This window comes from Diadema setosum, chromosome 5, assembly GCF_964275005.1.
Source record: "Diadema setosum chromosome 5, eeDiaSeto1, whole genome shotgun sequence".
NCBI lineage: Eukaryota > Metazoa > Echinodermata > Echinoidea > Diadematoida > Diadematidae > Diadema > Diadema setosum.
Window position 1 is genome coordinate 9,472,282 of NC_092689.1, and position 62,502 is coordinate 9,534,783.

General features: G+C 38.6%; 1 protein-coding gene across 1 annotated transcript; it reads left to right on the forward strand.

Moving 5' to 3' along the window:
• The first annotated feature begins 5,047 nt into the window (after positions 1–5,047).
• On the forward strand, positions 5,048–58,149 carry LOC140228572 (glutamine--fructose-6-phosphate aminotransferase [isomerizing] 2-like). Its single transcript, XM_072308804.1, has 18 exons — positions 5,048–5,090; positions 9,645–9,752; positions 15,519–15,626; positions 28,452–28,577; positions 29,180–29,373; positions 30,103–30,264; positions 43,254–43,410; positions 43,999–44,091; positions 44,888–44,983; positions 47,525–47,622; positions 48,001–48,121; positions 50,072–50,229; positions 51,680–51,794; positions 53,297–53,424; positions 54,021–54,149; positions 54,960–54,998; positions 56,005–56,166; positions 57,011–58,149. Exons 1-18 carry the CDS (start codon positions 5,084–5,086, stop codon positions 57,053–57,055), a joined length of 2,046 nt encoding a protein of 681 aa, XP_072164905.1. The 5' UTR covers positions 5,048–5,083; the 3' UTR covers positions 57,056–58,149.
• The last annotated feature ends 4,353 nt before the right edge of the window (positions 58,150–62,502 follow it).

Here is a 62,502-nt window from a genome sequence, read left to right on the forward strand (position 1 = left end):
GAAAGAGTTCTTCTAACACATTCTAACCATTCTGACTGATAACCTTGGGTGTTATGCATCTGTAAAATAAGACTATAGATGGTAAAAGCAATATTACTCTCGCTTTTGTGTATGAGTTTTGCCCAGAAATTAACCATTCTGTACCTTATGTGGTTTGCTATTGGATAGCGTCCAAGTTCACCTGACACCATGCAGGTAGGAGTTGACAATTTACAGCTAAGAACTATTTTACAGAATTTCAGGTGGAGCTTTTCGGCGAGGTGACAATGAGAGTAGCCCCAAATCTCACAACCATAGGTAAGAATTGGTAGTACTAGACTATCAAATAAGTCAAGTTGGATATCAATAGGGAGAGCAAGTCTCCTACATCTAGCTATCAAAGAGTACAAAGCTTTGCTGGCTTGATCATACAGTTTTTTCTGGGCTTTAGCAAAGCTCCCATTACAATTGAAAGTATAATACACTGTACCTAGATAAACATACTCATCTACAACATCTATGCATGAGTTTCCTATGTGAAATGAGGGGATGTTTCTCACCTTGCCTTTTGAAAATATAACAACTTAGTTTTGGATACATTTATATTCAGGTCTTTTTCATTACAATAAGAATAAAGAGTATCTAATGATTTTTGCATATCTTCTTTTGACTCTGCTAAAATTATGGTATCATCAGCATACAAAAGTGTAATTAAATTTAAGTAAACAACTGTATCATCAGTCTGTAGTATGTCATGTATGTGAGGTTTGAAATAAGGGAAAGTCCCTTGCAAGAATTCAAGAGGCACCTTTCAAGATCATTCAAATAGATTGCAAAAAGGAGGGGTGACAAGTTGTCACCCTATCTTACTCCAACTAGTGATGGAAAAAGTTGTGATAGCTGGCCAGAGTTGGACTTAACACATGATCTGGCTTTCTTGTATAAATTAATAATAACATTTAGGACCTTACCATTTATGCCATAAGCGATAAGTCGATTCCACAGTTTGACCCTATTTATAGAGTCGAAGGCCTTCCTATATAATCAATAAAAGTGCAATACAACCTCTTCTTTTTATTGAGGTAAAGGTCAATAATTGATTTGAGGCTGAATATGTGATCCAGTGTGGAATAATTATGACGAAAACCAGCTTGTTCACTTCCAAGTGAGCCAGACGCTTCCAGAAACTGAGAAATTCTATTATTAAGTAACAAAGTAAACAATTTACCGACACAACTGAGAACAGAAATGCCTCGGTAATTTACTATCAGGATTCAGGGGTGAGCCCTTTTTGAGTATTGGACAAATAATACCTATTGACCATTCATCAGGAGTACAACCAGATAATAGGATAGCATTAAACATTTTTGTCAACATGCTTAACATCTTTTCTTTGAAGTATATAATAAATTCATTAAGAATATTGTCTATACCAGCAGCTTTATTATGTTTTAGTTGACAAATACCATTACTTACTTCTAATTCAGTACAGTCCTTATTAATAATTGTATTAATTGAATCTAAACTGACCTGAGGTATGTGGTCATTACAAACATCATTTACACAAAGAGGGTTATTCAGTTCCACAAAATGCTTAACAAGCAAATCAAAATTAGCCTGGTTAACTTGCTTAGAGGTTGGGTCTTTCAGAAGTTTCCAAAACTCCCTAGGATTCTTAGATTTCAGTGTCTTTATTTTCCTCACAAATTTCTTTTCGTAGCTACATTTAGCTTTTCTAAGTACTTGTTTACATAGCTTACCCATGTCATTCATCTTCACATAATTTGTCTGTGATTTATTATTTCTGTATCTGACTTTAGCTCGATTTAACCTTTTTCTAGCTTCTTGACGATTATAATTAAACCACTTATTATATTGATAACTGGAGCTACCATTTTTACTTTTATTACATATGCTAATTTTATGTTTATTATTTTTAATACAACCTGTCAGTTTGGCAGATGTTACAAACATATCATTGATTTTTCCAATTAGAGAATCTATTGCATGAGAATCAATTGACACAGGTTTCAGAAGAAGCTTGTCCAGCTCGGCTTCTATTTTCATTATCTGATCCACATCAATGTTATCAAGAAAGGGTATTTCCATAGAGGTATTCCAGCAAGGTTTAACAAACAATGGAACATTATCCTGGTTATCTTTATCTTTTATATCAGGTTCAGTAGTTTTGCAAGTATCAGAGTTACTATTGTAGAAACTGAGCAGGACAGGGTTATGTACATCAGATAAAGTGATATCAAAATCTGCAATCTCAAATCGCAAAACAAAGGGCATCATTTCAGGAGACATAATAAAGTAATCCACAACGGAAGAGTTTTTGCAGGTTGGCCTTCCATAATAGCGATCATATCCGAGCCTTCCATTTGCGATGTAGAGATCAAAATTTTTACACATCTGAATTAGTCTCAAACCATAATTATTGGTAGCATTGTGTGAAGAATTACGTTGCAGCTCAAAACCGAGCGTATCAATAGTCTCCATGTTAACAATTTGATGAAATATATTTTCATCATGACCAACATTGGGAGTTACATCATTATCAAAACTAATATAGTCAGGTTTTCGGCCTGTCCACGCATTGAAATCTCCACCAATACAAACAGGTAACTTGTTACCACCCTTTACCGAAAGATTAACAATGTCATTCTCCAAGTCATCAAATAATGTTATAGAAGAGAATCTGGAGGATTCGGGAGGGATGTAAACAAGGCCCAATAAAAACTGGAAGCCAATAACCTTCTTGTCTACTTGGAACCATAGCACATTATTACAGTTACCGTCAAGAATCTTGAAATCATTAATAATATTATTACTGATATAGGCGGCAACACCACCTGATTTATGGCTACAACCTTTTTTATACAACGTCCAAGTAGATCCTTGTAATTTGATTGGAGGATTGTTGGTGACGTGATATTAAATAAGTACTCCATTCAACGCGCCGTGCAATTTTGGTTCTATTTTTGCGTGCAACTTGGTTCGATTTTTTCGTTCTATTCCACGGTTCGAGAAATTGTACGGTACTGCGTGTACTGTGTGTTGCATATTGGGGATCGCATGCAGCTAGCGCAGGTACGTGTGCGGTACATGCATGCGCGTACGTATGCCTACGTAGTGCTATGCTGTGACCTGTATATGGTTGGACCTACTACTAATCGACCGCCTAATGTTTATCTGCTTGATAAGAATATTTAACACTGAAATTCACGTGAAAAACTTGACCTACGTGATTGAGAAAATCCAGCTCTATCAAATACCGTTGTTCCCTTTTCGATTCGAAGTTTCAGTGCAAAAATATCGCCGACGAACTTGCGTGGCCTCGTTCCAGCTCCCCGCGGTAAATCGCGTTATTAGGATCGACCGCTGTTTTTGCATTGACAATGCACGCAAACCGAGTTGTATTGAACACCGTGTTGTACGAAGCTTTTTAGAAGCCTTTTAGAAACTTCCATAGACATTACACTGTGCTGTCATTACGATTCGGTGAAAATATTCATTCGAAATTTTGTCCTTGATTAAAACCATTAATGAACAGTGAATTATCGCGTTTTCCCACACCATCCTCATCTACATTCAAAGCCAATCCATTTTTATGTGCTTTGCGCGCAGAGAAGTGCGTACTAAGTCTTCAGTGCGCGAATTATACGCGGTCGGTTTCAATAAGGGTGGTCGATATGTAGGGCTACCATACTACACTGATTGCACAAGCCAGAAAGAGAATCGCAGTGGATCCACATGCAAGTATGGCTATCTTTTTCATACATATATAGACTTCTAGGCCTACTTAGACCAAAAAGATCTACTTGGACGTTGTATAAATCAAATAGTGTATGGTCTTTACTCGTGCAATGGAACGACATTTCGCACTCGGTGAAAGATGAGGCGCACTATTCAACTCGGCTTCGCCTCGTTGAATAGAGCGCCTCTATCTTTCACCTCGTGCGAAATCTCGTATTATACAACGTCCAAGTAGATCCTTGTAATTTGATTGGAGGATTGTTGGTGACGTGATATTAAATAAGTACTGCATTCAACGCGCCGTGCAATTTTGGTTCTATTTTTGCGTGCAACTTGGTTCGATTTTTTCGTTCTATTCCACGGTTCGAGAAATTGCTCGGTACTGCGTGTATTGTGTGTTGCATATTGAGGATCGCATGCAGCTAGCGCAGGTACGTGTGCGGTACATGCATGCGCGTACATAGGCCTACGTAGTGCTAGTGTACGTGTGACCTGTATCTACACTGATTGCACAAGCCAGAAAGAGAATCGCAGTGGATCCACATGTAAGTATAGCTATATTTTGTATACATATATAGACTTCTAGGCCTACTTAGACCAAAAAGATCTACTTGGACGTTGTATAAATCAAATAGTGTATGGTCTTTACTCGTGCAATGGAACGAGATTTCGCACTCGGTGAAAGATGAGGCGCACTATTCAACTCGGCTTCGCCTCGTTGAATAGAGCGCCTCTATCTTTCACCTCGTGCGAAATCTCGTACCATTGCACTCGTGACCATTCACTATTTGTATACCATTACACTCGTGACCATTCACTATTTGTATACTATTCTTCGTATCTTGTTATCTACTATCTTTGATGTATACATTTCTACAGCGCGTATTACGCGAACTTCTGAACTTTTACGCGAGTACGCACTTGATTTTGGCTGCTCCTCGGTTGCTCGTTTGCTAGCGTGTTAGCACGAGGGGTGAGCCTACCGTTGTACCGCCACGTCGTCATCCAATGCTCCACTTGCGCTCACAAAACAATGCACAACTGTATAGTTAGGGAGCTTTAGATTTTAGACGCGCGGACGTTCAAAGAGAAAAAAACATGATCTGAGTGTGCGCAGTAACTTGATCCGCGCTACTGCGCACGCTCAGATCGTGTTTTTTTCTCTTTGAACGTCCGCGCGTCTAAAATCTAAAGCTCCCTAGTACAGGGCGTATGAAGACTCCGCACTCCCCCAGCAGTCACTGGGGAAAATCGTACGTATACGTGTAGCGATCGACCTTTCGGCGATCTTACCATCTTGCCTGCCGTGAAGAAAGGCCGGAGCTAGGCTAAATTAATCTCCCAAATGTGCGGTAAGTGGCTTATAAAGATCCCATATATGGCTTATTGGCAAAATCGTGAAATAGGCCCCACCGCAGTGCGCGTGCACCCGTGCGATGCTATGCTGTGGAAATCGGCCCCACCGCCGTATGCATCTCGCGTAAACCCCGTTTGGTGGGGCCGTATTCACGAGTATTATACTGTGGAAGAAAGCCCCACCGCCGTGCTTACCGATGAACGCCACACGGTGGGGCTGAATTCACGAGTATAAACAGGCGAGCCGCCGTAGTATTTGTACGGATACGCAGTGGTGGGGCCTATTTCACGAGTATGCCGGCTTATTCGGCAAATCTGTGATATAACTTTGGATTTGTTAAGGTGAAACATAGTGAGTTTGTTGCGATATTGTAGTAAACAATTCGACATATAGGTCCTACCCCTTTCCCGCTGCCCGTCTCGGTGAACCACCGAGAGGTTCCCCGGTGAATTCACCGGGGAACCTCTCGGTGCACGGTGAAAGTTTCAGTGCCGTCGTTTCACACTGCTCTCGGTGAAACTTTCCCCTAGACGGGTTTTCTGCTCGGAACGTGGGTGATCTTATGTACTTGAGTTTGTTGTGCATCTGCGATTTGGTTTTTTTCGATCCCATGTTCAGCAAGTTTTCGGAGGAGGGACTCGTACGCGGTGCCAGCGTCAGCCGACGTCCCGCTCAGTTCTTCGTTCACTGCTTTGCCTCGCTACGTAATTGAAGTAACAATCTCTCTCCGTCTTTGGTCCACGCTCCAGCCATTTGCAAAATTCCCTCAAATTTCAACAGTACAAAACGTCAACGGATTTCTCCTGCACACTGTAAACCCAGCACTTGCGAGAAAAGCACAAAATACGAAAAAATCAAGCAAGAGGCGGACTGTATCACTATTAACTATACACAGCCCAGTCGCTGTACATGGTACGTCGCGACAGGGCTGTACGCGCGCGACCACCAACCACTAGGAGAGCGACGTAATCGTATTACGATAGCTTTGAATTTTGATACTTAACATCATTTTTGTCATCTCAAACTCAACGAGTATACTTTTCAATATTTACTCTACATCTGATGCTATCAGTATTCAAATGTACGCAATGAAACTTACCGAAATTGATCATCATATCCAGCATGTCCACACGGTACACAATCTTTCACGCCAGGCCTAACTATACACAGCCCAGTCGCTGTACATGGTACGTCGCGACGTACCGACGGTCAGGAATTGCGCCAGAAAGTGTCATTTATTTGTTCCACGGACTTATCGCAAGTGGTCTCCATGGACCCAGTGTGGCGAACTATTCTTCTGTAATAGAAACATGCATTTAACGTGAGTAAAGTATTCTGTTTAAAGGAGAAAAGTATACATTTTCCTAAGTTTTGTAGTGCTAGTTGTGTTGAGGTTCCTCACTTTGAGGCTGCATGACGCGCTCGTCAGACGCTGTTTTCGCATACCGTAACAGCGTCTGGTCGGGCTATATCACTATCAGACTTTACTGGAAGAGTTAAGAGCTAGACGCTAGAGGAAGACGAAGAAGGAGGAAGCATCAAAGCGATCAAGTACATTGTAAACCTATATCAGCTTTGTATACACGGCATGCTAATTAAACTATACAATGCACAGCACGATGGAAAACAATGCTGTCGCACTGTGAACGCCACATTGCACTTGAAACGACATACATGTACTATGTAGTGTCGTGTGTATGTTTACAAACACAAATTACTAGTACCCTGTACCTGTACGTGTGGATTTGGGAGGTCGAGTGCGCGCTAGCTAGCTGAAAACGTGTGCATGACCAGAAACAAGACATGACCTTTGACATAATCTGCATATTTTCCCCGGTGTTTCACCGAGACAACCTTTCACGCTGGGCGCTCTCGGTGAACCACCGGGTGATTTCCCGTTGAACTATCGGTGTTTACCCAGGAGGCTTCTCGGGTTAAAATTGCCCAAAATTTCATCGGTGTTTCACCCAGGCTTCTCCTAGGTTTCAACCGAGTGACCTTTCACACTGCGGGGTTCCCCAGGTGCCCCCAGGTGCCCCCGGGGAAGATTTTCTTCAGCGGGAAAGGGGTAATAGATTCTGCTTAGTAGAAACAATGTTATAGCTAGTGTACCTTGCAGTCTGCACGCTAGGCGTTGAGGGAGCTCTCGATCTCCCCGACGCGGAGTAGGTTGACTCCGGCTCCCAGCAGATGCAGGAGTGGAACCAGCAATACTCAACAATAGTCAATGCTTCCAACTTGTCTGTAGTAGTACAGCATGCAGTGCTACAATGTTTTTGAGCATGGTTAAAATGGCCGCCCACTTTATGATATTGTTTAGTCAGAATGTTGGATTGCTTTGTTGTTTTTACTGATGTTATAAAAGTCGCTTCTCCTGAGTCCTGTATCATAATCACCATGACCACTGGCCACACAGTGCACCGACACTGTATCACCACACTGCATTTCAGGGCCACAGGGGTAATTTAATTGGTTGTTCACTAGTTGCTACACAGCTCAGATTAATATCTGAAATTATCAACAGATCCTGTTTAATAAACAGATTTGATATGTTCAGTCTCACCCTCCAGTATTTCTTCTAATAGATCTACATATATATGCATGAATGTCGGTCACAAGTAAGTGTGGTGCCAACTGATGGTTATGACATGAGTGTGAATGCCAATGCATGGCAATAATACAAGATTTCACACAAGGTAAAAGATAGAGCAGAGAGGTGCTTTACCTATACCTGCTGTAGATGCCTATGGATGATCCTGAACACAGATATTCAGATCCAGATTTTGTCCTTCTTGAAGTATTAGACGTCTAGACTATCTACACTTGTATTCATCGAGGCAAAGAGTATGCAGGATAAAACGATACAGTACAGATACACTACTATTTTATTTCTACAATACTGCAAAAGTGGGTGGATGTGGTCCACACTGATTCTTGAATTTAGCAGTATGCCTAGACTATCTCTAGCAATATTTTGCAGTACAGAATTCAGAAATGGCAACCATTTTTTATTGAAAGGCAAATGGGTGGCACCGTCAGTCAGTCGTAGAGATGCGAAAGCCATTGATCAGTAGAAAGTTGTTGAGGGTAAAATGAGTGACCGAATGCATGCTTGTACATGTAACTAAGAGTGTGCAGCAAAGGCATGTTCATTGTGACTGCAGAGGTGTGCAGTGGTGCAAAAATCTACAAGTTGATCATGAGTTTGAAACATGTTTAGTAGTCAATTTAAATTGACAACATCAGCTGTGGACTAAGCATTTTTGCTCGAACAAAATTGCACAGCTCAACAGCAAGAGCATGCAATGGTACTTTTAACTGCACATCATTTGATGAGCAATCAACCAGTCAGATCTAGAGGGTAGAGCTAGATTCTTTAAGGTGTAGCACATTCACACATTGATGTCATTTATTGGAGGGGGACTCGTTTCCATGAAAATGGAGCCAGTCAGGACATACTTTTAGGCAGATGGCATAAACGGTATACTAAATGGACAACAGACTGCTTTTCAAAAGAGTTTTCGGAACAGTTAGAGGAGACTCCATATTTTTGCCGCAGTATACAGTAAATGGGGTATAGTGTCTACAATATGTTAGATACTCGTGGCAGAGATTGCTTGCATTCGTGTGAATGTAATACATTTGTACACTGTTATCCATAATCAGCTTGGCACTGATAATGATTGTGGGAATACTGTGATATTATGAGTAAGGCTCTGGGGCTGGTCTTGTAAATAGGAGATTTCAAGTCCAAACCCTGCCTGGTGCAGGCACACATCCTTCCACAGGACATTTCACCAACTTTGTCCCTCATAACCAGGGAGGTGGGAAAAGTCCCACTTCCCGGTCATAACCAAGGTACAGTAGGCCTACACTGTACAAGTGCAATAAATGGATTTGTATCAATCCTCTATTGTTAGGAATAGCAGAAATCTTTTGAGAACAATGTACATGTACATTAAATAGGCTATCCTGGGTGATAGAGGCCATACAAGGAGATTAAATTAAAGTTTTTGAGCCCTGAATTAGTATGGTATGAATTCTACTGCTCCTACTACAAATTGTTGCATGCACTCAGTGATTGTCTGGCAATGTACAAACAAACAAACGAACCTTAGATGTTTTTCCAAGGTGAAAATGAGAGTTGAGAAATTGTGGCCTTTGAAATGATGTAAAAGAATTGGTGTACATTTGAATCATCAGTTATCTTTGCACAATCAGCTAAATCTTGGGAGAGTTGTGATGCTTTATACAACCAGTCATTCACAGAACACATGTATCTTGGCCCTATGAGGTTTCAATGTCTTGATAGTGGTGTTATTCTCATAATTCTCAATTCTTGTATGTACAACTCTCTTTTAATTCCCATTTTTCAAAGAAATTGATCTAGTTTATCATTCAAAAGTCAAAGAAGAACCAGTCATTCAGAAATTAATGTCAGGTATTACATGATTCCATGCAGTTGAAAATCAGGTTCCTGAATTGATTTACATACCGTACATGTACATCTTATGCTGCATCATGTGATTCTGTTTCTTTGATATTCCAGGTATATTTGCATACATCAACTTCTATGTTCCCAAGCAAAGGAAAGCCATCTTGCAACTACTGATAAATGGCTTGAAGAGACTGGAATACAGAGGCTATGACTCTGCAGGTAATTTTCACTGGTCCCTTGATTCTCTGATAGCCAGATGAAGTTCTACTGCTCAGTGCTCTGTTCACTTGATGTGTAGTATTTCCTCTATATACAGTAAAACGAGGAATGTTCGCTTGCATTATAATTTTGCGAATTTCGCAAGTGCACACATAAGTTCTTGCCTAGACACAATATGCATTGGATGCTAGTGGCAATTCGCGAAATTTCATGCTGCGAGAAAGCCCCTCAGCTCCAATTCGCGAAATTTTTATGCTGCGAATATATCATGTTTTACAGTATTACCTATCACCAATGTGGACTACAATTTTGTTGGCATTCATCTCATGAATACTTTTAGTTTTTTGTTTGTTTGTTTGTTTATTTGTTTGTTTGTTGTTTGTTTGTTTGTTTGTTTTAAGTTGCATCAATTGCAGGTGCAGTGCAACTGGAAATTTTATCTATAGGCACATAGTTGTTAATTGTGTCTTCAGTTAGTTTCTGCTATAGTAACTACAAATATTACAGCCTGCTACTGTATTGCAGACTTTCTCTTTAAAGTGATCTGTAGAATGAATCATCTGCTTCCTATAACCCATATTTTGTTTGTTGCTGGACAAATATTAGAAGTTTGCTTAGAGTTTTAAAAAAGAGATTAGAACTCAGCAACAAAAATATGTGTAATCAGAGGTTCATCACCAATCAAGAAAGGCAGTAGACTTTCGTACTCGGAGGTCTTACTTTGAGGTAAAAGGCCTTTGCTGTTAAAGCAATATGGGTGAAATGGTTAAAGTGAATATCCTTAGCCTATTTTAATACCCTTTACACATGCCTACACAATAAAGGGGCATAAAACTCCATAGCAGTCACTGAATAGGATTATCAGATTATCCTGGGACTAGGCATGGTGCACTCATTTTTGTACTCTCGACTGGCTTGAAAGGCTTGCATAGCAGAAAGTTGAGAAAAACACTATTAGACACACACAAAATGTCTCATAAAAAAACAAAAACACTTAAACACCCACTTTGATAAATTGAATCATTCAAAATCTTATCTAGTGATTAAAAAAAGAAGAGTTAATCCTTCAGAGAATACCAACAATTTGAACTGTTGAATTGAATTATTGACCAGATAAGTTTCTGGCCTATTGCATGATTTTGATTATTGATTTTTTTATTTTTTTTTATAATGCAAGAGGTCACAAATGACAGTGCTATATTAAAGGCCCAAGAAGTCATGTCCTCATGGCCTTTAACCCTACAATGTATCTGTGCCGGGAGCTTTGGACAGTTAGGACAATGCTATTGGCTTTCTGTCCCAATCAGCACTGAAACCACACAAAAGGTTAATACTTTGGCAGAATTGATGATATGTAAGGTTCCAAAATTACCATGAATGGATAGCTAAAACACAGTAAACACAGAAATAGTATGGACTTGCACATTAATAAAATGATTATAAATCAAAGACAAAATCAGCTTCATGATTTGAAGTCTTCGAGATGTGCAGATTACAGTGCTATGGTATACATTAGCAGTAGCTATATCATGTGTCGCCTCTCAATTATTTTACTGATTTAGCTCTAATTTTTACTGATTACCAGTTAATTACAATCAAGCCAATTATGTAAATTCAAATTCCCTTGATATCTTAGATAATCTTGAATGAATAGTATTGCTGCTGTATTATCTCAATGAACACAATGATTGAGGAGAAAATACCTTAACCCAAATATCATTTTCTGACTTAGAGCGAAATGTATGATTTCATGCATAGCATAAATTAATATATAATGAATTAATATAATGAAAAGTTTGGTAGATTACGCCTCAGATATTATACATGTATGTGCCAATTTTCATGGCAATTGCGCGATCGACGGCCGAGATCTGGGGGGGTGGGGTAATTCGACCCTCCTCCGGCCACAGAACAACCAAAAAAGCCTGGCCTAGTTAGGGTTAAGTCTAGGCTATAAGAGTTTTTGAAAATGTCAGAGAATCTGTGACCATGTATGATGTGTCTGCCAGTCAGACCATGTCTTTTCAAAGCTTTTACTACTGGACTACATATTTGACGAAACTGCGTGTGAGTATTGAACACAAGACAATCTGTATGTCGAGATCAATATGTTGCAGGGGAGAGTGAGGCTTTATCATCATGATTTGTCATCAAGCCAAGAACAGGTGCAAAGATGCGGGCTTCATAGCTCGAGGTTCAGCTACGTGCTGTTCTATGTACATTCGATCACTGTAAGCCTGAATTTGGCCCACACTAGGACTTCTCATTTCTTTCTTTTTTTAAATTTTAATTACCTTGAATGCCAAATACAGTTTACAATTGACTGTTGTTGCATTTTGTGTGTATGTGTGTGTGTTTATCAATAGTAAGTATGAAATTGGTTTGTTAAAAGTGGCCGAATACAAAATATACCTCTCAAACACACACAAAAGTTACCTTTATGTACACATGTAGGTTGTCCATCGTAAAAACATGTACCTACTAACATAATTGCGTGTCAAAGTTTTAGTGTAGACAACTTGGAAAATGCTGAAATGAATTGTTTGTCCAGTAAAGTTTGCTTGTAGTAGCCTCACTTGCTTTGACCACATGGTGCACATTTGTATGAAATGATCACTACCAAATAAAGGTACACGTATGCATATTACATGTATGTCTTGTTAAAACCACTGGGTTTCAGGTTATTTGCTAAATTGCTCACACTCTTTATCAGTATATCCAAACACAGTTTAGAGGAGAGGAGTATGATTGAGTGGAGGCATCGATATACAGTATGTGTGTAGCTGTTGAGGAATTTTCTGATGCAATGTCACCTAGCCATTGCAGCAGATGCAGTTCTGCACACAAGTAGCAACAGATGTGTTGTGCCACATGTACATGTAGCATATTTTTCACTCAGTTTCTCCATATTTGTTTATATGCTAGGGAAGCAGTGTCTGCTCCTGTGTTTGTTTTTCAATCTGTCCATGCAAATGACACTGATTTTGCTTGATGATTGGGTCAGGGTACCAGAATTCACCCAAGTTTGGGTTGTTCTTGTAATGGATATTTTTTTGCAAGTCCTTCTGAAGTAATGATGTGGTTTGGCAAATGATTTATATTTACTGCCGATCAATAATGTGGCATACACCTGGGTTCCATTGAAATGAGTGTGATATTCCAAAGAATATGAATAGTGCAGTTCTTAACCACACGTACGAGGTGGATGTTTTGATTGATCAATGTAGGAGAAAGTTTCCACAAAGTTCTGATAATCTCAAAGTGTCTGTTTACACACTTCCATAGTTTGATGTAAAATATTGACAGACTACACTGCCCTTGGCATCTCTGAAGGCATGCATCCCAACAGACAGCTTTTAAATGCCCACTGTTTGGCAGAAATGCCCCACCCAACAGCGTGAAAAGCATTCCAACATTTGTGCTTTTAGATGTAGAGTGCATATATTTGAAACTTACATGTAGGGTAAAGACACCTCCATAGCAGTCATTGATTCTCATTGAACATGAAGCCATGATGTAGTGTAGCTGCTCTAAAGGTACATTGTAGCTCTTATTGTTAGAAATACTACAGGATATCATTTCAGTAATGACTCGGTAATATAACAATAGAGCCAGTGAATCATTTCCCTTCAGTTTAGTTAAGCAAGTAACAGCACACTGACACCAACTATTGGCAAATTTTGCTTCAAGCAGTTAAACCAAAACTCAAGACACATTATGCTGTCATTTACAGAAAGATCACGAAGTGAAAAGATATCAAATAAAAGGCAGTCCTTTAATGGAATTAAATGCACCTGTTCTTTGTCTAATGCCTATCACTCTCCCTCCACATCCATAAGTAAATTTATACAAGGAAGAAATATTGATGATTTGACACCAGCTGTGCATATAATTTGCAATGCCTTTTCAAGCTTTTCACATGTGCAACTGCTGAGTGTAGCCCAGACAGTTCCAGGAAAATCCATTTCAAAGACATATTAGGTAACCAAAAGCCTGACATACAGTATACTGCACATAGTGCTTTATTTGTTCAAGTTGTTGGTTTTTTTTTTTCCTTAATTGATAAAGTGTGAGTGTTTGTATTGTAAGAGACGAATACATGAATCATTAGAGAGTATTCTTGGCAACTCTTTTAGCAACATGACATCATAATAGCAGTGAATGAAGAGCTGAAGAGAAAGTGGTAGGATACATATTAGCAAATTCTCCTCTTGCATTTCTCTTGCCTTCATGCGTAGTTAGTTCCTTGTGCCCACTTATTAAGTACTATTAAACAACATGTATGTGGGTTAATCTGCAATTGTTGAAAGCCTTCTCATCTTTGTACAGTACTGTAACTTGTACATGTATTTCTGCTGCAGACCACTTCAATGTTTACAACACAATCTGTGCCATCAGGAGAAACTGAATCATTTGATATTGTACACCATACAAGTACATCTGTGTAGTTTAACCCTCGCTGCACTTCGTTCACTGATCAACACACATGCTTGAGGACTTTCTATGCTTTAAAGGCATAATTTACCATTTGCAGATGAAACAAAAACCCAACACTAGTGCTTTAAAATAGTTCTAAAATGTGAGTTAGGGATAGAAACAACCACTGTAAAAATTTTAATCCATTTAATCGATGTTAAGTACTGTTAAATACACAAAATGTGAACAATAGTTATAATAAGAATGCTTCCAGACTAAACCATATACAGTTATGGTTTATTGAGAAAAATGCAGATATCTCCTCATATTCTAGGCTTTATTGCAAAAATTTTATATGGTAGGATGTTTTGTGATACAACAGACCTACACATATGCATCAAATGTGATATCTTGAACATTTTTGAAATCACTGCTCCCAAAGGTAAACTGGACCTTTAATATTGGCACAGATGTCCGGAAACTCAATGTCAGTGTATAGAAATTGAACTTAATTTCCCCTGATCCCTCGACTCTATAGTATTGTGTCACCATGGCCTTCATGTTGGGTGGAGGCACATTTCTACACCTGAGTGGACTTGCTAACTTAACAATTACATGTAGGTCAACTTTGGATGGATTACTAAATGCTGATGGGAAAAAAAAAAGTAAGAGCCTGAGGATGTAAAGGGTTAAGGCTATCTGACTGACATGAAAAATGCACCATCTATAGACCCATGTGTTGTGTGACTTCAGACAAGAGAAGGCAAGTGCACACATGCTACAGATAGACATCCTTTGGTCCTGCTGTAAGAAGGTTAATTTTCTAAATTTGTTATAAAAAAAAAAAAAGTATACCACTCTACAATGCAAAGATGAGAGTATTTTAATGTTGGTTTGTTTTGGAGTTTTTTCTCTCATTGTCTGTAAACCAGAAAAATGATACCAAAGCTTACCTGATGTGGCAACAAATACCCTATGTTTCAGATTTCAAATGTTACAGAATTATACAGCAGCTACGTGTAGGTTGGGAAAGTTCATGGAGTATTTCAGATGAAAGCCTCTGTAATTTTGAGTGCCATTACAAGTATATTGGATGGGCGTGTTGTGCAAGGGATCTCAAGTTTAATTCTGATTGCATTGCATTTGTGGTTGTACAAGGATTCTTAACACAAATATCTCTGTCTGTGTGTATCTCTCTCCCTGTCTTTCTCCTTTCTGTCTGTCTTTAATTCTTGTGGTTTTTGGTTTGCTTGTTTGTTTGTTTGTTTGTTTGTTTGTTTGTTTGTTTGTTTGTTTGTTTCATCCCTGCTTTCTATCTCTGCCTCGTTTTATCTCTCTGCCCATCTGTAGGCATTGCCGTAGATGGTGGGAATGAGGACCCCGAGAAGACGAAGCAGAGGCAAACCCGCATCATCAAGAAGAGGGGAAAGGTCAAGGCCCTGGAGGAGGAAATCTTCAGTAAGATCCATCATTTTCACCTTTCATAAATGTCATCTGCTCCTTCTCGGTCTTTTTTCTGAACTGTTTCTTTTTTGCAGTTTTCTTTTTAAATCTCTTGTCTGGCAGAAGCAGTAGGGGTTGGTCTAGATGTACATGTGTCATAGCCCTTTATGACCACAGGGCCCCATTTCATAATATCCTGCTATGATAGCAGCTCTTGCTGGAATAGCAATTGTCATGGTAATGGCAAGACTCCAGCTTCCTGATTGGCTGTTGCCACAGGAAGTTGCTATTGTAGCAAGAGTTGTCATCCTACCATCTTTTATGAAATTGAGCCCTGGAGCCACTAAGACAGTCATGCAGGGACTCCAAGTACACATGTATTATATGCATCCCATGAACCACAAATGGTGATGTTACGGTACGTTAGTATTGCATCATGCATGCACTCTCCACAAATTTAGTCACAAGGGTTGCAAATATGAATGAATATACTGTACATTGCTCCCTCATTTTGTAAATCTCCAGCTTAGAAGGGGGTCTAGATATGAGAATCGTCAAGTGTAAGAGGTGCTTTGTAGGGTTGGGGTCTCAGGTCATATTCATAATGATCAGTCATGATGGTAATATTCTTTCTTGCGTTTATGAGGAATACTGTATACGCCATATATTTCGCGAGTCTGAATTTTCGCGAATCGGGAATTACCGATGATTTCGCGAGCAGTTAAATTTGTACTGGTGGAGTCCTGTACTGAACAGAGAAGTGTATTTGCGTACGTCACATTCACATCGGGATCAGAGTCAATATTTTTATGTGTCTTTAATTTCGTGAATAGCTCCTGACTCGCGAAATTTGCGAAAATAAAAACCTCGCAAAATATTTGGCGTATACAGTAGCACCACTGAGACTTCATAAAAATTCTCTGTAAGTGACCAGCTCTCTAGATGATCAGCCAGTCTGCACAACAGTCACTTCGTTCAGATCACGTAATCCAAAGAACAGCAACTTCTGCGCAATGAGACACAGACAATTAGCACCTTTCAATGAAACATCATCCCCAGAACTATTGTATTACTGATTAATTACCCCCTTCCCCTACTCCTTTACCACCACCACCACTACCACCATTACCTCCTTCCTGTCTGTCCTTGTCATACCTGAAGACAAAATGAACAAATGTGTTGTAGCTATGGAAAGGTGAGATAGTGGTAGTGAAAAGATTAATGGAGTGAGCTGCAATAGCTCCATTATCAAGGAGAAAGAAGTGGTGGGAGTCTTTTGTTTCTTTATAACAATTATTGATAGGTTATTTGGGGGCTGTGTGTTTGCCCATTGCCTCATTAAAGACTGTCCGTTTCCCTTTTTTGGGAGGTTGTGAGGGGAAGGAGAGGCAACCCACAAGATGTTTAGTTTTTTTTTTCTTTCTTCTGCTTTCTCTGCCTGAAGGGGATGAATCATTTTCTTTAACCAGAGATCTTCCCCCCCCCCCCCAACGCACACACCATCCATGCACTGGATTTAGCATTGAGTAAATAGAACCAAACTTGTTTTCAAATAGGGAAATTGATAATTGGTCTGAGCTATTGATTGAAATACTGTATGTGGCGTCATAGTCATAATAGGAAAGCATGAAGTCAGTCCACGAAGATGTTTCTGATTTCGCTGTTGGGACGTCTTGTAATTTGCAGAGAAAGTGGAATTACATTTGAACTGTATTGTGGTAGTAAGCGTCTTGATTAAAGCAAAATGTTCAAATTGGACCAAAAACATGACAATCCAGCATACATTTTGTATCATTAGCCATGAAATTTTCTTTGTTGCTAACTTGAAATATGTAGTATATTCAGCCCCACTTTTGAGTGCACATCTTTGGACACAACTGCCCATTGCTTTACATGCAAACAGTGCACATACAAATGATCCATGGGCAAGGATTTGAGGTTTATATGATGCAATTTGGAATCAAATCTTATTTTTGTAACATCTTTTGTTTCACTATTGCTGTTGGCTGATTATAGAGAGTGTGTTAATTATATTGTACATACACATTGTACTCCACCAGCAGGAAAATAGTATCCGGTTATCACCGCACTGATGCTTTCTATATAATGTGATATGATTGTGTAGATTGATGGGTAGATAGATAGATAGATAGAACGATAGATAGATAGATAGATACAAATATATTGTAGATAGATATTATTTTGATAGATGGATGAATAATAGATAATACATAGATTGACAGATAGATAGATAGATAGAAAGATAGACAGATTGATAGATAGATAGATCAATGTTACATACAAGTATGAAGCCAGTAGTAGATGTAGAAGGATTATATAGGATGTTCTAATAATGACACCTGCTACAGTACCACATGTTAGACATCATCATCATCATCATCATCATCATCACCATCAAGATCAAGGTAAACATGACCCCGCCCTCTACACCACCTCTTTTTTTGCCCACATTGCTCTTTGACCTAGTTCAGACTCAAAACAAGTAAAGCCATAATACTTTAACTTTTTATTCTTTCCTCATGTCATGCCAAGCCAGACAACAGCTCTGAGTCTGTGGCATTGATTTACATTGTACACTGATGGTCTTCACCCATCAAGTACTGGGTGATTTTGCTGGAAGTGTCCTCTTTTTCCTCATGAAATTGGCATGTCTTACAATTTTACTGTGTACCCTGTATTAAAGAGACATTACAGTGTAGGTTTTATGATCCCAAACTTAAGAATTACTCTTGACTATCTGAAAATATAAAAAACTAAAAATTGACTGGGTTGACCAATTTTACCCGCATTTGAGTCCTGACATGAGATAAGGGTGTGCGACTTTTTGTTGGTTTTGTGATGCTTGGTCACATATGTCAAGGCATGAGATATTTGTGACACTAGTAGTGCAGTACTTTACAAGATATTATATGAATGTATTTAAATTTGTCCATTCTTCTGCTGTAAGTAGCAGCTGTTTGCCACACAAAGCTGTAAAACTGCAAATTCTTGTGTATACATTGATGTTTGTTTGTGATGTTATTCACGCCATTCTGCTCTCTCCTTCTCTCATGAACCATCTCTCCCTTCCACTCCACTGCCACTGTGCATAAAAAAATGGACTATAAACGTGAACCTAGCAGGTAGCAAGTGTATGCAGCATGACCTTATCAATCAAAGAGATTGTTCGGTGTTAAACGCACTAGCACCTGTTTGTCAGGCATCAAGGCGGGGGGGGGGGGGGGGGGGGGATGGGGGACTCAAAGACACAAGCTTGCAGTATCTTGAAAAAGTTGTTGTACCCAGTGCTAAAACTCCACAAATGATTCATTTCAATAGTGCAGTGTTGACCTCACGAACCGGAAGGTGCCCCCTCTCCTATATTGATATGCCTGGGAAAGATCAAACATTTGTAGAACACTTTCATTCCTACATTGTAGCCTCCAGTGATGGAAACAATGAAAATTAAGTTAGAGCAGTCACTCAGCTTTTTCATTAAAATGTGACATTTTGCCCATCATGATTTGCATAATTTACAAATCATAGACGTAGGTATTCCAGTCATGCAAAAAAAAAAAAAAGAAAAAAAAGTATGAACTTGTTTATTAGTGTGCATGTTGCCATAGACATTACTGTTAGTTTAAGTGTCTTTTTCTTGCCCCTCCCCCTTCTTGATGCCAACAAATTGGGGCGTACATCCTATCTTTAAAGATGCATGGTTTTATTGCCTACATGTACCTACTGTATGGTTCACATCGCAAGTACAAGGTATACTAGATAATAGCATGTGCTCTATGCATTTTGATGCGATGAATTGTAATTAAACTGCATGCTATGACTTGTCCTTCCTGGATGAGTGTGTTTGCCTGATGATCGTAGAGCAAGATCGGTTAGTCGATATGGGAGATTTTTCTCTTCTTTTTATCGTTTTGTTTTCTCGTAACACTCAGTTTTTAACCCAGTAAAAGTGACTCCAACCATACATGTACTTGAAAAATGATCTGTAATCATGCATTTCAGAGGGAATACCAACTTCTGTGGAATCGAATAGTGACCCATACATTATGCCATACTTGTACTAAATAGTACACTGTATGTGGTCATAATACTTCCTTGTAAGGGCTACAGTTCCTTGATCTACGGATGTACAGTGTGAATGTAATATTCCGTAAATTTAAAGCCAATAAAAAGTTTTGGTACCTCAAAAGTTTCCCTGAATTTCCGTGTTTCAGGTTAAAGTACCTTTCATATAACTAACACTGTGGAACTTACTCGCCCCAAAGTGCTCTCATTTCTTAGTAATCATGCAATTAACTGCGACCAGCAGCCCCATATGCATAGCGTAATGGGGCTTCGCATTGTAGCATTCAGGATCATGACAGATTGAGTATCGCGGGTAAATATCAACTTAAAATCCAAAGAATTCTTCAATTTGAAGACTTACCAATTAAGTTGAAGTCTTGAAAACAGGCTTCGGGCAACGTTTGGTTCTGCCAATAGTCCCTTTCTGTTCGAATTGATGACTGAATGTGACTCTGTCGAGAGGACCTTGGGAGAGCTACATACACTGATTACTACGGCCAGCGCATACGCACACATCACATGCGAACAAATTTCAAATCCACGAACGGATAAGATGTTTGTGTGCGCATGCGCTGGCCGTCAATTCAGTGTAGCTCTCCCAAGGTCCTCTCGACCGAGTCACATTCAGTCATCAATTCAAACAGAAAGGGACTATTGGCAGAACCAAACGTTGCCCGAAGCCTGTTTCAATACTTCAACTTAACTGGTAAGTCTTCAAATTGAAGAAATTTTTGGATTTTAAGTTGATATTTACCCCCGATACTAAATCTGTCCTGATCCTGTAAGCTACAATGCGAAGCCCCATTTAGCTATGAGTATGGGGCTGCTGGTCGCAGTTAGCTACTCAGTATGCGTATGGGGCTGCACGCTGCTGGTCGCAGTTATCATGCAATAATGGTTTCGTACAATACGTGTACTACCTCGCCGCCGTACGGCGGCGGCTCTGGTACGAAACCATTATTGCATGATTACTAAGACATGAGAGCACTTTGGGGCGAATAAGTCTCACAGTGTTAGTTATATGAAAGGTACTTTAACCTGAAACACAAACTAAGACAAGGAAATTCAGGGAAACTTTTGAGGTAATACCAAAACTTTATATTATCTTTAATTTTCATCCTTCCACCCCAGAATCTGAGCATTTATCGCAGAGATGATGAAATGTTTATTCCCTTTTCACACCATTACTCACTGTTTGAACACGTTTTTGTTGTCCATGATTTGACATAATTTTAAGAAAATGGATTTGCATTGTCATGATTATGTACTCTTATGTTTTGCTGCATGTGCAAGAACAAATTGTTGTAAGCAACAGTTCTCATTGGAACAGTTCTGTGTCTATTTCCCTCCAGTCCAGGTGTTGTTTTTCCATGATTTATTTCTATGCCTCCATTTTTTGTTAATATTCTTTTATATCTTTGTAATAATATCCTGAAATCCCCTGGGACCAAGTTCTTCTTGCAACTTGACTCTGAATTCGTGGAAAAACACAAATCATGCAGAACTGTATTCACTTGCTACAGATATTACATAACCCTATTCCTAGGTAATGTGCAATCTGTATTTCGCAAGTGGTATAAATTATATACAGTGTATGCATCTGCCATGTACCTCATATGTACAGTGCATGAAACTGTGATTAAAGCTCAGGAAAAGTGTGATGACTGCACCGTTTCCACGAAACTTTGGAATGTGTAATAATTTGTCATAACAATATTGAGGTTATGGGGATCAATATGAAATTTAAAGTACATTGTATGTTCTGTGCATGGTACATTATACTGCCAATTATGTCAGCATGTTTTGTAGTTCACAGGTTGCATGCAGCCTTCCCACTCACAACTACAGTAACAACAGGAACAATATGAAAGAGACTCGGGCATGGTAGCTGTTTGAAGTGTGCTCTATTAATAAAAAATAAAAAAAGAAAGAAAAAGGCAACTTAGGGCATTCATACGTAATATAGCAATATTATGCACAGACATCTACTCTTGACTCATTCAGCCACACATGTTTTCATGTTGCCCATTTTTCTTTCAACCCATTGTCTAGTGATAAGTGTACACTTCCTCCTCTGTATGTGGGCAGTCTTTCAAACTATGACCACTGACGTTTAAGCAACCTATTCACTTAAGAAAATTTAGCCCTGTCTTCAGAACAAACATTTGAAATCATATTTGTTACCTTATGATGGTAAGATTTGTCACTGGTCAAGGTGAACACACACACACACACACACACACACACACACACACACATTTACACACATTTACACACATTGAAACAATGGAATACGATGGAAAGATGACTGAGAAAACATTGAGCATGACAGAGCTACAGTATCAGCCAATCAGGATTAATATATGTGCATACAAATGTAAGAGCATTTTGTAAAGGCTTTGCATTCAGGGAGCAGGTCATTTATAAAAAAAAAAAACATGTGATATTTGTTGTGCTGATTTTACTACCAATATACTGCAAACTGTCAATAGAACCATCTGGTTGTGGCTGCAGGGATTTGTACCATTAACTCTTTAAAAACAGAAATACAGAAAAATGTCATCCTGTAGAGGTCCCCTTCCCCTTCCCCTGTCTCCTTGCTCTCTCCCCATCCCACCCCCTCCTGTAACCACCCCCTCCCTATAATCACCACCATTGCAAACAGTCACAGGCGAGCACACAGTCTCATGATTCAATTGTGTACTTGTAGACAAAAGTGAATAATCAAACATATATTCAGCATGTAAACAACTGACTGTGTTGCTCTTTAGCCTGAAGTGTGATGTGGCCAGAAGGGGGCAGTTTGCCAGATTAATTAGAGGTGTGAAGCACAGAGTCAAAGTGACTGAGGCTTGATGTTTGAAGGCGTGGGCAAGGCCGTAGGCCTACCCGGATTCAGTGCATTTCATAAATCATCGCACAGGAAAAGCTGCTGCCACGTATGCACCCATAAAAAAAAACCTTCCGTCCCAATTGTAGTCCCGACCTATTTACACATGGGGTATAATATGTGCTGTTTACAAATAAAACTGTAGCCATGGCAACTGCTATCAAATATTTGGTCATCAAGTGGTAATCAGGATGAAGTACTTGACACCTTTTTTTTTTCCAGTTTATGGAGTTTCTTTCAAATCTATAACTAATCCAAATAAACAGATCTGATTGTTCTGTTTCCACTATTCAGGATTCATCCATGAATGCTTTTAGTACACATGACAAAAAGTGTTTTTTTAGTTTTTAATTTCAACATCATCCAAATTTTATTGACATTTTATGATCACAGAATTGATCAGTCAAAATGAAGAATGAAAAATAAAGATAACAATTCTGTACTTGCTGACATATTAGTTGTTCATTATACTCTGCAGCATGTACACTGGTGAACTTTAATAGTGCTCTTTTTGATTTGATGAATTGGCTGTCCATGGCAACTCTGTGGTGATTATTGTTCATTTGGTTGAATTCCCCTTTCCCCATCTGTATCAAATGAAGATCAGCTATTCTGGTAGGATTGGTGACTCCTTTTAAATGAAGTCATTAGACTCAAACCTTTGCAAAAACAAAACAAAACAAAGAACATAAATACCCCCTCCCCCCACCAGCGACACACACACACACACACACACACACACACACACAGGCAAACAAACAAATACAGAAAGAACAACTTCACCAGACCTTAAAATCATTATTTTCCATTTGCAGATGAAACATAAACCCAGCTTTTTAATCATTGTAATCATTGTTAAGTATTATTAGATATACAAAACATGAACAATAGTTATGATAAGGTTGTTTCTAGAATAAACCAACTACAGTTATGGTTTATTGAGAAAAATAGAGATATCTAGTTATATTTTAGACTTTATTGCAAAATTTTTATATGGTAACAAAGAACAAAAATACCCCCTCCCCCCACCAGCGACACACACACACACGCACACACACACACACACACACACAGGCAAACAAACAAATACAGAAAGAACAACTTCACCAGACCTTAAAATCATTATTTTCCATTTGCAGATGAAACATAAACCCAGCTTTTTAATCATTGTTAAGTATTATTAAATATACAAAACATGAACAATAGTTATGATAGATTGTTTCTAGAATAAACCAACTACAGTTATGGTTTATTGAGAAAAATAGAGATATCTACAATATTTTAGACTTTATTGCAAAATTTTTATATGGTAGGATGTTTTTGTGATACAAATGACTTATATATATACAGTAGACCTCGCCTAAGTCGACATCGCATAAGTCGACAACTCTCTTAAGTCGACACAATAAAAAAGTCCCGATTTTTGCCTTTGTTATTCCTTGAAAATTTCCTTGTCTTAGTCGACATTTATAAGTCGACAAATCGCTTAAGTCGACCTGATTTTTCAGTGCCAGCTGAGCTGAAATACGTGTTAATTCCCTCGTCTAAGTCGACATAATTTTTCGCTCAAAATCTTATTGCCATTCTCTGAAAAAGAATTGTTTTCCCGCTCCGATTCGCAGCATTTCTACTCGGTAATTCGCTATAGTGTACGGCGCGGTAGCGTTCGCGCCATGCGTCCATTGTCTTGTATGCCAGAATAGAAAGGGCATACACTCATTTACACTGGAGTATTACATGTAGTACCCAAGGCAGTTCACTTTACCCCTTTTCTCCCTCTCGTTTTTCTCAAAACGCAAACATTTTGTACACTTAACTATGTCCCAGTAGGTATTCATTATCCGAACATGAAATGTTTTTGTAAATCCCAATATTCTGACGTTAATTATTCCGAAGCGGTATTAAAACCTGGGCCCTTTCTAGAAAATTTATTACAATGCAACTAATAATGCAACTCAAAAAAAAAAATCAAATACAGGTGTATCAAATCACACGCAACTTTTGCATTTAAACACAAGTGCGTTGCTGAAAAGACTTGCGTCTGATGAAACTAGAAAATAATTGTACGAACCTGAAACTCAATTGCGTTTAAACGCAACTCTAAAAATCAAATGCAAGTCCATCAAATCACACGCAACGATGTATTTAAACGCAAGAGCGTTGCAGAGAAGACTTGCGGTTTTGTACGAAACTAGGAACTGCATTTAAAAAATACATCTACGGAAGTGCGTTATTGTTGAAAAGACTTGCATTACTTTTTTATTTCGTAAGCAAAATTAGAAATTAAACGCAAGTCTGAAAATCCAATGCAAGTCCATCAAATCACACGGAAAGCTGAAAGACGTGCGTTTGATAATCATACGAAACTATAAAATTGTAGGGAACTTTTTTTTAACTCAATTGCGTTTAAACGCAACTGTAGAAATCAAATGCAAGTCCATCAAATCATACGAAACGCTGTATTTAAACGCAAGAGCGGTGCAGAGAAGACTTGCGGTTTTTGTACGGAACTATAAGAAACTGCGTTTAAACGCATCTCTAAACATCTAAAGGAGTTGTGTTATTGTTTAAAAGACTTGCATTATTCTTTATTTCGTAAGCAAAATAAGATATCAAACGCAACTCTGAAAATCAAATGCAAGTCCATCAAATCACACGGAACGCTGAAAAGACTTGCGTTTGATAATCATACGAAACTAGAAAATTGTAGGAAACTTAAACTCAACTGCGTTAAACGCAACTCTAAAAATCAAATACAAGTGCCTCAAATCACACGGAATGCTGAAAAGACTTGCGTTTGATAATCATACGAAACTAGAAAATTGTAGGAAACTTTTTTAAACTCAATTGCGTTGAAACGCAACTCTAAAAATCAAAATGCAAGTCCATCAAATCACACGTAACGCTGTACTTAAACGCAAGGGCGTTGCAGAGAAGACTTGCGGTTTTTGTACGAAACTAGAAGAAACTGCGTTTAAACGCATCTCTAAACATCTGCGGAAGTGTGTTATTGTTTAAAAGACTTACATTATTTTTCATTTCGTAAGCAAAATTGAAAATTAAACGCAATTCTGAAAATCAAATGTAAGTCCATCAAATCACACGGAACGCTGAAAAGACTTGCGTTTGATAGTCATACGAAACTAGAAATTAATTGTATGAAATTTAAACTCAATTGCGTTTAAACGCAACTCAAAAATCAAATGCAAGTCCGTCAAATCACAAGCAACGCTGTATTTAAAGAGCAAGAGCGTTGCAGAAAAGACTTGCGATTTTTGTCCGAAACTAGAAACTGCGTTTAAACGCATAAAAATTTACGGAAGTGCGTTATGGTTGAAAAGGCTCGCATTATCTTTTTATTTCGTAACGGAACTTTCGCCGTGACCGAACTTAGTCTGCACTTGCAGGGGAAAGACATCGCAACATTCACACATTTCAAACTGCCGAAACGCATGCTGCTTCACAAAATGTCAATGAAAAAATGACAACGAATTATTGTTAAAGTTCGCTATGCCGAAAGTTTAAATCTCAGTCCAAAGTTAAATTAGTCCGACAATGGAAAGAGGTTTGTTTTTACGAAGGTCATAGAAGTCCGAAAGATGTCGTTTTCAATCAAACTTTTCTTCTTTTTATTTCAGACGGGCCCGCGTTGTACAGAGCGGTAATGTTGCGAATCGGAGCGCGAGAACAATTCATTTTCAGAGTATGGCAATACAAATTTAAACAGAACAAATACGGCGACTTAGGGAAGGAAAATCACACATATTTCAACTCAGTCGGCACTGAAAAATTATCCCGACAGAATCATTCGAAATCACACGCATGTCTTCGCAGCAACGCACTTGAATTTAAATCGCAAAGTTTAATGCAATTTTGGGGAATTTGCGTTTGATATTTCCAATCAAGTTTAAAATGTAAAGTGTCTAGAAACCGGTCTAGGTTTCCGATCCCGCTCTCACAAAATCTCTCTAGAGACTTGGGAATTGTGCGTTGTCGTTACTAACCCGCGCGAGATTTATGCATGAACTAAAACATTATTGTTGCTGATGATATTGTCAGTAGGCATGTCTTGGCGGCAAAAGGAGTAAGATTTGGGTAGCGATCCGCATCGTGATCCAAATCTTGATATGTACCGGGGAAATTAGTTTTCATTTATAAGTCGACAAAATGTCGACTTACGCGTAAGTCGACGTGATTTGCTCAGTCCCGATTATGTCGACTTACGCGAGGTTGACTGTATATATATATATATATATATATGCATCAAATGTGATAACTCAGACATTTTTTAAATCACTGCTCCCAATGGTAAACAATACCTTTAATCTTACCTTAGTATTCACTATAAAGGAACAAACAAAAAATAGTGCTTAAATGCTATAAATGTATCCACAATGCAAGCCCACAAGAGATAAGTCATGCAAAGCCTGATTGATGTTTCATCCATTCATCATTATTACCTTCTGCTGTCACCCGTGAATATTTACCTGTATTCTAAGCAAAAATGTGGCATACGTATTAGGGGAAATTGGAACAAAGGAAAAAATCAAGATGCAGAGACAATCTTTTCACTAGAACTGTGCAATCAACCCAAAAACAGAAAGAAGTTAAAACAGCACAAAGTAGTATCAAAGTAAACATGAATGAGAGTCCCTAATCCAAGGCATTACATGAATAAGCCATCTAAAATATGCAACACTTTTTTTCTCACTCTTGGTATACATTGTAGTTCAGTTTTCTGCAACTACAGTTCCCCTTTCTTTGGTAAGGGAGAACAAAACATCCCTTATGAATATTTTTAGTGGTGTTTCATATGGAAAATTTTCTTACCCGTTCAGATGCACCTCTTTTGCTGGCATCCCAAAGTTTAAAAAAAAAAAAAATAAGCAAACACAAAAATGCAAAGGAATAATACTGTGTCAAATTTATTCACGTAAAAGTGGAAGTGTAGTTTCAGGTTTGCTAGGTGTACAGTGTATGAACAGTATAAAACCCATCATCAATCGGACAATGAATGAACTCTTGTTCGCATGTCGTTGAAATTTCCTGCATGTGACAGCTTGAGAAATGCATAAACCACTTTCCCTGTCTAACACTTTGTATAGTGTAGAGTTACTATCAATGCCTGCTAGCCCCATGCATTATTTTGTAATATTGACTGGCACTGGTCAAGTTATATTGACTGAAGCAACTATAGACTTTAATATCTCAAGGATTTTCCAGTCAGACTCTAGTCTGTTAGAGGAGCTGTTGTAGCTCAGGGGATAAGACGCACAGATTACTTAAAGGCAAAAGCACACTACTGTAAAAGTGGAAATTTTCGCGATTTTCGCGCAACCAGAAACAAGCGCGAAAATAAAAGCACGCGAATATTTTTGCATGCCGTATGTTCCAGTGGTTGCTGTCTTGATTCCGCGGAATTAAAAACACGCAAAACTCTTTTCGTCTGGCCAAGCGCGAAAAATTAGTCGCGCGAAAATATCCACTTTTACAGTTTACAACTCTGGGTCACACTACTGACTTTGTATCTGAAATAAACAAGCGTGTTTATTCTGAGGTTATTCTGATTTGTTTCAGATCCAAAGACCAAAAGTCGTATAGTGTGTGGCGGGCTTTACATTGTATGAATCATGATGTCCCTGGTTCGAGTCCCTTTAGCTGCAGCTGTTGTGCCCAGGGCAAGACAATTTATCCTCTTTGCATCAAAGACATCAGTCCGTGGTTGTTGCTTATAAGCATTCAATGCTTCCTCAGTGGCCACATAAAACAGAATCAAATGTAATCAGATCAAATCAGAGGTGATGTCAAGGAAAGACCAACCTTTCTCTAAACTTACATAAGACATGTGAATCTCATCTTCGTCACAGCTCAAGAGGACCTGGACTTTGACGTGGAGTATGAAACCCACTGTGGCATCGCACACACCCGCTGGGCTACCCATGGCGTGCCCAACGCTGTCAACAGCCATCCTCAGCGCTCGGACGAGAACAACGGTGAGTCAGGAGACAATCCTGTGTGCTTGCGGTCAGATGGACTTGTCCATGGCATATGTCACTGATCCATGTGGTCAAGTAAAGTTTGCTGACCTACACATTTAAAGATGTGTATAGTGCTTTAGTTGTGCTCTCATGTGTACGTGTAAAGTCAGAACTGAAGAGTCTGGATCAGTTTTATCATTTATAAATGTCATTTCTGTTCATTGATGCATCTTTCAGACTGGTATGAATTTACCTCTTACAATTTCTCCAGCAAAAAAATCTTGGTACCCTCTTTTTGGTCCTTTGTAGCATACATCTTCCTCCATAAGATGTCTTTTGCTTTTTTATGCACCAGGCAGAATTCAACTACTGTCACAAAGACTTGTATGAAATACTATTGTTAGTGTGTATTCATTATACACAGTTGATCTTAATTGCTGAATGCCACATATATGCTACCGTTGTCTGTCATAGAGACCCTTTACATGAAGTGGGGGGGGGGGGGTCATTACTAAGAGTAACTGTTACAAAGTTAATGGGTCATGTTCTCTGAAAACATGACTATGGTGTTCAGTTGCCATGACTGTGGAACAAACCCCTTGTAACCCTTTCTGCAGAGTTTGTTGTGATTCACAATGGCATCATCACCAACTACAAGGACATCAAGAAATTCCTGGAGAGCAAGGACATGGTCTTCGAGTCCGACACCGACACGGAGGTCATCGCCAAGCTCATCAAGTATCTCTACGACAACCGTGATGATGAGAACATCACCTTCAGGGAGCTGGTGGAATCTGTTATCCAACAGCTGGTGAGGAATAGTATAATCCGTACAACAACAACAACAACAAAATCTTGTCTGCCTTTTGGCTGAACGTTTTGCCTTGTGTAAAACTTAGTGACAATGATAATCACTGTACAGTTAACATCAATATTTGATAATGAGATCAATGAGCACAAATATGCAGTTGTTTTTTATTTATTTATATATATAATTTTTTTTTGAGAGAGAGCCATCTGTGCTTTATTCAGAGTTATGGCGTCAGTTCCAGATGATCTTTTTTTTTTTCTTTTTTTTTAACAAAAGTTGAGTGGGGATTGTGAGTGAGATTCATACATTCTCTGTACATTGTGACATATCAATATAGTTACTGTAATGTGTCATGTTTGCAAGCATATGATGTGTAGAATATCAGTATAGTATGGAATTATGAAAAACATGAAAAATAGAGTCCGGATGATGAGAAGCTAACAGCTAGACTGCTGAGGCCAAAATATTTTTGAGCTGATTCAGTGATTTGCAGTGTTGCCAGTTGTTTTATGCAGTTCATGTGGCAACTACAATTGTTGCTGAGGTTTTGTCAAAAGCATGCGTGATCCTGCTGGCATGAGATTTGATAGTTGCCTGTGCGCACACAGTTTCTACTTTTAAAGCACCTTGATCAGGCAGAAACTGTTGACTTTGTGAAATGTGGTGCACTCTCAAACATACATCACTTGGTGGGAAGGCTTTGCAGATTTTTTTTTCACTCTCGGGCAGGAAGGAGCATTTGCCCTGGCATTCAAGAGCTGGCGCTTCCCCGGCGAGTGCGTGGCGACGCGGCGCGGCAGCCCCCTCCTCATCGGCATCAAGACGAAGACGAAGCTGGCCAGTAACTACGTGCCCATCCTCTACAAGGATAACAGAGGTAGGTTGCGTGCTGCTGAGTTTGTGTATTAAGGTGGCCTCAAAAGTATTTACGGGGGTGGGGGATGGGAGGAAAGGGTGAATGTTGGTGGATGACACAGATTTGTGGTTGATGTGTCTCTGCATAAATCAGGAATAGCTTGTTTCAGTAGTCATTTTATATGTTTTACCCATTACTGTAATTATTGGTGATTGTGTTGTTGCAGGTGTTGTTGTTCATGCTGTCATGTTCTTCCATGTTGGCAGTATCAATAGTATATTATCATTGCTCTCAATATCATCACTATTATCATTGGTATTGTAATCATCAGTATGATTATCATATGCCGTGATATCCATGGTTATTCACTGTAACGTTTCTATTTATTGTTGTCTGAATAGGACAAATGGCAATTCACAAGTTTGATCCGTACAAATGTTGGCTATAGTGTCAATATGAGGGTTTGAGTTGTCAAAACAAAGTCCTCATGAAAGCCTTTGCAATGATGGATGACACTTTTTGTCCTTTGTGGACAGAAGAGAAAATGAGAAATTTTATACATTCCGCCAACAGCAGGCATAGAACTTTGCATTGCAAGACTTCTTTTTTTCTCTCTCTCCCCATCTCTTTCCCTCTCTCTTCCCCTTCTGTCTGTCTGTTTGTCTGTCTGTATATCTACACTGTATCTATCTATCTATCTGTCTGGCTGTCTGTCTATCTATCTATCTATCAATCACTCTAGCTGTCTTTAGATGTATCTACACGTGTATCTATCTACATATCTATCTGTGTATGTATCTATCTACATTCATGTATATGTATGTATGTATGTATCTATCTATCTATCTATCCATCTATCTATCTATCTATCTATCTGTGTTTCTATCTATCTATCTATCTATCCATCTATCTGTGTATTTAATTATCTGTCTATCTCTATACACATGTAATCCATCTGCGTTTGCTTCTTGTAACAATGAGGTACATTGCAGTACACAGATTCTTTAGTGTGTCAAAATATCCCAAAGAATGCTTGGAAATTCGTACATATGATTCTAAAAAATTAGTGCACTTTAAATCAGAAAAAAAAAGATTGGCAGTGAGTTATCTTTTGGAGGTGTTTTATCAAAGTTCTTCAGGGATGCAAACTCATTGCTAGTAATCTAGACTTCCATAATCCCCAGGGATGGTTAAAAAAAAAAAAAAAAAAAGAAGGAAAGAAGAGAAAGTTGAGCTGTGAAAGAACAAAGGATGTACATGATATATATGATAGTCTCTGTCACCTGGTGCGAATATAGCAGTTGCTCTCCTCTGTGATGTGACACTCATGGATGTCTCTTCAAATCTGTTTGTATATTTTGCAGGCAATTGTGCCTCTGTGTCAGGTAAGACCATGGTAACGCGTCCCACGCACTGTACGCAATGTGCTGCTTCACATAACCCGTGCTTGGCCACATCTCAAAGTGGTATAGACGTTACAAAGAGCAGCTTGTCAATTTTTTTCATTCCTTGTAAGTCTACACGCTGTAGTCATTTTATTCCAGATTAAATCAGTTCAGATTGTCAATTTTTTTCAGTCCTTGTAAGTCTAGTCCTGGTTCATTTTATTCTAGATTAAATCAATTCAGATTTGCTCTTTGCCCCCCTCCCCCCCCCCCCAAAAAAAAAAAAAAAAAAGTTGGTAGTGGAATTACATATCAGTTTCGAATCTGTTGATCCTGAAGTCTTAAATAATTGCTAGAGTAGGGTATGGGATGGTATGGTCAATTTGTTAGTGGCAAAAAGATTTCTATTCCTGGATTGAATTCACACTTGACCCAAGATAACAGTGAAGCTTTGTTTACCAAGCAAGCATTGATTATCATGTTGACACTTTTTTGCCACTTGAAAAAGCTGCTATTATATACTGTTTACGCTGTTATTTTTGAGTACAGATATTTTCGCGAATGATGAGGTCATAGACATTTTTGTGAGAGGTTGTTTTCGCAAATCGACGCTGACCTTTACGCTAGTGCTCTATTAAGAAAGCGCATGTAGACAACTGTGATTCGCGAAATTCGTGCAAATTAAATCCTCATGAAAATAATAGCTTATACAGTATTCTACACATGTAACTATAAGGCTATGTTAAGATACACAAGTTGGATGCAAGCCAATCAAACTGACTTGACAAGGGAATCAATTGGATATTACAGGAATAGATTAGCTCTACTTTGACCATTATGTCACTGGAATGGAATGTACTGGGCTTACAAGGACTGAAAAAATACAGAGGTCATATTAGTGGGGAAAACTTATTTTTAAAAGTGATTTCCTCTTACATTTCTTTTTTTTTTTTCCTTCTTTGGAAGTACCACTGGGAGATGTGTGTTGTACATACTTCAGTACTTCATTACTAAATTTGTTTCACTTCCCGGAATAACCTCATCTTGTCTTTAAATTTTTGTTCCCTCTCACACACTAACCAGCACCTTCAAGCCACTTGTTTTCTTTCGTCCTTTTTTGTTTTTGTTTTGGGATAGGATTTTTTTTTCACCGTTTTCCACAAATTTTATCATATTCAGACTTGTTTATCAATGTTATCAGATTTCTCTGCTGGTTTCTAAAGGCAGACTATCCCTTTGACTATGGCTCTCCAGGCAGTTGCTATGGTGATATTTTATCATTCCTGGAGCATTTAGTGCCAACCCAGACAAGGCGCAAACAAATCTTTTTGGAAGCGTTCCCGTTGCCGTGTGTGGCCCTCTCAGGGGAATAATGCATTGTTAAAGGGACTATGTAATGCACATGCATGTTGACTTGTGTTGATTCATGATACCCTCAACATCACTTAGTGGCCAAATAGATATCTAAATGTGTGTCATATGTCTTATAATTATTTTTCTACTATTTTTCTTCAGATTACTCAAATACAATCACAGACACACACACAAAAAGGCTACCAAACCAATATTCGGCCAGTGACATTGACAATCATTTCTAAAGTACCAGTGTGATTATCAAAAGACAAGTTATACTCAGTCTAGGGGAAGGTACATTCCATTATCTTTTGTTGTTCATATTAGTACTCATGCAATGATTGACTAATAATGTCATGAGCAGAATCTCTGCTTGAAAGTTTGTTTGTTTGTTTGTTTTTTGTTTGTTTTTGTGGGCATATCTAAGTAATCTTAAGGAAAGAAGTTGAGATATCCTGATAAACTATATGGCACATATTTAGATGTTCTTTTGGCCACATAAGTGTCGATCATCGTATTATGAATCAGCACAAGTCAACATGTCATTGCGTAGTTCTTAAACTGGTTCCTCCTCACCAGCACATAGTATTCTAATTTTGTGGTCACAAAAGTGGTCTAGAGATCATCTCACTTTTTGATACAGGGCAAGTCTTGTGAGCTCTTAATCTTACAGATACAAACAGAGTAGTTCAGAGTGCAATCACATTCAAATGCTCTTGGTAACCCCTGGAAGTACATTCACCCCATTCTGCGGAATAAGGCCAACCAGATAAAGAGAGGAAGTGCCACACCAGCCATGCGGTCCGAACCATTTGAAAAGTTTGCAAAAGCGGGATGTCGGAGCTGCTTCATCAATTCTCCCAAAAATTTGCAGTATACCTTTTATAATCCACTATCACATTATCAACTGTTCAGTTAACTTTGATTCATATTCAAGTTTAGATCCCCTCTTTGTTCAAAGTGAACTGATGATGGAATTAAAAAGAGTGAAAGCTGTATTTCTTTCCGTTTTTGTCAGATTCCTGTGAAGGTATTGCTATTCTGTTTTTTTTTTTTCACTGTATGTACTCATAAAAGTCAAGTTGCACACAGATTAAAGTTTCACTTTATATGTTCCTAGTCAGTCATTGTATCAAATGGCACTTCCATATATGCGTTGAATATAGTACATCTAACATATTGATATATTCAATAACCATTGCTAACTTGAACGTACGCAGACAATGGAATGGGTGGAGTGGAATTTGTGTGTGCTTTCGACAGGTAGCAAAGGTCAACTGTGATTCTGCACATCAAGCTCTGTTGTTTGGTCATTGCATTTCTGACTGGGCTTGTTGTGTGTGTGTGTGTGTGTAAGAGAGAGAGAGAAATATAATGACCCATTTTTACAGGCATGGTTTTGCCAGAAAGCAAGTTTACTTGTAGCACAGTGCATGTTAGTTGCAGCAGAGTGTATCTGTGTGTGTATTTATGGTAGACTAATTCCATAGAATTATTTTTTTAAAAACTTATTGAGAATTCAGTAATCCAGAGTAGGAACAGGATTGAATGAATGTAAATGTGCAAAGGCTTGAATCGAGAAAAATCTAGATCAAAACTAGACACAAATATTCAGATGAGAATGACGCACCTCTTAAACATATAACAGAAAACAACAAGTGATATTTTGTGAGCAGAGCAATGAGGATTTTTTTTTCTTAAAGGGTGTGTACAGTTCTGGTTGAGGTGAGGATTTAGCTTTTAAAGTTTTGCGAGATATTCAGAAACCACTCTATGAGATGTCAAAGAGCATGCAATTCTAAGGGGTATCAAAAGTTTATTTGATGAAAATAGGTTTGGAAATGGCTGAGATATTCAAAAACAAGGTGTAACAAAGAGATCCTAATAAAAAGCGTGGCCTGTCGCCTTTTATTATCATCACTTTTTTGGATATCTCAGCCATTTGAAAACCAATTTTCATCAAATAAATGTTGAATCCTTCTTAATATTACATGCTCTTTCATATTTCATAAGAGGTGTCTCATTATCTCACTTAGGAATGTTCAAAACATGAATCCCCACCTCAACCAGTACTGTACAGTCCCTTTAAAGGAGAAGTCCGGACGATTTTGAATAAATTTCACCATAATCTACATAAATCAAGGACCATAATGACTACAAGTTTCATTGAAAAATACCCTCCCAACTCGTCACGATCGATTTTTTTAGCATCACTAATTTTGAATCGTAACTGTTCAATTTCTGTACGCCGGCGAGAAAGATCACGTGACGGCGTGACGTATTAGCATCACATTGCTTTTTGTTTGGAGCGTCAGCTGGCTCGGGGAGCCCTGCTTGAGCAACGGCGACACGGGCCGAGCAAGTGGTAGCGTTCCGCGTGGTTCCGGGCACGCAGCGGATGCACGCGGCATGATCTATTGCTTCACTTCGAAAATGCCGATTTGTGAGCGTTTGAGTGTTCTAATAAACCGGGCGATGGCCAGAAGAAGAGTTTTTTGCCATTCCGAACTCAGAAAATGAGCGGGAAAGGTGTGCAAGATGGCTCTCCAATATTTTAATTGACAAGTTTGCGTCAAAACTTACAAACACTACTCGATGCAGCCTCGTCATACTCCCCATCGGCGGCGTAACTGCAACCAGCTGTCCCATATGCATAGCGTAATGGGGCTGCGCACACTGTAGCATTCAGGATCACGATAAGGTAGTATCGCGGATAAATATCAACTTAAAATCGAAAAATTTCTTCAATTTGAAGACTTACCAGTGAAGTTGAAGTATTGACAACAGGCTTCGGGCAACGCTTGGTTCTGCCAATAGTCCCTTTCTGTTCGAATTAATGACTCGGTCGAGAGGAACCTGGGAGAGCTACACTGAATTGACGGCCAACGCATAGTGTGCGCACAGAGATGTCTCTTTGTGTGTGCGCCTGCGCTGGCCGTCAGTAAGTCAGTGTAGCTCTCCAAGGTTCCTCTCGACCGAGTCACATTAAGTCATCAATTTGAACAGAAAAGGACTATTGGCAGAACCAAATGTTGCCCAAAGCCTGTTGTCAATACTTTAACTTTACTGTTAAGTCTTCAAATTGAAGAAATATTTTGATTTTAAGTTGATATTTATCCACGATGCTACCCGATCATGATCCTGAATGCTACAGTACGCAGTCCCATTACGCTATGTGTATGGGGCTGCTGGTCGCAGTTACCGGCGGCGGTACTATGATGAAGCTGGCGCTGGCGTTTCTTCCGCGGTTCAAGTTATACTGTCATAATTTACCACCGTCAGACATACTCAACAGTCTCGGACAACAAGAGAGGCAATAATTCTGAAATTGACAGACTGATTTCAAATTGTTTACACTCAGAAGTTGAAAAAAAAAAAACGATCGCGGATTGTGATAGCATTTGGCAGCAGTAGACGTAAATGTATGCCTGATCACTCTGATGACAACAATAGCCAATGAATTGTAGATGATGGGGTGGACACTAATAAGTACGGCAGTATTACAATACATATGATATATCAATAAAATGAAAATGTTATAACATTGCAACTATTTTACATTAATCTTTGACGGATTTTATATAGATATATACCGAAGATCATTTGAATAAAGGATTACAGCATTTGGCAACAGCACTCCTAAAACAGTGTACGGACTCTTGCGGTAGCGCCAACTAGGCAGACCTCTGCAGGCATGCAGATACCGCGCCGCAGTCAGCAGTGCAATGGGAGATCGATGCGTAGCTGGGCTGCGCTTGCGGTGCTCCGCTGAGGAAAGTGAGTCTGTGATGTCACGCGCAATGCATACTGGGACAGATAGTACGAAGGGCTGCTCGCGACGGATTCGAACATGAAGAATTACCTTATTTTTCAAAAAAATCATAGTAAATGTATCTGATGGTCTTTTCTCGTCGGGAAAAGGGTAATAGGTTCATGAAATATTGTTCTTTACACAGGAAACGGCTGATAATCGTCCGGACTTCCCCTTTAAGTTACACAGCAGTCACATGATCTTGGTGATAATTGTAAGTTGCCGAGAGGTTTTTTGGCAATCTGAGTATAACATGCATCACCGGCATTTGAATTGGCTTGAACATGTTGGGACCAAGTGCCAAGGTTTTCCCAAAGTTTAATTTCTGTTGCTGGTTTTGTGTTGTGCTTTTCCCCCTATGTTCCACAGCTTGTATTCTTGGTTTGTTTGGTTTGGTTCCCCCCCCCCCCCCCCGAAATGAATCCTCCTTCTGAACTTTTCAATCATAAAGCCTGTGTGATCAATTTTTTTAGATTTTTTTTTTTTTTTTTGGAAAAGTTCTGCCAACAACTATGAAAGAAACCCAGGCGTGGCCAGGATATGCATGGCTCAGTGAAGACATTAGAGACCAGGGGGGAAAAAAATGGCAGACTGTCACAGTAGTAATGCTGTGTGTCCCACCCATTGTTTGTACTAAACGACCTCGCCCAATACTGTGTAAATGCCAAAACAAACAACACTGGGTGTATTACATAGCAGGGGTTCCTCCCCAGTTACTGGTAGTGGAAGACATGTCTTGCATTGTGTTGTAGAGCTGCAGGGAAAAAAAAAAAATCACTAGTGTTGAAGTGTTACTTTTCGGTTTGTGTTTATCAAATGTGAATATGACACCATAGGCTGTTATTGTATGGATACGATTCATACAAACTTCACACATGGCATATGTGAAAGGGAAAACTGTAGTAAGAGCCAATTTCTTGAGTATCATTTTGGTGTTTTTTGCTCTTTCTCTCTACATTTCAAAAGAAGGAGAAATAAGTATTAATGGAGATTGCTTTGCTGTTTTATTTGGGGTTTTTTTAAGCCTGAAGAAGATTTGCAATGTGTTTGCTAACATTTCATGGGAGATCTGACATATTATTTCCTATTATTATAGACTTTTGATTCTTCTATTCTTTTGTACTTGGGAAAATTGGCACCACAGGAGTTTGTTTGTTTGTTTGTGTGTTTGTTTGTTTATATGTTTATTTGTTTTTGTACAGTCTATGCACTAGCAGCAATCATATTAATATAAGCAAGCAGCCATGAAAAGTCCTAGTTTTTAATTTCTTTTTTATTTCAATACTGTTTATTTCATATTTCCATTAGAAAAAGGGGACACAAAAGGTTTGTACTCGGTGGAAGACTGTTTTTGTTAAGAAACTTCATTCTGGTAATTTCCGCGTAGGATGAACAAAATGACAAACAAACTATATCTCTGTCATAACCATCATCTTTACCTATGCTATCCTTGTAAGCAACAGACTATTTTGTCCAAAATTTGTAATTCATTCTTTATCATCTTCTCTTCCTGGAAACTAATGCATATATATATATATATATATATATATATATATATATATATATATATATATGATAGACAATATTTTTCCTACTTTATACCAATTTTTCTTTTTTGCCTGGGCTTTTTTTTTTTTTTTTTTTGGTTTTGATTTTCGGAATGGTGTAGATACATGTAGGTGCTTGATTCATATGATAGATAAATCCCATCCTTTCTTACAGGGTTTTCCCTAAGTTATTTGTCTGGCGAATAGGTTGTTTACTTCTACATTGTGATCATTTTCAAATTTCATGTTGTGATCAAAATGTTTGTTTGTATTCATTATTTCATAAGTAGCATTCTACTGGTATCAGTTCATAGTTCACATTGATAGAGCTAGAAATGTTTTCAAGGGCTTCAGTGTAGGCCCCTTTGCAGGTGAAGTGATCCTGCCATATTCTGGTGTAGAGAGAAGCCATTTGAATGCACAATTCTAACCATACTAATACTATAGATTTTAGATCTCAGATCATCCATCATAACTTGTTTAAATGAAATTGTGTCAATAAAGTTTGCTCTCATTGTTTTCTTCATATTTTTTTTTTTTGGTCATTGTATGTAATGATTATAGCATAAACTTCTCTCATGCAGCTCCAGTTTTAAGTATTATGAAAAATTGCAAAGCCAATTTCAAAACCATGCTAATGCAAAATATTTAGTCTTATAGAGTGCAGGATCTCTGTGTAATTTCATATGTGCATGTATCATCTTCAGCATTTCCTGTGTTATTTCATATTTCATCTTCAACATTAGTGTTTACTGATTTCACACTAAGACCATGCATGTATAGCTATTTCCCCTGTTCAGTACTGCAAGTAATCACACCAACTGCAGGCTCAGTATTTGAAAGCCCAAAGTACACTTTTACTTCAGTGCATGGTTCATAGAAGAGAGAAAAAAAAAAAAAGCAGTATTCTAACTCGCATATTCAGCCAGGTACACATTCATGAGCAAGGAATTTAATCTCATTATGCAATTATTCAAACTGGTCTTACTAATCCAAGTATATCAGTGTAGTATGCTTTTATTATCATGGGAAATGAATATTGTTTATTAGTGTGGTCCTGAGTTAAAGATGATGTTAAGTGAGACAGCACTCTTTTACTCTCTCAAAGAGCCAGCCAGTTTTCTGCTTTACACCTTCAGAACTCTGCCGTGTTGGAAAGCTTCGTAGTTGTGAAATAGATCGCTGTAGCGCATCATGTCGCAGCCAAACTAAAATGCATGGGTAGATAGATGCAGATCATCTGGGCTGATAGTACATTTCTGACACTCACTGTATTTATTATGAGCGCTCAACTGTGCAGCAGCAGGCACACAATCTTTGTATACAATATGCATGCATTAATGTATGTGTGCAATGTGATACTTTCATCAAAACACACTCACATGCACATCCCTACATCGATGAATAAATTTAGCTACTTTCGCAGCATGGAGACTTCAAGGACCAGAGTCCATGACAACAGTTAATAGTTTCTGTACAATGCAATATTAATTTCATTTTGCACAACAGCAGCAGGGTGGAAATAAGCATCCAGCTGTGAGCATTTTGGTTGTTGCCATTGTAATAAAAGCAATTTCTTTTTTCACCTTCCCGTGGTTGAATGCCAGTTTATGAAGTAAGACCCTGCAGTGTAATGGGTTTGACCCATGTCTTGCATGCGTCTACAAAAGCTGTTGATGTTGAAAATACTCTTTTCAATAGTTTTAGAGTGATCCATGTTGTCATATACAGTTAAACTCGCCTAAGTCGACGTCGCATATGTCGAATAATCGCGCAAGTCGAAGATTTTAAAAAGTCCCAATTTTTCCCCATTGACTTACGTGTATTAATTCACTCACAAGTCGAATTTTTTAAGTCGAATACTCGCCTAAGTCGATGAAATTCCAAGAACAATTTCACGGAAAAACCATTGAATTCTCTGTGCCTAAGTCGAATAAGATTTTATTGTGTTATAAACCACTGTCAAAATCATGAGACGACAGTTTTTATTTACATACAGTATATACCATAAGAAACTTTGCGTTAAAAACATTACCGTTTCATTTACGCAAGCGGTTTCACCTGAATCGTTAGTAACGCAAACTAACAATCGGGAAAATTAACGTTTGTAGTAACGATGAGTAACGATCCCAAGCGCAAATTAACGATGTTTCGTTGACATTAACGATAGTAACGCAAGAACTCACGCGAGATTTTGGTTTCCGTTACCCAGACCTGGTGAAAGGACGACGTATTGCCTCTGCCGAGTGTAGCGATCTATGCCTTACTTAGCGGAGTCTTTTCGCGAATCGTATCACGATTTCGCGAATGGTTAATATGCGACCTGGGTCACCAAAAACGCACGCCGTGCCAACAACAACAACAACAACAACAACAAAAAGCCGGATGTTTGCCTTCAGTTTTGGAAATGAACAGCGGTAACAATCGGCTCCATAAGATGCTAGAATAAATGTCAGATGTTTGCTCTTAATTTTGGAAATGAATAACGGTAATATTCAAAGTGGATAAAGCGTCTTGCTGAAGGGCAAATATCGGGCACACCGCTCCAGCTCTCAGCTCCTAAGTAGACAACATACATGTACATTATACACGTGTATGCGTGGTGTAACCGTAAGTCAATTTTATTTCGACTAATACGCACAAGTCGAAACTCGCCTAAGTCGATGTGTTTTGCTCAGTCCCGAGAAGATCGACTTATGCGAGTTTAACTGTAGTATACAATATTGCACAGGTGAGAGGGCATTAGTGGGGATGCAGTGCACTCGAGGGTAGTTACGTTACAGGTGTTACATGTACAACATCGTGAATACCCGAGAGTGAGCAGAATCTCCACAAACATCCCAAGCTTAAACCTGTGCATTATTTGTTTTATACAGTGGTTCTTTGAACTATTTTTCATTTGCCTTATTTTATGGGTTAGTACAAGTCAGTTAAATGTTGAACTTTTGAAAAAGCCAAGATATCGGAAGAAATGCCCCAGACACACTGGTACTAAACACAAGCTTGTTTACATTAAATAGGTAGTGTACACGGTTGTTACTGAGTGATAGCGCATTGCTAAAGTACACAATATTGATGTCATTGAGCGTGATTAGTACCGGTCATTAGTACACAGTCAGAGGTAAAAACTTATGCTCGCTGGGCATGTCAGGCAAAATTATAGACTGGTCATGTGATTGTTCTCTTCCAAACATTTGATCAGGATCCATATAGCCATTTTTTTATTATGTGTTTGTCAGTAACAAATATTTTGACGTCATGGACCATGTTTTGAGCTCCTTGAGTTAATCTTGTCGAAACTGAAAAGGTAAAAAAAAAATGTGAATGATGAATGCTCCATTCTGTCTTGGTTGTCTGATGGGGACGATGGGGAGAGGGAGTATAATTTGAATCAGCTGTGCCTGTTTTTGATGTGACAGCACGCGGTCGCTTGAGCATCTTCGGAAAAGAAATGAAAATAGAAGTAGAAAAGATATGACAGTTGTGGGAGGATAATTTGAGTCATCTGTGCTTGTTTTTGTCATGGTAGCACATGGTCGCCAGAGCAACTATTGAAAAGAAAGGAAAATAAACGTAGAAGCAACATCATGAAACTTTGTGACTTACAGACATCTACAATGTAGATATACAATTGTCAAGTCTGTGGTAGTCATCCAGAGATAGAGTTATGATGTAGTGGAGGTTTAACTAGGCATTCTACTAGACACTCTTTGATTTTACCTCTGTTATCTAAAATCCAGGTATAGAATGGTAATCATATTTATCCCTTTTGCATATCCCAAAATGTGCACATGGATATAACTGGTCTTCCTCTTCCATGTACTTCAATGTATCAATTGCCGTAACCAATGCATAGAATATCCCACTACCTGTCACAAATATTGGTCAATGACTAAATACATCCACTATGCAACTGATTATCCTAAATATGTTATATATTTTGCAGTGGTTATAATTTTGCAAATTTTGCCACATATACCGGTATGTGAAATCAACAACATACCACCACCAAAATATCCCCCTTCCCCTGACACATGAATGCAGTGTGTGTGTGTGTGTGTGCGCGCAGTAGATATTGCCTGCACAGCCCACAATTAGATGTCAGCAACCCCAGTTCATTCATGCCTTCTTGGTGCGGTCCTTCATCACAATCTACTATATTTTCTGAATGATCTTTGACCATTGACTCCCAAAGTAGTGTCATTTTGCAACAAAATCATGACATGCAAAATATGTAGCATTCATAATATACAATATTATTCTCATCTGTGGGCCTATTAGCCAATGTAATATGTAATATACTACCTTATGAAGCCACCACAGTATTCCTGAACTGACCTCTTCAATATCATGTTTTACAATGTATTCAAGCTGACATACAATATAAGCATGACTACCTTAAAGTGCATGTTACCTCAAGGGGGATGGAACCTTATTAAAAGTGGATGTAACAAGGGAAATTGGACCTGAAGGTGGCTATAACTTTTAAGGTGGATGTTATCCATTCACACACACATGGTCCCATTCTTTGCCTTTGAAACTGCAGTGGCTTTCAGGAAGTTGTTTCCTTTCTGCTCCTTATGTGAGAAGAGATTGTCTCTGAAGACTTTCTAACAAGCTTCTTTCACCATTGTTTCATCCACTGTTATCACTGAGTATCCCACTATGACAATTTGTGCTTTATCAGGGTTGCTTTGATACTATGCCAATATTGTTTTTTAAAGTCAATAATCTTTCATGAAACTTACACATTGCAATTATGTTCTGTAACCTTACCTTGGAGGTAGAACAATTCTATAGTGTTCATGTGCGAGGCTCTATAGGGGTTTTAGTTGGCAGTTCATGAGAATAGTTCGCTGTTTGTTTATTGACTCTACTCTAATTCCGATGCTCTTGCAATGCATGTGTGATATGGCACAGGACCCGAGCTAGAGCGATCATTCAGCAGCACGACAGACTTTGAAGTCGTCGGGGAGGCCAAGGAGGCGGAGTTCTTCTTTGCCAGCGACGCCAGCGCCATCATCGAGCACACCAACCGCGTCATCTATCTGGAGGACAACGATGTGGCCGCGATCCGCGAAGGAAGTAAGTCGCTCCCAAGCTTGTTTGTCGCCCCCACCAAGAGAGAGACAGCTTGAGAGTGTAAATCTGCCACGTTCCTGCGGGGCACCCATTTCTGAGTAGAGTGCGAGTCATAATTTGTGTGTGAGGCCCATTGAAAGAAGAAGAAGAAAAAAAAAAGGATATGAGCACAGACTTGAACACCTTGCACAATTGACAGTTATTAGCAGACACAAGAAATCATTCCTGTTGCAGCTAATCCAGGCTTGCTTAAATTAATTCTTGGGGTCTTTGCATGTGGAAAAACATGTCACTTTGGTGATTTATAGTGTGAGCTTTTTATTTTGAGTTTTGCCTGCTTGTTTTTGAAGCAGTTTGCTCCTCATCACTTCGCCATCCATGGTGATCTGTCGACGGAACACTGCCGTAAGAAGCCGCTGCTTTGAAAGGCATTGAAAATCCCATATCAGTTGGCATGCGTCAATCATAGAGAGAAATCTCTGTAGCCTTTACTAGCAAACCCTGATCAGCCAAATTTAAAGGAAGGCTGTTTATCATTGCAAAACATTTGTCCATTTTTAAGCATTTATTCCGTTCCTGCCTTCCTCACAGCTCTGTCCATTCACCGTCTGAAGAAGGAGCAAGGAGAGTCCATGTCCAGGGAAGTCCAGACACTCAAGATGGAGATCCAGCAAATCATGAAAGGTCAGTGTTCTCTCTAATATCAAGATCCTAATTGGTGAAACATTTCTGTCATTATCAAGGTTCAGGCACCATCATGAGCAGCACCTCAAATATATTTTATGATTTAGTTGTTGTTGTTGTTTTTTAACTGGTCACTGAAAGGTGCATGAAGTAGACCAGCCCAAGAGCAAAAGGTTAGAGTTACAAATGTAGTTGCAAGGATGAGCATGTGCTTTCTTGCTATTGATTGAAAAAAATGCAAAAAAAAAGAAAAGAAAAAGAAAATAGTCTCTTTCTAGATAGCAGATAGGTGCCAAGTTATAAGAGTCATATTTAAGTCATGTCAAAATTCTCTATGGCTTCTCCTGATGATGTTCTGAAGAAAAGAAAAATGTTATCTGCATTTCAAAGCAATACATGTCCATTGATCCTTTAAACATTAACTGATTCAGCCAGTATTTTTTTTTTTTTGAAGTGTCATATTGCCCATCAGTTTTATTCTGTGTTATAATTGATATTAGTCATGGGAAAGAGAACATAGTACGCTTGTTATCAGTCCTACATTTGTTGTTTTTTCTTACAAGATTGCTATTATTGCCAATACAAGATCATCTGCAGTAACTTTCATTCTAATAAGTGTGCCACCACCATTTTACGGGCAAATATAATCAGATGGGCAAAAATGGACAACTATCAACCTAACTGTAAGAGGCTGCCCTTTTTTCCACCTTGTTTTCTCTCATTCTTTGTTGATTATTATCCATGAACTTTGTTTCTTATGTGCCTTCTGGGTGTTTCTTATACAACGTGTTTGCAGGGAACTACAAGTATTTCATGTTGAAGGAAATCTTTGAGCAGCCTGAATCTGTCATCAACACAATGAGAGGAAGGCTCAACTTTGAGGACAAGACTGGTAATGACGTAAAGCAATATTGTCTGATATTTCACCCCAAAACAAAAAGCAAGATTAGTTACCTAATTTGCTTTCATACATTGACTTGCAGATTACTGAATTATGACATTTCTTTGAATGTACCAATGTCAAGGGAATGATTTCCTGGTTTCTGGAGGATGTCTAGGAAGGTCCATATTGTATGTTGTTGGTTTTATCTTTAGCAAAGTAGTGGAGCAGGTGTCTTGAGGGTCTAGAATTCCTGTAGCAGACATAACAAGGAGCAATTTTCAAAAACATGTGGCACTAACATGACCAGTGGGGGCCCTGTAATAGTACACATGCAGTGCCCTGTCAGATGACTTAGGCTGCGTTTATCCAAAAATTTTCTGAGGCAGAATCACGATCCTAAACACATTTGAGGCATTTTCAGGGGTTAGATAAACGCAACCGTGTTTTCAAACGCATTTAGGAACGCCGTTTTGAAACGCCTTTCAAAGGGCGATTTGAAACGCGTTTGAGACCACGATCGCTGTTCTGTGAGTAGATAAACGCAATGCCGTTTTGAAACGCGTCTATATCTCAAGGTCAAATCCCAGCTGTTTCCGGTTGTACTCTGTACCCATTATTTGTGTGTGACTGAGGAGGCATGATTGGTGGTTGCAGTTGACCTTTATTTCCCGGGTCAAACGGCGCAAAGCAGCTGCGCAGTGACACCACTGGAATCGCAATTGTATGATGCTTAGATAAACGCGGCTCATCGAGAATCGCGTTTCAAACCACGTTTACAAACACCGTTCCAAACATGTTTGGAAACGTGATTCTCTCACTCAAGTTTTAGATAAACGCAGCCTTAAAGACCTGGGAGTGTGGGGATACCGTGGAGAAGGAAGGCTGGCCTGGCTCAGATATGAGAATTCCTGTAACAAACTCTACAGCTTTACCACTGATCTCTTTGTATTAAAAAATCACATATACAGCTGAAGAATCTGAACTGGACTTAAAGGACAAGTTCACCTTCATAAACATAAGGATTGAGAGAATGCAACAATATTAGTAGAACACATCAGTGAAAGTTTGAGGAAAATTGGACAATCGATGCAAAAGTTATGAATTTTTAAAATTTTTGTGTTGGAACCGCTGGATGAGGAGACTACTACAGCTTGTGAGTCATAATGCGTACAACAGTATAAAGAAAATGTAAAGAAAATTCAACATATTTTCACTTTTTTCGCATAATAAAAGAGCACTTGACTTGCCTCTTTCTAAAGGCAGGGGGAATAATATTACCCATAACATTTGTCGGTAACGAGTCGGGGGAATGTGTACTTTTTTCAAAAGATGAGATTTTGTGAAATTCTCTTTATATTTTCCTTATATTGTTGTACGCATGTGACATCTAAGTTATTCACACACTGCAGTAGTCTTCTCATCCAGCGGTTACTGCACAAAAACTTCAAAAATTCATAACTTTTGAACGGATTATCCGATTTTCCTCAAACTTTCAATGATGTGTTCTACTAATATTGTTACATTCTCTCAATCCTTACAGTTTATGAAGGTGAACTTGTCCTTTAACCATTACTGATTAGCATACACAATGCTCCAATGCACATATTCATTGGCAGGCACTATTCTTGGTTTCCAGTGTACCCTGATGGGCAGCGAAAAAAATTTTATTTAATCAGGCCAGCCATGTCTCCCCACACTACCGGGTGTTTAACCCTTTCATGTTTCATGGACAAATATACTGTGTAAAATATCAATGGGACCTCCCATGACATGGTCGTGTAAGGGTTAACAAGAATAGTTGTTATCAGCCCAGCACCCAGAGCTGCTAAGTCTCTATAAGAAGCTTCCTTCATGTGATTCTGTAAAGAGGATTCCTTGAAATTTCTGTATCTCTTCATGTATAGATAAGAGAATATATTAAATCTCTCTGATTCAGGAATTATTTTGCTTATTGAGATACATGTCTTTAAATACTATACACAAGTTTCTCCCCGATTACTCTAAAGAATCTCTCTGATTGTGAAGGGTGAATGTTGGCAGCCCCGCTGTACTTGTCAGATTTCACTCTAACATCATTCTGACTTGATGCATTATGTCAGTATTCTCCTTCAGAGGTACTCCCTAAATGGGTTAAAGGTGCAGTTTACCTTTGGGAGCAGTGATTTCAAAAATGTTCAAAATATCACATTTGGTGCATATGTGTACTGTAGGTCTATTGTATCACAAAACATCCTACCATACAAAATTTTCACAATAAAGCCTAAAATATAAGGAGATATCAGTGTTTTTCTCAGTAAATTGTAACTGTAGACGGTTTAGTCTGGAAACATTTTTATTATAACTATTGTTCACATTTTGTGTATTTAACAACACTTAGCATTGATTATATGGATTCAAAATTTTACAGTGGTTGTTTCTATCCCTAACTCACATTTTAGAACTATTTTAAAGCACTAATGCTGGGTTTTGTTTCATCTGCAAATGGTAAATTATGCCTTTAAGGTCCCCCCCCCCCCCCATTAATCACTTTAACCCTCTTTGTTCCGACAGTGAGCCTTGGCGGTCTAAAAGATCACATGAATGAGATTCTCAGGTGCCGTCGTCTTCTCTTCCTGGCCTGTGGCACCAGCTATCACTCCGCCATTGCTGTAAGTCCTCTCTCCAAGAGAGTTCTGTCCTGTCTGAGCAATTTTCTAAAGCCTGGTCTACTCTCTTCAGAGTGACAGACTATGATTTCTGCCCTCATAAAGCTAATATGGCTTCACTTTCCCTTTGAGAGTTAAACTTTAGCGACAAAGTGAAATGGCTAAGCTGTATGATTTTGAAAATTTGATTGTATTTATCCTTTACACAGTTTGGTCTTGCATAAAACATGTGAAGAGATGTATAGCGATTGTATTCTAGACAGGAATCCGTCTACTCAAATTTTACAGCATTTTGAGAATGATGTATGTCCCCCATACATGAGTATGTCTGTGACTTTGTTCTTGTCTTTTTGCTCTTTTTTTCTTTTTGGTTATCATCAGACTCGTCAGCTGATTGAGGAGCTGACAGAGTTGCCAGTGGTGGTGGAGCTGTCCAGCGACTTCCTGGACCGACACACCCCAATCTTCAGGGACGACGTTGCCTTCTTCATCAGCCAGTCAGGTAAGCCAGATCACGTTCTAATAATCACCATGTTGGGAGCTGCATAGTCTTTGCCCTGGCCTTCTAGCTGTAGTATTTGCCAGGGCTGTGGCGGATAAGGAGAGGTTGGCGGGAGTGAGCCAGATCCAAGAGCCAATAGGACACGGAGGGTCTTTCAAGACCTACATGTATCCTGTTTCCTTGAGGGATACCTTTCCACCAAATTTTGCTACCACCTATTCATAGCAAATAATGGAGCCATTGTAGAAAGCATTCTTTGAAGAAGCTTGAGCTTACTTGTCATATATGCAAAGTCTTCTGATTTACATATGAAACAACTGGGCTGTATTATTTCCTATAAACATTTACCAGTCTTGCTTAGGAATTGTATTGCAATGGACTTTAATTGTCCCCGCCGAACGAGTTCGAGCAGGGGACTATGAAACGGGCTCCGTACGTGTGTGTGTCCGTCCGTGCGTCCGTCCGTGCGTCCGTCCGTGCGTCCGTCCGTGCGTCCGTCCGTGTGTGCGTCCGTGTGTGATCAAAATGTTCAAAATGCTACTCCTTCGCCATTTCTAACCCGATTTTGATTCTGTTTGCTTTATATGATAGCACTACATGGGAGCTTTGAAACTTCTACACAGAATTTCAATTGTGACCTTTGACCTTGACCTTTGACCTATATTGTACATTTTGCTTCAAAATGCTACTCCTTCGCCATTTCTTACCCGATTTTGATTCCGTTTGCTTTATATGATGGCACTAGGTGAGGGCTTCAAAATTTCTACACAGAATTTCGACCTGTGACTTCTTTGACCTTTGACCTTGATTTTTGACCTATATTGTACATTTTGCTTCAAAATGCTACTCCTTCGCCATTTGTAACCCGATTTCAATTCCGTTTGCTTTAAGTGATGGCACTAGGTGAGGGCTTCAAAACTTCTACACAGAACTTTGACCTTTGACTTCTTTGACCTTTGACCTTGATTTTTGACCTATATTGTACATTGCCTACAAAATGCTACTCCTTCGCCATTTCTAACCCGATTTTGATTCCGTTTGCTTTATATGATGGCACTAGGTGAGGGCTTCAAAACTTCTACACAGAATTTTGACCTTTGACTTCTTTGACCTTTGACCTTGATTTTTGACCTATATTGTACATTTTGCTACAAAATGCTACTCCTTTGCCATTTGTAACCCGATTTCAATTCCGTTTGCTTTAAGTAATGGCACTAGGTGAGGGCTTCAAAACTTCTACACAGAATTTTGACCTTTGACTTCTTTGACCTTTGACCTTGATTTTTTTTACCTATATTGTACATTGGCTACAAAATGCTACTCCTTCGCCATTTCTAACCCAATTTCGATTCCGTTTGCTTTATGTGATGGCACTAGGTGAGGGCTTCAAAACTTCTACATAGAATTTTGACCTTTGACTTCTTTGACCTTTGACCTTCATCTTTTTACCTATATTGTACATTTTGCTACTAAATGCTACTTCCGGCGGGGACATATATTACGCACCGCGTAATTTCTACTTTTCCTTGTTCATCATGCAGTTAACTCATCTGTATCTGATTAATAACCTTACACATTGTAGCCAGATTTTCACAATGGGAGAGCCAACCTGCCAAGATTCTCTCTTTCAGTAGGGGAAATGATTGTACAAATTTGGAGTCCTGGTCATGCAATACTGTGTTATATCATCAAACTTGTACTAAGCATTTCTTGAGATGCAAATTTCACTGCACAAAATACTAGTTGTGTATGTTGATGCTGTTGTAATGAAATAGAGAAACATTTGGGGCGTAAGTATCACCCGGTAGATAATGGCTGATACACAGACAACAAAGGGTAAAATATGCATTCCATTGGAGGGGTGCACTGCTTACCCCTTTCTCATACACCATGAATAGTTGGTATTTTCATTGATCTTGAATTTGAATTTTTTTTTTTTCAACATACCAGGAGAGACTGCAGACACCCTGAATGCTCTGCGCTACTGCAAATCTAGGGGCGCCCTCACAGTCGGAATCACCAACACCGTCGGCAGCAGCATCTCCCGCGAGACACACTGCGGCGTCCACATCAACGCTGGTCCGGAGATTGGTGTTGCCAGTACCAAGGTAAGAATGCACTAGGATAAATAGTATGAGTGAGAGTCACTGCATGATATACCATGTCCAAAAAAAAAAAATTACAACAGGACCCTCCGCAAAGATAACTTTAAAAATAGTAAATCAATCCAAATACAATTTCAGGGTATGAAACTATAACCCATTTCCCACATCTTACTGAAAACCCCATTCGATTTGCTTCAGTGGTCAAAGAGAAATTAGGGGTTTTGTAGAGCATGTCAGGAATCCCTTCCCTCCAAGTTCTGTCCATTATCTTTACACATTAATATGCAGTTCCAAGAGCATCCAAGTGCTAAACTAGGAAAAAACTGACCCATGACATGATTTACAATAATCCACATTTCTCTGTGACTACTTAACCTAATTGAATGTGGTTTTCTGCAAAATAGAGCTAAGATGTTATATTTTACGACCCTGAAGTAGCATTTAGATAGTTTAATCACATTGGGAGTTACCAATGCGAAAAACCGATTGTAATTTTTTTGGGGACATACTGTATTGGCATGATACATTGTATATACACAAAGCCCTATAAGACATTATCTTACCTGTATATTCAGAAGATCCACCAGTTCTTTGAATATGGCTTACATTTTTTTTTTTTTTTTTTTATTAAAGCCATATACTGTGTCACAATTCTTTTTATGTAAGTTGGTTAGTGAAAGAATCTTGGTGTATTATGAATCGTATGAAAATGCATATCGTCATTGCATTTGTCCTTGTTTTGCTTCTAGATGTGATACTGAATACCTACATTAAGAGCTTTAGATCTGCGACGCGAATGTAATGACGACGCTATTAGGCAAAAAAAATGATGTTCTGCACATGCACACGACAGCTGTTTCCTCATCTAACCCAGGAGGAGGTGTCATCTTAGGGTTTGCGTTGCAGATTTAAAGCTCGCTATACTTTGCTGGAGCAGTACAGTGTGTCTGCTGATCGTTGTGCATATGAAGATGAGGTCGGCATCCTTTTTGAATCTGCATAATTTGTTTCTGATACAGGAAGGGGGTTAGTCAGCCAAGACAATGTAAGAGAATGGGAAAATTAGATTTTATCATTAATAAAGGTGACAAATACTTAGTAGAACATATCGTGATAGAGATCAACACAATTTGCCTTCTATGATAGAGATACACGCTGTATGATTTCTTTTTGTGTGCATATTATCATGTGTTCATACTTGTACAGTATGTAGAAGACTGCATGTTTTCTGTCTCAGAGGCATCGATCATTACAATAATTGATTCATGGAAGAGCTTGGACTGATTCGATCTCATTATGGTGGCCTTCAAAGGTTTGAAGTTTGTGGAAAGTAGCCAAGTTGGGTTCCAAATACATGTATTGTGACTTACATTGTATGTGAGCTTTATTTGACATATTTTGGGGGGTCCTCTCCCCTTCTACCTCTCCCTGCCCTGCTCTGCCCCCACCATAGGCCTACACCAGCCAGTTCATCTCCCTGGTCATGTTTGCACTGATGATGAACCAAGACCGGCTGTCCTTCACCTCTCGCAGACAGGAGATCATCAGCCACCTCCAGCGCTTGCCTGGTACGATCACAATCTCTGGTCTACAGTGACAATCTAGTGCAACCAGCCTCCTACTGTTTAGTGCAATCTGTGGTAGAAGATACCTAGCAGAGTAACAATTTAGGAGCTTGTTTTGTGACCGTAAATTGTTGGGAATACTAATATTCTCTTGCTTTCTGTATCATTGTTATCATTTACCACAATGAGAGGGAAATAAACTCTTACAAAGCTGTCATGATTGTGTCTGCAATAGGGCTTGTGTAGATTGTGGTTTATCGGTTTACGTAACTGCCACTATTGACTTTGGTTCATCATAAGAAACATTCACTCACAAATGTGTGCATATGAAGTTTCATTTGTAAAGCTCTTTGTTTCCTTTCCACATGAATGGTGGCTAGTAGCATATTTCAAGAATAGCTACACACACACACACACACACACACAATTGCATTGTTTACAGTACTGAAGAAATGTTGAGAATGTCATGCTTTTTGGACATCTGAAAGAGAGAAGAGGGATTCCAGTGAATTCGTCGCCGGTCACACGAACCGACGAATCCCTCAGGTTTGCGTAAGAATGACAATTCGAGAAAATCGCGTTTGAAGTTAACCCATTTTTGACTTATGGTTGCTACACTTTCATGTCTATAATTTCCAGTTATTTTTGTAGTACATCAGACTTCAATTCTTGCTCTAACTTGTGAAGTTTTTATCGAATTGTATTGTTAACAAATTAGTGGGAAATCGTCAAAAGAGCTGCATGCATGTATTTTCGGTCTGCAAAGAACGTTGTCATTTTCCATGTGTGTCCATATGTACATGTACATTGAGCGTTGTCATTGTCAACACATGTATTACATAGTACGCGCACTGTGCGCGCGGTCAATGAACTGTTGAATCTCAAAAACTACACGCAAGTCAATGCGCACTGATTCGTCGGTTCGGTGACCGCGCGTACTAGTACGCGCGGTCACCGAACCGTCGAATCGCCTGATTGTTTAACACACGCGTCTATGGGGAAAACAAATAATTTTCACAAATGGAATTACATACTTCTATAAAAGTGATAACTACGTAAAAATTACACCAAATTACACACTGAGAATTTCAGAATATGTAGTATGGAATGTCTACTATCGAAATGATTGAAAATCTCAAAATCGAAAATTTGACCCAAAATCGAGTGATTCGTCGGTTCGTGTGACCGGCGACGAATTGTGAAAAGTTTCACTATATAGGACAACAAATGAACTCGCACAAACCATTGCAATGTATAAACCCAACTCTTCATTTGCAGTAGATAAACTCCTGCGATTGCTTACAAAAACGATTCCTGTATTTCTTTGCAAGATATAGGCTGTTATGATCTTCCACAAAAGTGTTAAGAAATAAATAAGTGAATAATCAGATAGATACCAGGTTTTCAATGAACCGCCATGATCGATTACAATGAATATACTCCTATGATCCATAGCGATAAAAAAGAAATTACCCACATGTCTTCATTGTGTTCATTGTTAACAGACATGATCAAACAGGTCCTGGAAATGGATGATGAGATCAAGAACCTAGCAGAGGAGCTCTACCAGAAGAAGAGTATCCTCCTCATGGGGCGTGGCTTCAACTTTGCCACCTGCCTGGAAGGAGCTCTGGTGAGTGATGCTGGCATAGGGTACCAATGTGTGATGTCATAGCTGTTATGTCGCCATGGAAACTGGTTCTGAATAATGGCACTTGGCCCAATGCTAACCATGCTCACACCTAGTTCCAACCAAAGCCATAACAAAAGACTGTGACATCATCACTTTGGTACTCTAATGGCCTGACAGGGAAAGAGAATGGGGGATTATTCCAACTCCCTTGCCATCTGAATTTTCAGCTTTTTAGAATTTTGTCTTCTTTTTTATTTACTTTTTTCTTTCCTTGGACATGTTGTTTCACAGCTCAGACTCTATTGCACAACTATATGAATCTGGGCAGCACAATACTGTTAGCAACAAGCCGATCACAAGGCCACCATGATTGGCATTGATAAATTCAAACTTCTCTCTACATCCATGAATGTAGAAATGAATCTTCATGCCAAACAGCTGTGAAATTGCATAACATGAGAAGAAAGACAGGAGGTTGTGTATGTATAAATTCAGAATATTGCGTATCAGCATTAAGTCAATTTTCTTATCTCTTTCTCTAATGGCATTTAACGCTTTGCATTGCATTCTGTTTGTGACCTGTTTACACTTGACAGAAAATCAAGGAGTTGTGCTACCTGCACTCTGAGGGGATCTTAGCAGGGGAGTTGAAGCACGGCCCCCTCGCTCTAGTGGATGAGGACATGCCTGTCATACTGATCATGATGAAGGATGGCACCTATACTGTAAGTTCCTTAGAAATAGCGATATTTGCCTAATGTCAGCACAGAATAGCTTTTTTCCCCTTGGAAATGCCCCATGCCAAACCAAGTTTTCTAATCCTTGTAGTCATCTTTCTCTAGTTCCTCAAAGTCCATTCCTTTCTTTTTACCCTCCTTTTTCCATATTTGATGTTGGTGAAGAATAAACTCAGTAATCCGATGTCACAATATTCTCAAGTAGCAGTGCTTACACCCTGTACCTTGAGAATCCTTCATATTATTTCACGATCAATTGTTGCCAATCACACCAACAAAATAAAGTGGATTCCTCTCATTTTTAAATGAAAAAATCTTTGTCTTCATAGTAATTCCCATTTTTGTCAGGGGGAATAAGGTACAGTAAACAATAAGCATGCGATTAAATAATCTGGATGATGTAGCTCACATGCTCTCTGCAATGACTGCATTTCCAGCCATGTACATGTATTAACCAGCCTGAGACTGAAGCAATTACAACTCCAGAGCTGCAGGCCTAGAGTTTGCTATGAAGAGATGACTTGATCTAAAGTGACTATTGTTGTGTAAATGTGGGTCATAAGTTACTGAAATCTGTACGGACTGGGTAGCCTTTCAATATCAATCAGGGACTTGAACATTACAAGGAGAGCCAACATAGACTGCAGTAAAAAAAAAATCTTAATTATAGGATTAGTTTGCGACAGCAAGCAATAGCTGTGATGTCCATTCTGATTTTCAAGTTTCTTTCATTTTCTTGTGTATATGGTTGACCTTTTTTTTTCTCTCTCTCTCTCTCTCTCTCTCTCTCATTTTCAGAAATGCCAAAATGCATTGCATGAGGTGGTTGCCAGAAAGGTAAGTCCAAAGATAATGTATTCATGTATTTCAAATATAAGCCACATGTCATTACAGCTGCCTTGTGTATTTGCATATTCTCATTATCCTCTAGCCCAGTGATGTGAACTGAGATAGTTTTCTTTAAACTATCACAATAGAATGAGAAAGGTATAATATGCCATTGTTCTTCAATGCGATGTGAATTGAAGAAAATGTGACACAAAGAAATGAGCTGTTGACCAAATCTTCTATCCCAGGATGAGATATCCCCCCCCAAAAAAAAAAATAAACAAAATAATAAACAAAACAAAAAAAAAATAAAAGAATACATATATATATATATATATATATATATATATATGTATATATATATATATATATATATATATATATATATATATATATAGTGTGTGTATATATATATACATATAACTAAAAAAAAAAATGCAATGCAGCTTCCAGTGTTGGTATGGCTGTTAAAAGGCAACCTCGACCCAAATTGACTAGACTGTTGGTTGTATTCTCCCCGCATGCTTCAGTTGATGAAGCTTAGGCGCAGCTGTTAAGCCCCTGCTTTCATACGTATATTTTCTTAAATTGGAAGACATTTTCTGTAGAGATGAGATTTCCTGGAGAGTTACACGAGACTGTTCTCATATTTTATCATACTCAACAACAGAATTAAATATCAGAATCATTCTGGGTTGAAGGCAAGGCTCTGGGGACTGAAATAGTACCATGGATGTGTTGGAAAAGCTCACCTTTTTTATTGTCAATATGTTGATAATGTAATGAAGTTCCGTACTGCACCCCCCCCCCCCCAAAAAAAAAAAAAAAACAAACAAACAAACAAACAAACAAACAAACAAACAAAAAGAATAAAAAATAAAAAGATGAAAATGTACAGTGTTCATAATCAAACAAAGCCTAGTAACAACATGGTTGAACAAATTTAGATAGACCCAAGGCGACACTGGTTTCAGAGATTACATTTTTATTCTTCTCTCCTCCTCCTGTACCACAGAGCAAGCCCATCATCATCTGCCAGGCTGGTGATGATGAGGCCAAAGAGAAGGCATCCCGTTGCCTGGTGTTGCCCAACTGTGTGGACTGCCTCTCTGGCATCCTCTGTGTCATCCCCCTCCAGCTCCTTGCTTACCATATCGCCGTCCTCAGAGGGTTCGATGTGAGTACAGCGCCCTCTATCGGCCAGCTAGGGGAAACTTACTGATCTCTATAGGAGATCTGTTTATCTCATTGGCCCATTTTTACGCTGTCCGAACGAGTGAAACCACCGTGCCACTATCTTACCAGGCATACTCTGTAGTGACAGACAATGTTGATTTTGTGAAGTACTTGTAGCAGAATCGAAACTCAAGGAAACTATGCTGTGAAGTGTTCTGTGTTTTGCTTGTAAAGCAGCTCCATTTCATTTTCCAGCTATTTGATGCCCTCTCATAGCAGTTATGGTAAAAGAAATATGCTCCACATAGTACTTAACTAATGCAGGCATTCCGAAGTGCTTTGACATATCAGCAGTATTTTCATATGTATGTGATGACCTATACACATGTTCAGTGCAATTACCTTGGGCCTGATAGACATGTGGATGTGTGTAGTATTGATTTCCTACTTCTTGAGGTATCAAAATATGTATTTTCAATCAACAAATTTGATCCAAATTATTGCAATGATTAAAATGCAAATGACTGGTGGCATCAGTGGAAAATCAGGCAAATGGAATTACTATTGGGCAATGCTTCAAATTCTATTAATTGTGCTAGTCCTGTTTTTTGTAACATACGATGTATGAGCATTGCTTGAGTGGATTCATGTTCAGCGTTTTGTCACAATGCCACAGGAGCCGAAGACATTACATGTTAGCAGCCCTTTTCGTGTTGTTTTCTTCTTCTTCTTTTTTTAAACACTGTTGTGGAAACCCACTGATGTACATATGCAATGTACATATGCATCAGGAATCATTGGATCACTTCTCATTAATTTTTTGTGTGATTTCCTTACCCGCACAGGTGGACTGCCCACGGAACCTGGCTAAGTCGGTCACCGTGGAATAGAAGGCCTTGTGTGATTACCTCCCGTCAAGCTGAACAGCCACAATGAAATGGCTCCAAGACCGTCCTCGCCACCTTCACGGTGGATTCTAACTGACACGGTTTAGGACTACTTCCACGTCTCTCATTCCACTGTCCCTCTTCCGTATCTGTTGTGTTGCTGTTCATTTCTCCTCTTTTTCGTCTGGTACCAATGAAGGTATTTTTTCCTAACACACTCTTTACATATCCCAACCTCACATGGCATGGGGCTTGAGTTTGTACCAACACACTGTTGTGTACATGTTGCCAAAGTTATGAAACAGCAACTCAGAAATGCACAGATGAAGGAAATATAGAAAAGAAAAAACGAAGAGATAATCAGCGATGAACCTTCTTTGTCATTATTGCCAAAGGTCCTGAAGCCACCTGATTCTACTCTTCCGTGTTCTGTTCAAGAGTGTGTTCTATTTCTATTCTGTGTATAGTTTGTTTTGTGTTGTTGTTTTGTTTTGTGTTGTTTCATCATGTTTCTGAAGAGAGAGAGCATTATATGTTGTTTTTTTTTTTCTCTATTCTTAACCAATTGAAATGTATTCCTCCATATTGACTGGTTTACCTAATTTCATACCTTAATTTTGATAAACTTCTAATGCTGTTCCATTACCATCGACGGCTGCTTACATCTACTGCCTTTGGAATGTATATGAGAACACTGGGTACAACCCGAGTCACAACTTGGCTGAAATGGTGGAGCAATGTAATTGTATATAGCACCATAGTATTTATGATGCCAGCCTTTGGATGTGTGCCCTCTAATAGATGATATTGTAATTAATGTGCATTGGTGTTGTTAAAAGTAGGAGTATTATCATCAGATTTAGTTTGCTTTGGTAGATGACTCCTATTGTATTCCATTGGTTTTACCAGATATGTGCAGTATTTATTTCAGGAAGTGAAACAAATGAATCATCATCCATAGTTCATAATGTTCAAAAAAAGAATTGATTCCCAGAAACTTGTAATTAAGGCAGCAATTTTTAGATGGTGCAGCATGATAATGTTCTCACTTCTAGTCAAAGGTTGCCAAGTGTTTTGAACTCTTGTGAGTAGTATGGTGATTTTTTGGTCAAAGATCACGAAGTTGTGAACTAATAGTCGTGTGTAACCAACTGGTATCTTTTTTTCTCTCTCTGAAGTGAGAGAGTTTCTTTAAAGGGTTGCAAACTTTAACATGTGTAACCAACTGTTTCTTGTTTTTTTTCCCCTTTTGAAGTGACTAAGTTTTTTAAAGTGACTTAAGTTTGGTTGAAGTGACCAAGTTTCTTGGAAGTGACCAACTAACATTATCTTGTCTGAGCAACACTATCTTTGCTCATTTTTCCACTAACAGCTACCTCCTGACATTTGACTTTCTCCTGATTGCTTCGTTAGGATCCTTCTCACCCATTCTGTATTATGAAGAGCCCAAAAAACACTTCAAATGGCACTAGAAATCTGATAAGCTGTGAGGCTTATTTTCAAACAACTCTCTTTGCATGTTAAATTGATACTATGGAGGAGAAAGAACACCCATAACTGTGTTATATACATTGTCATATTTAAATCTTAAGGGTTGGAGTTTGTTTCTTTATTGTTTATTTTTTTGTCCTTTTTTTTTAAGATGACTGATGCTTTGATACTTAATTGAGCACAATGCAAGCTTTCTGGCAGAGAAAAAAAGAAGATGGGAGTGAAATGACAGAAGGGATTCTAGTGCAATGAAACATTTCCTGTATGTACCGTGGTGTAAAGTAACTGCCTTGATAAATAGCAAGCAGCAGTTTTATTAAGTGTGGTGAAAGTGATGAACATATAAAGCACATTGTAAATTTGGAGAAAACGCATGACATCATTGTGATGATATATTCAAGTGAATTTTTACATGCTGCATTGGCTGTATTAAACAATGTGAAGATGTAAAGTAGGTATACCATATTACTCTGTGGATCTTTTATATGAAATGTGCATTTGCACATTAATTCTTGGTGTTTCTTTTTTTTTTCTTCTTTCTTTCTTTCTTTTGATGAAATCGCCTTGTGGGCTTGCATTACTTAGTGACCCAGGCAGAGGGTAAAAGTATCATGCGGAAATCATGAGTGTGTGTTCTCTGAAGTTAGATGTATGTTCCATCAAACTGTCAACAGAGGTCTTTCAAAGAAGGCAAAAGTGACCAGTGTTGACAGGTACCCTAATGGTCAAATTGCTCTGGCCAATGTATTGAACTTGTCAGTCCTTGGCAAAAGCACTTTTTTAGTCACCTCAGATGACCACTTCAGCTGGACATGCCGAGCAGTCAAATACTTGTGTCTAGAGAAGGGAACATTTGCCGGCAGTATGCGGGTAAACCAACGGTGTTCTTATTTCTTTCTACATGATTTCCACATTGCGCTGAATGCCTTGATACCTTTTGTTCATTTGGGAGAGGAGTTAATGCTTTTATAAAATGGGATCACGGTAGAGCAGCCTGTTGATCAGTGTTATGTTTGAAGATAAAGAGAACATACAAATGTATGTTGATGATTTGGGATAAGTGTACTTAAAGCATAATTTATAATTAAGTAGATACATACAGACAGCATATTTCTGTTGCAAATTCGTCTGAATTATGAGTGAATTTGTGTGACGTGTTTGTATGACAAATTGTATTTTCTCTTTTTCTTTAGGTAGGTGCATGTTTACCATTGTGACCATTAATAGCATGCATGTTTTGGGCACCAAAAAAAAAAAAAAAAAATATTTGATGCAAAGGAAGCATCTATTGGACCCACTGCTCGAAAATTGAAGAACTGTAGGATCTGAATTTTAATATCTTGAGTGATTTTTTTTTTTTTTTTAATTCACTCCTTTTCTCTCTCAATTCTTGTGTGTACTGTCAAGAAGTATTGGGTGCAGATAAAGCTACATGTCTGTTACTCATACTGTCCACCTGTTTTTCCGTGCTGGTGTAGTGTACACACAAAGGTGTGTTGGGTGTACATGTATGTATGTGTGTATGTGAACATGTCTTCTTTAGATTGCATGTATTCTTGTATCTTCATCTGTAAAGTGTGTAGTTGATGCTATATCCTGTTACAGAAAACAGTGGGACCAATGAACTAACATGTGCAGCATTGTACTTTCTCAGTGTTCTGTCTGAGGAGCATTGCTTGGAAAGTGAGAGGGTTTTTTTTTTTTTTTTCGTGAGTGTACCTTCTACTTCTCTTGTACACCTAGGGCAGAACCTGCTCTGTTCTCGATTATAAACAAAAATTTATCTTCTTGACTTGAGTGTAGCTATTCGCCGAGGCTTACAACTGTATGTTGAAGTTGTCATGGACTGTAACACAGCATGAAACTTTTTGTGATGTGTTACAATGCTGTACTGTACTGTCTTCCACCCACTGGAATACTCTCATTCCTGAATTTTTGGGGTGGGGTGGGGGGGGGGGGGGCAGAGGGGGCGGGAGGGGGGAGGGAGACAAATTTGGGGAAAAGGTTTTACTTCTTAGTAATGAAATTTTCTGGGGGAAATTGTCAAAAACTTTAGTTTTAGGATTTCGAAATAGTAATTGCCCAAAAATTGTGACATACTTTTAAAAAAAAGGAAAAACTCATTCTCTTGTGATCAGATGGATGTTTCTGACATTTTCCGAGACATGTTGTTTCGAAGCGTTATCTTCTGACAAAGTGAAATTAACTGATTATATTACAAACTTCAACTTTGTAAATTGCAGAACCATGGCGAATTCCAAGAGACACACATATTACTACTATTTTATATTGTATGTGTGCCCTATGTTGGGCACGAAAAAAAAAAAAAAAATGCGTAAATCCTGTTAACTCCATTTTGTTTGTTTTGTTTTCCTTTTTTGGGGTGTGTGTATTTGTTTGTTTTTTGTCTTTTTGTGTGTTTTTTTTAAACAGTGGTTTCATCTTCACATCTTTCACAAGCAAATCTAATGCACATTCCCAATTGGTATCTGTTATGAATTGAATATGAAGTGCTTTCACTTTTTGTATTTTGTATGAACATCAAACAAGATCAATGTAATAGCGTAACAGGGAACTTCAGGAAGAAAATAGATTTCTTCAAGTATCCCTGAAATATATTTGTCTCAGAACTTTGAATAGGCTTTCAGAGAAATGTAGTAACAGAGTACTGTTACTGCTTCTTCTTAGTCTTAGTGTTGCTTTGTGACTGCAAGATGGCAATGCTGGAGAAAGAGTTATTTGTTTGTTTTTCGCTCGTGATGTATTCAAATTTATGGTAGTTCTCATCCGCACAGATGTTACAAGCCTCACACCTAGAGTGACAGTTTGCCCCATGTTTTGGAGTCAAAGAATCGTAAAACGTTATTCAAACATCGATCATGAAAACGATGCAGTGCACAGTACACACTAAGTCTGCTGCTGCATGAAAGTTTGTTAACCCATTGAGGACAAGCTTATTTTGCTTTAACACACGTTTCCAGTAGACACCTGTCAGAGGATACTCGGGCTTCAGTTGTAGTTAGTTTTTTGTTGCTTTTTTTTAAGTTACTAGTGGTCATTGTCAAGGAAGTGTGTACGAAGTATATCGAAGTGACTAGTAAACTCAAGATGGGCTGTACATGTATTACCACCAATGTCCAATCCAGACCTTTGATTTTTTTTTTCTTCAGCATGTTAGTCATTATTTTGGAGGCAGGAATAACAAAAGGTGCCTGTTTTAAGGCACATCACCATCCAAGTGTCACAAGAGTATGACACAAGATTTGCCTATCACTGACTGCCAATCCTTCTTCATCATTGTTTGATTGTTTGTTTCCTCCTTTTTCTGAGGGGATGATCATTGTTTCATTTGGTATAGTTCAAAGGTGAATATTGTTCTGTGTCATTCTCATATGAGCAATTTTGGAACTTCATTTTGTCAATATTTAGAAGGGGAAAAAAAATGAAAAAAAGAATGGAACCCCAGAAATTCATTATGATGGTACACTGTAGTAGATTTTAAATGGTGCAGCATGTGGATGTTCTGACTTCAGGTTAAGGGTTATTACATGTTCTGAACACTTTTGAATAGTGTTTTGATTGCTGGTCATTGGTCACAAAGAGTAGTGAACTTATACAGATGTAATCAACTAAATATGTTTGTTGTTGTTTTTTTTTTCTTCTTCTTCTTCTTCTTCTTTGAAGTGACCAAGTTTCTCTGAAAAGACCAGGTCAACTTTCTTTGTTTGTTTGTTTGATTATGTAAACATAGTTTGAACATAGCTCATATGATGTAGATTATTATTTTCCAGCTTCTGATAATAATGTGTTTCATTTGGATTTTTAAGGTGTCTCAGCTGGGACTAGCTCTCTTGCAGAGCATCTGTCTATTATAGATGATTAATTTGTACAGATTACTTCATTTGCAGCAAATAGAAGTTAAAATGTAGTTTATTTCTATGTGGAAAGTGCCTTTCATT

Excerpts from the sequence above, each read along its gene's own strand:
- LOC140228572 (XM_072308804.1), top strand. Across the intron at positions 44,092-44,887 it reads GATCCAGCAAATCATGAAAG|GGAACTACAAGTATTTCATG; the intron begins GTCAGTGTTCTC and ends ACGTGTTTGCAG. Across the intron at positions 53,425-54,020 it reads CCTGCCTGGAAGGAGCTCTG|AAAATCAAGGAGTTGTGCTA; the intron begins GTGAGTGATGCT and ends TACACTTGACAG.